Source organism: Uloborus diversus, chromosome 8 (genome assembly GCF_026930045.1).
Source record: "Uloborus diversus isolate 005 chromosome 8, Udiv.v.3.1, whole genome shotgun sequence".
Lineage (NCBI taxonomy): Eukaryota > Metazoa > Arthropoda > Arachnida > Araneae > Uloboridae > Uloborus > Uloborus diversus.
In genome coordinates, this window is record NC_072738.1 from 32,227,690 (window position 1) to 32,299,778 (window position 72,089).

Below are 72,089 nucleotides of genomic sequence, written 5' to 3' on the forward strand. Positions count from 1 at the left end.
AAATTTCATTGCATTCCGTGCAGTAGAACAGAAGTTATTAACGAAAAACGATTTAGGGACCGTCATCCCATTGAAAATGCTACTTTCAAGGTCACGGCTTATCAAGTAGCGGAATGTAAACTAAGAAGGAGATTATCCAGCTCAATTCATTATTTTTTCAAGTTAACCTTTTTTTTTTTTTCGTAATTCGGTACTTTTTGGCCAATAATGTTGCGCCGAGGCGATTTAGGGTCGAAAACTTTTTTTTTGAAAAACAGTAAAATATTTACTGATTTTTGTCGGTCTGGATTAACCTTAGAAAGACGGATGGGGACTGGCGGGTCCCTCGTATAGATCGTTGTGTAATAAATAAAATAATGACTTATTGAAAGTAATGGAATTTTTCGACTTTTCATAATATGAACCTATTGGATTGCTTATTTAATCATTCAGCCATTAGCCTCATAGAAATGTAAATTGAACCTTATACCTAGATAGACCAGTAAATATGTTTGATAAATGTATTGAACCTACGTTACTGGTTTATTTTGAAATTAATAGAAGGTCTTTTGATGTAAAATGGAATTCGCGTTTTTAATTTCGCAGAACATCGAAATAAGTTTGGTATATCGCATACAAAAGTATAAAAAAATATACCGCCTAACGTGGGAAAACGCAGCATTAAATAGATTGGTGACTCGAGCAAAGCAAGGCCCGTTTATTCCGTGAAAATTTGCTTTCAATACATAAAATGAACCAAATATCAATATAAAAAATAAAACAGAAACAGGAGAATATAAATACCCGTTAATGCGCAAACATTTCATACTCGAACTTTATTTGGGAACGTTTGGCTATTTGAATTAACACAGTGGACAAACACAGTAGTTGTTCTAGAGGCTTCATTTTAATCAAAAAACGGCAATTTGTTTTAAATCCAAATTTGATGTGAAAGATCACAATGATTGGTATTATTAAAAAAGCATAACACAATCAGCGGTTTTGGTCAAACATGTAATGTCTCTTAAAAGCAATTTAGGTAAGTAATTTCCCAATGCTGTTTCTAGCAACGAGATTCGAGATGGATCCAACCCGTAACTAAAATTCGAAAGTTACTTTAGCTTAAATCAAGGTGAACCGAAATCAGACTTCTTGTCTTTTCTCGGATTTTGTAACTTTGCACTTGCAAACAAAGCTAAGCATTATTTGATTTTGTTTTGCGTACCATATACATGCTTGCGCACAGTTTCCATAGTATCAGGCAGTAGGCTGTCGCACCAATTCTAAAGCGACGCACATCATACCTACAACCGGTTTAGTCTATCCAGAGGCCTCAATTTCGTCTCTGTTGTAGACTTGAGCGTCTGGGTTCAGAACTGATCGTGCTCGAGGCAGAAGTCATGTCATTCAAGCTGAGAGTGCGAACAAACTGGTTGGTAAAGTAAATTTATCTATTGTATTATTTACGGCCTCTAGATAGTGAAATAAATTTTCTTTATCCACCAGTTTGTGTGAACTCTCAGCCTCAATGACATGACATCAGCTTCCTTGTTCGGTTAATCCTAGTTCTGGACTGTCATGCCCATGAATAGGAAGACTCAAAGAGTGTTCGGAGGGGATAATCTAACCTATAGTGCATGGCAATTAATGCATGGGGAGTATTTCTCTCCGCGACGCTGGTCCGTGTCGCCTGTTCTTTTCTTAGAGTGAAAGATGAGAGAGCCCAATATTCAGAAATTTGTTTCTGAAACCCATGCATGTAATAAGATCGGCATCCAGGAGCTGACAACGGATAATGACAGAGAAAGTAGATAGAAAAATAGTACTATTTAAATTACAATTAATAATAGTCAAAACCTCTACTTAATCTTACGCCCAAATTACTGTTTTGTTAAATCTTTGACGAAGTCACAAAAGCAAAAAAGTTCACAATCAGCCGCAACAACTACACTATGTGCAGAATTTGGGCTCCACCACTGCCACTCTGGCGACTGACATGTCCTCTATTAGATCTTAACACATTGAAAAGAATTCAAACACTTTCCAATAATAATAATGATAATAATAACAATAATAATAATAATAATAATAATAATAATAATAATAATAATAATAATAATAATAATAATAATAATAATTCGTAGAAATCAGCAAACTGATCTAAGAGCAAATATTATCTTCTTACCTGACCCATACGGATAGTGTTAAAGGAGAAATTTCACACTGTCGGCTATTTTTCGAGTGCTTTTCGCCGATTTAGACATTGCTTTAATTTTACCTTTTAGCAAATTATCATTGATATTAGCCATTCTACACTACCTATTGCAACATGACAAGCAAGGACAATGAGGTTTTATTGTAGATTTTTGTGAAAGAGTTGTGTATGTTAATTTTTTTTTCAGAATTATTTTTTTACAAAAGGTATTGGTCAACGCAGAAAAAAAAAAAGTAGTATACTACGTGTAGCTTTTAATTTAAAATGTTCTGTAAAATATTCATTTATTAGGCAATGAAATAGTGCTTCGCATTATTTACATATTGACGTTTAAACGGTATCCACAAAAAAACTGACAATTGCAATATTGTGTTGCTCTTCTGCAGAGACAGAGAATAAATTTTTTCATTAAAAAAATTCATAGACGTAATTCTAATGTAGAAAACCCACGTTATAATTGGCTTGCTTATTTTGTTGAACAATTTTGTTCTTTTTTTAAGAAGAAACTTACTTTCATAATTTCTGTTTTAAAAAGGTATATGGTCCCCTAAAATGGGAAAAAATGAATTTTTAAGCATAGCGCAAAAACTACTGAATATTTTGAGCGCAAATTTTGGATTCCCACATAAAAGCTCATCTAGATTGTTTTTCTATTTAAATTTAATATGGTTTCAGATCATATTTTTTTCAAAAAATTATATCATAATTCATAAAAAATTCTAAATTTGCATTTTAGTTGTTGTAAATGATGTTTTTAGTATTGGGCCGATTCATATTTTAATATAAAAAAACAATCTTTGCCGTTCCTAGTCTAGTTTATGCGTTATGTGTAAATATATCAAAATACGTTTTAACATTACGAGAGGGATTTTTCAAAACTCAATTCTGAAGCAACGGCTGGATCAATTTTAACAAAAAATTGTATACTATGTTAAAAATGAATGCTGATTACAAATATGTCATAAAAAAGGGGGGTTCCCATTGAAAATTTTGAAGTTGATGCTCGTTTTAATATGAAGATGACCCCTTAACAACAATTTATCACCATAATTATGTAGAACACATTATTCCTGAAAAAATAACACCTTACACGTGTCTCTAGTGTCAATAGTCTGCGAATACGAACGAGTGTTTCGTTTTTTTTTTCTATGACTGTACCTATTCGTGCTAGCAAAAGGCAGGTTAAGCAAGAATATTGTGCAGATATATAGATATAGAAAATTTTCAGTTTTCAAATAATAGAAACAATAGTTCGAGTGAATGTAATCTGCCTCTTTTATAAAATGTAATATTTATATGTTTTTAATTTAGTTAGAGTATTTTGTAAAGAAGTTATTGATTAGAAACTATAGAAAAAGCTGAGATGATTAAAATGTAGTGTACATTCTAAAAGTGTATGTCGGTTCATGCTTAATTTCTAAATTCCGATATTTTGCAATCAGATTTAATAATTACTGTCACTTTCAAATATGTGTTTTTTCTTTTTTTTGGCCAATGTCATACTTGCAAAATTTACTAAGCTTAAGCATAAGGCTTTTACCATATAAAATTTAGTTAGTACTTACTAAATTTAATATGTACTTACGTCAGCCTAACACGCCCATTATCAATCTCATATGTTTTAAAATCGGCTGTACTATTTTAAGGTTTATTAAAAATATAATTTGATTCTATCAAAATAATGAGCAAAAGATTGTTTTAATTCAACTACTTCGCCACAGCAACGCGTGGCTGGGTCAGCTAGTTTGATTCTAATTAACGTATGACATTCAGTTGTAGAAAAATGCAGCCGTGATCCTTTGGAATACATCTTGCATATCAGTTCGCACCGGAGAGCCCTTTGGTTGCTTAAGAAGATGATCATCATCATGAAGCAAATGATTTTTATCAAATACACTTTATAAAAGAACTAAAACTGGTAGACAAACTCAACGTCCGCCGTTGGCCCAGTGTTTCCAATTTAAGCGTTAGGTTGGGAGGGGATTTAAGCATAGTTTCATCAAAAATATTTGACATTAAGCAATGAATATTTGGATCAAGAAATTATTAGGAAAATTGCTATAAACTAAGTAAGCATTTTAATAGATAAATTTTTATTTGATCCGCGAATTATATCAAGAGTTGACAAAAATACGCAAAATTTGCAACAGCAAGATCTACATTATATTCTCGATCTGTATGAATTACGAGTAATTTCAATGTATTTTTTATGTATTTGGCAAAATATTTCAAACTGCAAAGGATTGTAATTAGGTTTTCAAAGGGTGTTTATGAGTCATTAAGTGACCTAGGAGTCCCCACTCGACCATCTCGGATTTGGATGAAATTTTATAGAGGCGTAGATATGCCTTTGAAAGTAATCAATGCAAATATTCAGCTTTGTAGATCCAAATCCTGAGGATCTAGGATCTCCGAAAAATGTGATCCAAGATGGCGGATCAGCTTTTTGTGCCAAATTGCCAAGTTTACACCAATTTTACAAGAAATTTTATTACACTGGAAGCCTGAAATTTTAGGCGCTTAAAGTATGGTTGACCGTTAGTATATTCAAGTATTTTTGTGAATTTGAGCTCGTTAGATTTTGTGCAGCATACGCGTGAACTCATCATTTAAAAAGTTCATGAATCATTTAAAAAGTTCTTTTGTAAATGAAATATGTTAGAATCAGAAAAGTATTTTGTTCAGGAAGCGGACTGATACACTAGAAAGAACAAGATAATTTTTTTTAATCATATTTCATTTGCAAAGTATATTTTTAAATGATTAATAAAAAACTATTTCTGACTTATAACAGTTGCAAAATCCCTATAAGTCGGTTGTCACGGCATTCACCTTTCCTTATTTATTTAAGAACGAGATTTTCTCGCTAACGACAAATAGTATATCAAGCTCATTTTTTCCCACTGATCTGAAAGAACAACATCGAAAAGAAAACCTATTTTTATAGGAAAAAATATGTTCTTTCTCATGGTACCAACGAAAGAAAGATGCAAGGTGACAAACTTGAGCTAAAGGGCATTAAAAACAGGCTATTCTTCGTGTGAACTATTTTGATAGCCACTTTGGATGCCATTATCTCTTAGAAAATCAATATTTACGCTCCAACTATAACCCATTAAAAACATGCATAGCAACAATAGAATTACAAAGTTTGAGCATTTGAATCATTTTTGTTCAGAATTTATGACATTCTAAAATCCAGGAAAATGTTTCTCTGATGTGTTTTGTCTAGACTTTGCATACGTGCTACACAAAAGTTATTGCACTCAAACTCACAAAAATACTAGAACGTGTTGACAACCAAAAGTACTTTAAGCTCCTAAAATTTCAGGCTTCCAGTATTATAAAATGTCTCGTAATCTGAGATTGAACATGGCAATTCGTTACGACTGACATAATTTCAAGCTCGTTTTTTTCATCCTTATTCGAAAGAACACCATCGAAGAAAAATCTTATTTTGAAAGGAAAAAGTGTGTTCTTTCTAATGGTATAAACGAAAAGAAGATGCAAGGTGACAAGCTTGAGCTATAGCGCTTTGAAAATAGGCTATTTTTCACATGAAGCGTTTTGATAGCCACTATGAATCACAATATCTTCCAGAAAATAAATATTTAAGCTCTGTAACTGTAACCCATTACAAACAAGCATTTTTACAATAAAAACACGCAGTACGAGCTTTTGAATTATTTTCGTTTAGATTTTATGACAACTTAAAATCCAGGAAAAAAAATTCCCATCGCGCTTTTTCACAAGTTCACGAGCATGCTACACAAAATCTAAAGAGCTCAAACTCACAAAAATACCTGAATATACTAAAGGTCAACCATACTTTAAACGCCTAAAATTTCAGGCTTCCAGTGTATTAAAATTTCCTGTAAAATTGGTATAAACTTGGCAATTTGGCACAAAAAAGCTGATCCGCCATCTTGGATCACATTTTCCGGAGATTGTAGATCCTCAGGATTTGGATCTAGGAAGCTGAAAATTTGCATAGATTAGTTTCAAAGGCATCTCTACGCCTCTATAAAACTTCATCCAAATCGGAGATGGTCGAGTGGGGACGATATGAAAAATTAGGCCAATTGACGTGGAATGACTCTTATGCATTTAACTAGCTGACCCAGCCACGCGTTGCTGTGGCGAAGTAGTTGAATTAAAATAATCTTTTGCTCATTATTTTGATAGAATCAAATTAATATTTTTAAAAAAACTTAAAATAGTACAACCGATTTTAAAACATATGAGATTGATAATAGGCGTGTTAGTCTGACGTAAGTACATATTAAATTTAGTAAGTACTAACTAAATTTTATATGGTAAAAGCCCTATGCTTAAGCTTAGTAAATTTTGCAAGTATGACATTGGCCAGAAAAAAAAAAAAAAAAAACACATATTTGAAAGTGACAGTAATTATTAAATCTGATTGAAAAATATCGGAATTTAGAAATTAAGCATGAACCAACATACACTTTTAGAATGTACACTACATTTTAATCTTCTCAGCTTTCTCTATAGTTTGTAATCAATAACTTCTTTACAAAATACTCTAACTAAATTAAAAACATATAAATATTACATTTTATAAAAGAGGTAGATAACATTCACTCGAACTATTGTTTCTATTATTTGAAAACTGAAAATTTTCTATATCTATATATCTGCACAATATTCTTGCTTAACCTGTCTTTTGCTAGCACGAATAGGTACAGTCGTAGAAAAAAAAAACAAAAAAAAACGAAACACTCGATCGTACTCAAAGACTATTGACACGTGTAAGGTGTTATTGTTTCAGGAATAAAAAGGTTTAAAAAAAGGTTAAATCAGGGTTAAAAAATTGTTGTTAAGGTGTCGTCTTCATATTAAAACGAGCTTCAACTTCAAATTTTTCGATGAGAACCTCTCTTTTATATATTTGTGATCAGCATCATTTTTTAACTTTGTATACAAAATTTTGTTGAATTCGATTCAGCCGTTACTTCAGAATCGAGTTTTGAAAAATTCCTCTCGTTATGTTAAAACGTATTTTGATATTTTTGCTCATAACACAAAAACTAGATCAAGCACGGCAAAGATTGCTTCTTTATATCAAAATATGCATCGACCCAAAAATAAAAACATCATTTACAATACCTAAAATGTAATTTTAGTTTTTTATGAATTATTTTAATATTTTTGAAAAAAATATGATCTGAAACCATATTAAATTTAACAGAAAAACAATCTAGAAGAGCTTTTATGTGGGAATCCAAAATTTGAGCTCAAAATATTCAGTAGTTTTCGCGCTATGCTTAAAAATTCATTTTTTCCCACTTTAAGGGACCGTATACTTTTTAAAAACAGAAATTATGAAAGATAGTTTCTTCGTAAAAAAAGAAAAAAAATGTTCGACAAAATTCGCAAACCAATTATAAGTGGTTTTTCTACATTAGGGTTACGTCTATGAATTTTTTAAATGTATAAATGTATTTGCTGTCTCTGCAGAAGAACAACACAATATTGCAACCGTCATTTTTTTGTGGATATCGTTCAAACTTCAATGTCTAAACACTGCGAAACACTATTTCATTACCTAATAAAAGAATATTTTATAGAACTTTTACAATTAAAAGCTACTCTTAAAATACTTCTTTTTTTTTTTTCTTTCTTTCTTTCTGCGTTTAGCCATTGCCTTTTGTAAAACAATAACACAAAAAAAAAAAAAAATAATAATAACTTGCACAACTTTTTCATAGAAACATACAATAAATCCTCATTGTCTTGCTAATCATGTTGCAATAGGCAGTGTAGAATTAATGACTCTTCCCGGTGAGAACTTGCTAAAAGGAAAAACTATTGCCTTCTCCGAATCGGGGAAAAGCACTCGAAAAATAGCCGACAGCGTGAAATTCCCTCTGTAACAGTATTCAGATAGATCAATAGGTAATATTTGCTCTTAAGTTTGCTGGTTTTAAGGAATTCTAATTTTTCTTTACATTTTATTTATTTATTTATTTATTTTATTTATTTTATTTTTTTTTTTTTTGTGAAGTGTTTGAATAATTTTCAATGTGTTAAGATCTAGGAGAGGAAATGTCAGTGCAGTAGTCAGTGGTCCGCGTGCTTTGAGCCCGTATTCTGCACAAAAGTAGTAGTGGCTAATTGTGAAATTTTTTTTTTTCTTTTTTGACTTCGCCAAAGATTTAAAAAAACATTCATTTGGGAGTTAGATTAAGTTGAGTTTTTGTCTATTCTTAATTATAATTTAAATTCTATTTTTTCTACCTACTTTCTCTGTCATTGTCCGTGCATTTCACATTAAAATAATTCTCGGAAGACAAAGATAAAATTTTAAATTATTTTCTTCTTATTTGAATAACATGGAAAATATCGAAAACGAAAGAAAGTACTAATAAATTATTGTTATTAACTGCTGAATGCCTATCGTATTAAATGCATGGTTTTCAGAATACATTATCTGAATATTCGGCTCCAACATTATGACACTGGAACTCTTATTCTGCTTTTTGATCTTATACTTTAAGCAAGCAACGGGCCACATAGACCCGAATCTTCACTGCGATATAATTGCGGTTTGGTTTCCGCATTCGAAGGCTGCTATTGGTCCGAATAATGCGAATAACACCCCTAAACTAGTTTTAACCGAACAATGAAGCAGATGTCATGTCATTGAAGCTGAGAGTGCCTAAAAACTGGTGGATGGAGAAAATGTATCTCAACAGTGAGAGTCCGTAAACCTACAGCAGATAAATTTCCTATACCTACCAGTTTGTTTGTGCTCTCAGCTTCAATGAGGTGACTTCTGCATCCAGCACGATTTAGTACCGATTCCAGTCTGCGAAATCAACAAAAAGGACGAAATTGTAGTTTCTGAATGTAGTCTTGTTACAGGAACGACAGCGGAATGCCTGATACTATATTTGTTTGCAAGCATATAGTGCGCGGAACAAAATTACATAATGCTAAGCTGTGGTTGCAAGTACAAAGTTACGGTATCAGAGAAATGACAAGAAGTCTGATTTCGGTTCACCTTGGTTTAAGCTAAATTAAGTTCTGTTTTTCCAATTGTGGGTTGGACCATATCGAATCTCGTTGCAAGAAACAGCATTGCGAAATTATTTTCCTAAATTGCTCTTAAGAGCCATAATATGTTTAACTAAAACCGCCAATTGTGTTATGCTTTTTTAATAATACCACGCATTATGATCTTCCGCATCAAATTTGGATTTGAAACAAATTCTCTCTTTTTTTTATTACAAAAAAGCCGCTAGAACAATTACTGTGTTTGTCCACTGTGTTAGTTCAAATAACCAAATTTTTCCCAAATAAAGTTCGAGTATGAACGGTTTGCTCATTAACGGGTATTTATATTCTCCTGTTTCTGTTTTATTTTTTAGATTGTTACTTCGTTCATTTTATGTATTTAGAGCAAATATTCACGGAATAAATGGACCTTGCTTCGCTCGAGTCTCCAATCTATTTAATGCTGCGTCTTCCCACGTTGTGCGGTATATTTTTTATATTTTTGTGTGCGATGGCCTAAACTTCTGCCGATGTTCTGCGAAATTAAAAACGCGCAATTCCATTTGACATCAAAAGACTTTCTATTCATTCCAAAATAAACCTGCAACATAAATGCAATACATTTATCAAACATATTCACATCATCTTTCTAGGTATAAGGTTGTATATTTACATTTCTATGAGTTTTGAATGATTATATGAGCAATCCAATAGGTTCATATTAGGAAAAGTCAAAAAGTTAAATTACTTTTAATTCGTCATTTCTCTATTTATTAAACAACGATCTATACGATTGACCAGCCAAACCCCATCCGTCTTTCTTAGGTTAATTCAGACAGACAAAAATCAGTAAATATTTTTATCTTTTTTCAAAAAAAAAAAAAAAGTTTGCGACCAGCAAATCGTTTTGTGGCCAACATTATCGGCCAAAAAGTATCGAATTACTTAAAATAGAGAATTTTAAAAAATCATGAATTGAGCCAGATAATCTCGATCTTCATTTTTTGTTTACATTTTATTACTTGATAAGCCGAGACCTTGAAAGAACAGCTTTCAATGTGGTGACGGTCCCTAAAACGTTTTTCGTTAATAATTCATGTTCTACTGCACGGAATGCAATGAAATTTCGTACCCTGGCTGAATTTTGCTGTATAAACATAGTTATGTAGCAAAAAATAGTGGTTCCCATTGGAAAATCAAGAGTTGGTGCTAATATTGCTTTTGTATATGGTTCCCCTTTTCAAAATTTTACCTAGGTAGTTTTAAAGAAGACTTTTAACCAAATCGGATGACACTTTTTTCCCTTTCTAGGATGTATAATGGCCGAATAATTAAAAGTGTTTCTTTTTTTTTTTTCTATGACTGTACATGGAATCCGAGACGTTAAAACTCAAATGAATATTAGATGGTTTTTTCTGGGTGTTTTTTTTTTTTTTTTATTCCTACTTACATTTTAAGAGGAGCGCAAAACTAATCCATCTGCTTGAGCAAAGAGTTGCTTGAGAGTCTACCATTAATTTTTTTTAAACACATAGGCTCAGCTCAAATTGCATACACTGTAAAAAAAATTCCGAATCGTTACCGAGTATTTCCGTGTAACGTTTCGGGATTTCAATCGTTTTTATCCATTTCCTGAAAAAAATCAAGCATCAAATTTTCAAAATGGTTTCCTGAATTGATTTAAGTTGAACAATGCAGACTGTTGTGAAAAATACTTTTAGCTCCCAGTTTAAAGATTAACTGCGAGTAGTTATAAAGTGTATCGACTTACTACTCGATAACAGCTCGTCCATGCTGGTTAAACTCTCAAAGGGAGCCAGTAAGTATGGGCTACGTTGGCTTTGCCAGAATTGCAGGCGGGTAAAATTCTCGTTACTTGCAGTAATTCTGGCTTTACTGCGGCCTTGTTTCCACTACAGGTTAAGGAACTTCCTTAATGAATCAGGAGGGTGCCAAACTGTTACATTTATACCTACTTAAATTTACTCTACAGTTCCAGATATGCGACTGGCTTCAAACGGAAATATTTCCGATTTTTTCAGGAAGCTTCCAGGATAATTTTAGGAAGGTTACCGAATGTTTAGCGGAAAATATTTCGGGCTTTTGTAAGATATCTTACTGGCAGGAAATAGGCACATCAGAAGTCCATTATTTTCCTGGAACGTTTCTGAATTGTTTTTTACAGTGTATTGTTATTCAGGATGTTATATAAAAACACAATGAAGCCGTTTAGTTTGACCCCAAAGCCAAATCTAATAACAAAAAAAACCCCATGCTAGAAAAATTTCACCAACACCTTGCAGGTGGAAGCTGAAGCGTTCCCGGAATATCTTTAGCTTGGTCGCCCACAAACAGTTTACAAAATTAGCCAAAAATATTACAATTTGGAAATGCTTCCACCTTGAGAAGAAAAGGCCCTGATCAGCATGCCCGATAAATTGATCCTTTACTGCATATAATACAGTGCTGGTAAAAAAAAAAAAAATTGCATCAACCTCGCATTTTCATAACAATGAAATTATGTGAGAAGTCTTGATCGACCGATTAACGATGAATGTATGTGAAATTCTGCCAAAACTTATGAAATAAACATTTAACAGCAGGAATTCGATAATTGTTTACGTAGATCAGGGCTGTTTCCGGGCCAAAGCAAATTGCTGACCCCATGCTCATTTTCCACACTGTAAAAACGATTCAGAAACGTTCCTGGAAAATAATAGGCAGCTGATGTGCCCAATTTCAGCCAGTAACATATCTTAGAAAAACCAGGGACGCTTTCCGATAAAAGTCAGTAACCTTTCTGAAATATTAAGAAATCTCCCGTATTAAAGCCAATCGTGAACCTTCTCGAAAAATTAAATAAGTTTAATTTTATTTGATTAGAACCTTCCTGATTTACTAAGAAAGCTCCAGAAATATTAGAGCAACCACGGCCAAGCTACGCGAAAATTGCAAGCAAGAGCCAAGCATATTCCTTGCTTGCAATTCCTGCCCTCGCAAAGTTATCCAATGACTTATTTGCTTCCATTGGAAGCTTAGTCAATCCGGACAGGCCATAAACAATCAAAAGCCGATGCACTTAATAAACACGCTCCGTCAATATTTAAACTGGTAGCAAAAAAATATTTTTTACACCAGTGCAAGGTCTGCATTCGTGCATCTTTTAGGAATTCAGGAAACTTTTTTGTGAAGATACTTGATTTTTTTGGGGAAATAGGTGAAAACCTCTGAAATCCCGAAACGTTCCACGGAAATAACCAGTAACGTTTCGGAATTTTTTTTACAGTGCATTTCTGAACCTGCATGTTTTGTTTACAGAAAAAAAAAATTACTTAACCCCGCACTGTCAAAAAATGAAACGCTCAATTTTGACGATTCGGCAATCCTCGAGCACTATTTCGTTGTTTTCGACGATCCTTTCGTCAACAAATCACGTGATATTTGACGAAACCAGAAATCTCAAATTTTTGACGAAATTATTTCGTCCTAATTTCGTTACATTGCAGTGCATTCTGGGAGTTTTCGTTTCACTCCTATACTTGCTCGTTTAGTTATCCAATCATCCTAAAAGATTCATAAAAAATGTTAGTATTAATTGAAATTTTTATGTGTGATGCGCCCTCTTTTGTTTATTGTTACATTTTTGTTTATTGTTGTATTGAAAACACATTAAAATTGAAAACGAACCGTTCGATTTGGTTTGGAATTCCGTATAAACTAACTTTGAATCACCTCCACGATAGGCTTAACTAGCGTTATTTTTTATTTGCGAAAGAAAATGTGTTTTTGTTGACATTTGTTTCCGAAAACGTAGGCCTTTATTTCGTTAGACAATTGACAAAGATGAACAAAGCATTTTTACGAATTTAAACTTACAAAAAAAATTCCACCGTAGCTACAATAACGCAGATGATAAATACAGCGCCTCGATAAATAGCATAGAACTTTGGAGCTTTTAATTTCAACGTTGAATTGGTTACATGGTTATGTGTTTTCATTCTTCTTCATGAATTTTCTAATATAATTCTGGTCAACGAAGTGTTTTTGTTTACTAATTCAAAATTGTTTTACTCTGAATTTTTGTTTTCTTAAACAAATATGCCGCCCCCACCCCCTCTCTAAGTATTGATATTTTTTTCTTCTTCCACTCTACATGTAATATTTTATTCAATATAATAATTTATTCAGTAGCTCTCCCAAAAGTGTACGTAACACTTATCATTTTCAATGAAATATTGCTCTATCCATTAGGTAAGATTAATATTTTGGAATGGGTAAACAATAGATCTACTATAGTTAATTCTTAACAAAACTACATGAAATATTTTAATAGCAAAATAAAATATGATTTTGAAGAAATTAATAATCAAAAAGTACTAAAAACTTTATCTCACAAAAGTGTTCATAAAAATATTTTTTAATAATTGTTTAGCAACCTTTTAAACAAACCCATAAAAATCGAGGGAAAAAAGCGCTTAACGCAATAAAAAATAAATGCAAACTGGCTATCAGCTTTTGGTTCGGAAATGATACCCCCTCCCCCCCCCCCTTTTTTTGTTAGGCTAGTTTACCGGACTTATTAAAGTCGAACCCCATGTTGACAATGTAATGTCTTTCCTTTCTGCAGCTGTCTCCTGTTTATGTTGTATCAATATACTTCATTATTTGTTAATTCTGTTTCATTCTTTTTTTTTTTTTTTGAATGATTTTACTTGCAAAATAGAACATGAAGTAAAGTAAGTATTAATTTAATACAAAGCATTCTAAGTTACAAAGAAAATATTAATTTCCATAAAGAACTATATCTTTGTGCTTTACAGCTAAACATTTTCAATATTTTTTCAATTTTTCCCAAATTTAAAATAAGAGTTTGAAGGTAACCTTGATTTAGAAAAAGGTAAGATAGCAGCAGGTTGAAAATAATAACAATTATAAAGCGTTCTTTGTTGTTTATTTTCACAATTAGTACGCTTAATTCTATGTTAATTTGTATTATTTGATTTGTGATAATTATGTATTTTTCCATTATACATAGTTTCTTCAGCAGAAATAAATGCAGCAATAATTTTATTGCCATATTTGCTGCCTCAAGGAATTGTCAACAAAAAAAGGGCAAAACCCTTCAGAAGCATTTCATAGATGAACTACCAGTAAGTCCAAATTTAAGTTAGAGTAATGATTTTTGCTGTAGACAAAGTAAAATGCTTATGTGAAATTTCAATTGAAAAATTGAAAGGAAAATAAGATTTATATGATAAAAACTAGCAAACTTTGCTCGATATGCTAGTCACTATTTTCATTACATATCTTTGAATCTTTTACTTGCAATTCTGTCTTAGCGTTGGCCATGGTTGCATTAATGCTTATGGAGCTATCTTAGTAAATCAGGAAGGTTCTAACCAATTATGTTATATAAAGGTACCTAATTTCCCTTGAAGTTGCAGACAGGTAAGTATGAAGTATGTACCGAAGTACTTCAAAGTATGAAGTATGTACTGCATGTAATAATACAGTTCATGTATTAAACATATATTTTGCTTAACAAGCATTCTACATAGAAACAAAATTAATCAGACAAATAATCGATTGAAGAAAGAAAAAGGTAAGCTTTTTCTCAAGATTATCTAATTTCATTTTCTATATCTAATTTTAGAACAAAGATATACAAATTTAAAGCTGTCCATTTTATTGCACTATTTCTTTGAAATTTATGGTATTAGTTTGATAAAAAATCTTGATTTTTTTTTCTTTTGGAATTTTTTATGCAATGCAATGAAGAAGTAAATCCCCAGCAATTTTCCCATGCGCAAATACTGATGTAACTGTGCATAAAAGTGACCTATGTTTTATTCTTCCAGAACCCAATGTCTGCCGAGGAAGTAGCACTTCTATATTCCCAATAGGGCTGGGCGATGTAGGAATTTTTACATCGTGATTCATCGCCAACCTTACATTTTAAGTAGTTCAAGCAGTTTGAATTATTCTTCTCGCTATAGGCGGCAAATCCACCATTAGGCGTGTTTTCCTTGCAAAAATCCAAGCTTTTGTCAGATCTTTCTCAAATTTGGCACGAAAACTACCTTATGGGAATTCACAAACATCAAAGGACAAATTTACCAAATTTGGAATAGATCCGACAAAAACACACGCGAGGGATTCCCCCTGCATAGCGGGACTAAAACGGGGGAATTCTCGAGCATCAAAGGAATTATGTACCGAATTTGGAAAAGATCTTATAAAAACTGATTTTTGAAAAAAAATAAAAAACCCAGACCCCAATAACTGGACAAAAACTACCCAATGAGAATTCCTGAGCATCAAAGAAGTTCTATGTCAAATTTAGAAAAGATTCCACAAAAACTTGTTTTTTATATGGAGAAATCCAATGGGGGTTTCCCCCTTCCCCCATAGAGGAAGAAAAACTACCCTGCTTGAATTCCCGAGCATCAAAAGACCTCTGTGTAAAATTTGGAAAAGAATTGACAAAAACGCGGTTTTTATAAGGAGCACCCCCATGGAGGTCCCCCCCCCCATAGAGGGACGATAACTACCCTTTGAATTCCCGAGCATCAAACGACCTCTGTGCCAAATTTAGAAAAAATCTGACAAAAACTTGGTTTTTATAAGGAGAACCCCCATGGGCGCTGCCCCCCCCCCCCCCCATAGAGGGACTAAAATTATAGTGTGTGAATTCCCGAGCATCAAAGGACCTCTGTGCCAAATTTGGAAAAAAATCCGACGAAAACTTGGTTTTTATAAGGAGAACCCCCATGAGGGTTGCTCCCCCCCCCCCCCCATAGCGGGACAAAAACTGTCCAATGAGTATTCCAGAGCATCAAAGAATGAACCTCTGTGCCAAATTTGGAAAAGATCCGACAAAAACTAGATTTTTTACAGGAAAACCCCCATTATGGGGGTTTAGTTAGATATCATGGGGAGTTTATGGGGCCAGACTAACATGCGGGTTTCCGTTCTTTTTTTTTTTTTTTTTTTTTTTGCTTGGATAAAGAAGAAAGCTTGGATGTAAGCAAAGTGGTGGAGCACACCGATCTATCGGCTTAGAGGTTTTTACTCTAAACCGGTGTAATGATGTAGAGTGCACTGTAGACCGGTGTTTTTTGCGATGTATCAATGCATCGCCCAGCCCTAATTCCCAAACATCATTTCACATTGTTCTTTAACTTGAATCTGCAATAATTAGTTTTATATTTTAAAGAAATTGTCTGCCTGTATTTTTACATTAATAAAAATGTGTTTAACATCTTTTATGTGCCTGTTTTTTCAACAAATATTTGCCTTTTGCTTCAAGCGGGGGGGGGGGGGGTGCAGGCCCGTTATTTCGATTTTTTTCCAATTGTGGAAGAAGGTGTATACTCTTCAAAAATTTTATAGAAAACCAACTAAAACCACGGATTTTCGTACGTAAAGACAAAAATGTTCAAAAATCAAGGGGGGGGGGGGGGGGAGGACAACCCCCATGATTGACCCACCGTAAATGACGGGCCTGTGAGCGTGACTATTCGCATCAAAGTGGGAAATCATGGTGGTAAGATTCTGAAGTAAAGATTTGACTAAATCTTATAAAATACAGTCGAACCTCGTTAAAACGAACTTTAATGGATATTTAAAATCGATTATTCTTAACAGAATTCGACTTATCCGAAAAACAATAAACAATGGGACAGGGATTACAGAAAAGTCCGTTTTAGAAGTAATTCTTTTTAAGCGTGTTCGAATTAACGAGGTTCGTCTGTATTCTCAAAAAAAAAAATTAAAAAAAAATAAAAAATAAGAAAGAAAACTAATCAGCTCAAAAAAAAAAAAAGAAAGAAAGAAAGAAAGAAAGGATATAAACTCAAAAAATTACGAAATTAACGTACTTAAATATGACGAAATTAATTTGACGAAACTAATACTCTCAAAACTACGAAAATGATTATCGGTTTGACTAAACTAGAATGAAGAAATATTTCGTTACATTTGACGAAATTCGCAGCTTCAAACCACAGACGAAAGCAGTTTCCTCAATTTGACGAAATGTTCGCTCGGAGCATATCCCTGGAAGCGGTTTCGTCAAAAACGAAGAAAGTTTCTTCAAATTTGAAAGTCCATTTCTGAGAGTGCGCGTCAATTTGGCAGGAAAAAGATCTAATGGCAGGAAAAAGGATTTTAAATTGTTACTTACCGGTTTTGCCCTATGGCACGGAGCAGAATCATCCTGGAAAATGACGTTTGGAACGGAAGTAAAGTGATCCCTGATAGTAGAAGCAATTTCTCCTCCAGAATGCCAATATATACCTGAGCGTTTACTGTTACTTGCACAAAGTGAAGCCCACCAACTCCTTGATCAGAAATACATACATATCCAAATCATCTGGGATACGGGATGCTTGCCTGTGTGTTGAATGCTGTCGGGATGATATTCCTCTCCTTTGCGGCACGCCTAATGCAATTTTTTTTACCAACACTGTAGCAAGAACAGAAATGTTTTCCGACGAATCACTGCAAACTTGATAACTACACTATTTGTGCTAGTGATATATGCCTTCTGCAACTGATTATTCATTAGGTCTTAAAAATAAAATTTTAAAACTTGAGCGTTCACTTTTTTGATGCAATGTATTTGCACCCGAAAAATTCATTTCTTGTATGATTTCTCAAAAATATTAAGGTTTAGCTACCGGAAAATGAACTTAAAGGTTTGAAAAAAAGGTAAAAAATGGCAAATTTCCAAAATTTTTATAAAAATACAAATGTTTAAAGCGCTTGTTCTTAAACTATTCAAATGCTTCCTTTTAACACTATTTTTACATGTCCTTGTGATAAACTATATTCCTTTCCAGTTTCAAGTGCGCGAATAAACTTAACATCTTCGTGAAATTAACCGAAAATCTATTTTATTAACAATTTTTTGAACATTGCAAAATTATTCCTTTTCTGGTCCCCTAGTATGTTTTTCGCAATAAATGTGCACTATGCATTAGGGTGGAGTGAAAAAACAAAATTGAGAAATATGTTTAGCCTGTATGTGGAAAAGTTGCCTCTTACCAAGTCAATTTATCATACCAAATTTCAGCCAAATCAAATAATATCTTTAGCTGCCCATTTGAGGCTCAATTTTAAGTATTTGTCTCATTCTTCACCAAACTCACTAAAATGAGCTGGTAAAATATAATTATTTCTAATTTGAATCTACGAATATTTGAAATTAAACTTTGGAGAGTTAAATACTTAATGTATAGTCTATTGAATGACCTAGGTAATTGCGAAATGGCTTCAAATGTGCATCAAGAGCGCACATCGCATATGCTGTCTCAGCTCTTGTTTGTCCTTTCTTTGCGTTCACCGCTATCAACTGGGTTCTTTTTTCAAGTTTGTTGTCTTTCGTATTTAAAATTTTCCATTTAGTTTGATTTATTTCAAACTATTAAGTTATAACTTCAAATGTAAATGAAGACGCTGTTTTTACAAATAAACACAGTTTGAAAAAAAAAAGAAAAAAAAACACACACACACACACAATTACAAGTCAAGATTTTTCTTCACCTATTTACATGAGATTAGCGTCAATTTTATAAGTGCAGCTGAACTCCATTGAAATTTATTGAAGTACGCTTGAATTCTTAAACATAGTTTTCGAATTTAGCCATTTTCCCCCTTTATAGCTCTTGAGGGATCAACTCTCTCACGCGTTTTCGATTGTTGGCCGTCATTGACCAATACAATGTTTCCTTGACGTTATTCTATTCTATTCTATATGTTATTCTATTACACTCTAAAAGTATTCACTTTCAATAATACCCGATGAATTACGTTTAACATAATAGAGTATACTCTAATATTATATTGCGTTGAAACTTTCACGTTCTCGATGGGCATTTTCATGAAATCTATAACCGAAAACATTTATTAACGGTCGTTAGTCTTCTTCAATGACTATATTACTTCTTAACTCTGAATTACTGCTTCAAATTTAAATGAAGACATTGTTTTTACATGTAAACAACTTGAAAGGAAATCAAAACAATTTCAGTCATTTTTTCCATTCATTATGTTTTAAATTAAATATTTGAAATATTTCTTCTTTTTGTAGCTTATGAGATTAATTACTAGCGTTTGTGCACACACAACTATGCACACGTCACCGCCCAGGAGGAGAGGCAGGCTTGGGGGGGGGGGGGACAGGAGCCGTTTCTAGAAACAGTAACTCCAATGAGCAGGGTCCTGTCTCAGTTCGTGGTTGCGAAAAACATAATTTGAATTAAAAATTTCAGAATTCAATTTACTTTTTTTTTTTACAGAATGACTCCTCACCCCGATTGGCTGGGAAGTTTTACTAGATCTTGCGACAAGAGTCGTTTCAGAAGCAACATAAAAGCAAAATGATTTTTATCAAATACACTTAATAAAAAAACTAAAACTGGTAGACAAACTCAACGTCCGTCGTTGGCCCCGTGTTTCCAATTAAGCGTAGGTTAGGAGAGGATTTAAAGATAGTTTCATCAAAAATATTTGACATTTAGCAATGAATATTTGGATCAAGAAATTATTAGGAAAATTGCTATAAACTAAGTAAGCATTTTAATAGATAAATTTTTATTTGATCCGCGAATTATATCAAGAGTTGACAAAAATACGCAAAATTTGCAACAGCAAGATCTACATTATATTCTCGATCTGTATGAATTACGAATAATTTTAATGTATTTTTTGTGTATTTGGCAAAATATTTCAAACTGCAAAGGATTGTAATTAGGTTTTCAAAGGGTGTTAACGCATTTTAGTTAAAGAAAACTGATTACAGATTATTTGACATTAAAAGTGGGTTGACTTTTTTTTTTAAATTGTAGTGCGGTTTTTATTTATTTAATTTTATTATTATTTTTTAAACGATAGATTTTCTGTAGATAAATTCTTTCCGACACTGGGTACGGGATTTTCTTCTTGTCCTAGATGTACCGTGTTATTTTAATTAAGTTGTAATTTCTGCTAGGGAATTTTCGTTTCAACGTTTTTGCTAGAAAAAGTGGATCGCTTATTGGCCGGAGCTCGCTTTGCTCGCTAATTGAATTGGTCACTTGGAGAGTTTGGCGATAAACAATAGGTTTGCGGGATCATTTGCATTTCAAAGCTACTGCAAATGTGATTTTGTACTTTTTGTTTGTTTGGCGAAACATTTATTATTGCCAAAGGAAAAAACATTCACTTCACTCGCTAAAGGACTGGATTCCAGTTGAGTTGTTTCCTGGCGCATTAGGCGCTGTGCAATCCAGTCTAGGATTATTGTTTCAAAGCAACCGTAAATGTAATTCAACGTCTTGGCGAATTGTTTTGAATTCCAAAAGAAACTTTTGATTTTTTTTTAACTAAATGATTTATACGAGTTTTTCTTCTTTTTCTTTCTGACGATATTTTCAAATGTCTAACGGGTTTTCTTTTTCTTTTGTTAGACTGTTGGGATAGCTAATTAATCGGCGTTCGCTTCGTACGCTCACAAATGGGTTACGGTAGCGTGGTTGCTGGGCAAGTCTAGCAATAAACAATAGAATTGCGTAATTATTTTACATTGGAAAGGTACTATTTGATGTCTTTTTTGTTTATTTGGCGAAACATTTTAAATTGCAGTAGGAACCGCCTCACTCGCTAAAGAGTTTTAAACAAACTATAAATCTAATTTAATGTTTTGGCAAATAGTTTTAAATTCCAAATAAACTTGAATAGGTTTTTTTTTGAAAAAAGTGCGCATTTTAATTAAAGAAAGAAGATCATTTCACATCAGGTGGGGGAGGGGGAGACGTTATTTATTTATTTATTTATTTTTTTAATTCAACGGATTACCTTTATATTTTTAGCACGGACATCGCTGTGTGGGATGCTGCTGAAAATGTATGCTAAAAAATTATAAATGCTGATTTTACAGGCAAGTTTGTTCAAAAAAATTAAAGCAAATACATTTAGCTCGAAAAATGAGTAAAACGAGAAATTTTAATAAAATAAAATAAAAACCACAGGGCGATATAGCAACTTATTTGAATAACTCAAAATGTTTTTACATAAGCATTTGCGAGAGAAATTCAAAACTTTGATTTAAGATGCCGATTACGTGAACTATAATCACGTGGTATTACACGATCTTCCTTTTTGAACTTCGGGTACCAGATGTTTATTAATTTAAATTTTATACTTGTTTAACCAAATTTTCTTAAAACAAACAACAACTTTCAACATCAAACGGAGTGATTTCGCTGACTTTTTGGTGTCCAAAATATGACATCCAACATTCTTTCCATATTCCTAATCTTTTAAATGAGGCAGTGAGAAGCACAGGGATGTAAGTGGACATTTTCAAGTTTCGAGTAAAACGCGTATAAAGATTACGTCCTATGTAGGCTTTCATTGAATTATTTTTCTAAATGTACAGCAGCACTTACCAAGGCTACTAGTACTATCTCTTGCCCAAAGACAGAGGACGGGTTCACCTACCATTGGTACTGGTTATCTCCAAATTTTTAATTATGTCACTTGCATCCCTTTGCTTCTCACTACCTCAAATGAAGAAATCAATGTGTATCGAAACAAAGTGATCAAATTTGAGAAATTTAAATTTTTTAATTGATATTATGACTTTCTTTATAAACTATGCTACGAAAAACAACGCCTGACATTTCATTCGGCATTTAGTAATGGAATTGGCTCATTCCACGAATTTAAGCAAATTTTACTCATATAGATTTTTTTTTCCGTATTTTCTTCAACTTCGGTGGATACTATTATGCTATACAGCGATTTAGAACGCATGCAGCTCTATAAGGTCGAAACCTGCTGTTAAAAACCGGTTTCTTTTTAAAAAAAAGGCAACTGTGATTTTTTTTTTTTTTTTTTGTCACTCCTGCAAAGCTTTAAAATCTTGATTTACACTGTAAAAGAAATCCCAAACGTCACTGGTAATTTCCAGGGAACGTTTCGGGCTTTCAGAAGTCTTCACCACTTTCATGAGAAAATTTGGTATATTTGTCAAAAATTGTCCTGGATTACTCTAAATTACACGAATACAGACTCTCTCTCTCGGGAAAATATTTTTTGCTACGAGTTTAAAGATTTAGTGAATGTATTTATCTAGTGTATCTGTGTGAGATCGATTGCGACCAGTACAGAAAGACAATAAAAATTCCAAACGGTGCGCGTAGGTCTCTGGAATTCGCAAGACTTGCAAGTGACGAAAGAGTAGAGATAAGGATTTCACAGCATTGCAAGCAAGAGTAAGATATTGGTACTCGGACCCCTGTCTTAGGGTTGGCCCTAGTTACATTCAGGCTTGTGGAACATTCGTGATAAATCAGGAACACTACAAGTTATCTCTTAAACCTTACGTAAGTTTTCCTTGCAGGTGTCAGAAGCATTCGGCGATAATTCTGTGTTATTTAGACAGATTCAAGGATGAGTTCAGCAAAATTACTGATTTTCATATAAAAAAAAAAACCCTGATTTTTGCAAGACATGTTACTGGCTAAAATTGGGCATATCAGTTGCCCATTATTTTCCAGGAACGTTTCTGAATCGTTTTTACAGCGCAGGTTCCTTTGATACTCATCGCCGTAATGACGATGACGTTTTTGTATTTGTTGTGTAACTTTTCTTCATTTCTTTTTTCACTAAGAATTAACTATTTTCTGCATATGGTATTTAAATTATGGAGATACTCTGGATGTTGAGGTTAAGTCATGATTACCAAATTTTGGGAAACAATTGTGTAGCTTTGGCAACATCAGCAAAGCCGATTTGCTTTCATGGAGATATAGGACTTAGCGAAAATTGAAAAATGAAAAAGAAGAAAGAAATACCGAGCGTCTCAACTATCCAAATCCTCCCTAGAATTATAATGATTGAATGAGAGTTTTGCACCTTTTGGATAGATAAAGCTTCATGCAACTGTTTGCGTTCCGCGAAAATTATTATTTAGAAAAACTTCATTCCTTAAAAAAACAAAATGTAACTTAAGACTTTCGTAGATCGTATTGAATGCTAAAGTAGTAACTTTCGTCTTTAATTAAAAGAAAGTATTTGGAAATCTTGCGGAGTAACATTTTGAGCCAAAGTAATTAGAAAAGCATAATTATTCGACTGCCATTCAACGAATGTCGGCATCTGTTTCAGAATGCATTTTTTTGCTTCAAACATTAAGATAAAAGAATGATATTCAAAATGGGTACGGACAGTAATTTACTTTCAATTCTTTTTCAACGGAGTAGAGTTTATGTTATTTTAATTAAAAATTACTTTTCGGAGAATAAGTAAAATTATTGACACCTCATTATAAATTCTAACTGAAGAACATGCAAATTATAGAGCAAACTTACGATTTAAATATAGAGGTTTAAGAATTATCTGAAAAAAAAAGCTTCAATAGCTTTTGGAGCCAATTAAAAGCATAATTCGTATTAGCTGTACATAATCTTGTAATGCATTACCTTTTTAAGAGCTTACTGTACTAAGTTTCAAGAATACTCTATTAAGTGTCTATTTGAAGTCAAAATATGAAACGTGTAAATTTATGTGTGTTACTGTTCAAATATATAATTTAGTTATATCATAGACTAAATAGGTGTTTTATAAAACAACTAGGTAAGTCAGTTAAAATATATAATAGAGGAAATTTTTTTTCATATAGTTATTCTATCTAATAACTAGTGTTAGAGCACTAAAATGAAGAACCACTAGCATCGATGTGGTTTTACATAGTTGCAAATCATAAATAACTGAAAGCTGTCGAGAGAGACGCTTTATTTCTGCTGCGGAATATTAAGTGATAAATAATAAGGAAAAACAGGTAATATAATTTATTTTTCTTAAAAGTTCTAAAAAGAAACTTCCAAAGTTTCTTTTGCTGTCTAAATAATTAAATTTAGTCAGCAAAATTTGAAATAATCTGTTAGTAAAAGTAAACAATCAAAAAATAAAACAAATAATAGTTAAAACAGCAATATAATTAATAATATAAAAATTCCTATTACAATAATTTGAGAAAAAAAAACAATTTTAAATGATCCTTTAAAATGAAACATAATCAGCTGAATAAATTCGTCCAGTCATCGATAGACATTGAAAGTTGTATTAAAATGCAAACTTAGAGAACAAGAACCATGTTTATTCAAGATACTCGTAAACGTCGTTTTTAATTTTTGCCAAGGTTGCAAGAAAACAAGTCACCAAGCCAGTCGACAACAGAAAAGTGCATTGCTCTACTGTACTTTTTCTAATTAGGATTGATGGGTATTTTTAATGGAATCGTAATTTTTGTTTAGGTATTGTTCCCTTCCTTAAGATTGGTATTTTTTAAGGAATATAACTCATACTATTTTGAAGATTTTTAGAAACTATTCTGCTACCATTAATGGGGCTTTGAAGAATAGGTTAGTATTTGGATGAGTACTTACAGGATCTGTTGACGCGCAGATAATCTTCTCGCAGACTAAAAGTTTACTGACCACTAAAAAGAAAAAAAAATAACTTTGATTGCAGTACACGTGATAGAATAAGCTTATTTTAATCATAAGAATTTTTTTTGTCATGAGATGCTTTTTTTTTGACCTGAATTAATTACAACAGCAAAATAATGATTTGAAATAAAATATCCTGGTCTTAGTCTTACGTAACAGATTCACCTCATCATTGTCGTCGAGAAAAGCGTCATCTACAACTTTAACCCAACTCCTCATCCCATCTGGATGTAGGAGTTGACCTGAAGCAAAACATTGTATCTGATTATAACGCATTAACTGTTGAAGCGATCCTTAGTTATTTCTCATAACAAAAGACAAAAACTGGTAGCTAAAATCTACGTCTCTTTGTTCAGTGTTGTCCGTTAAACATTTTAAGGAGAGCTTTAGCAACATTATTTAAAATTTGGTATCGAAGTCTTGGATATTGCAATTGGAAAGGGAATTTGCATTGCAATAAACTTGGCATGCATTTTAATGGATTTATGTTAATTTGATTCATGAATCGCATTAAAGGATGGCAAAAGTACGAAAAATCGGCGATAAGCGGGCATTCAAACCAATTTTAATTCAATTAATTAGTTAAATTAAACCACTTTGATGGTAACGTAGCTTACAGCTTTAATTGGCAATGCTATTCAAATCAGTGAACCCATGCTTAATTGTAGTGCTCAGTTTTCTTCTACTTGCTTTAGGCTCATCCGAAAGCGGGTACGTCTTTGCATCTGTGTCAATTAGAGTTGGCGACATGTAACCAGAACCTCACTGCGCCAAAGGCTTTTTTTTTAAAAAACTTACTGACCACTAACAAGATGAACTGTACTGATAAGTCTTTAACTAATTTGCACAAATAAAGGCCTATTCGCTTAGCTCAAGAACAAGCGTTGGATCCATTTCATCCAACTACAATCTCGATTCTAAGGCGCGAAATGCAAAGATACTTTTTAGATAATGCTCATAACTGCCACAAAATCTTTTTTTTTTAATTGTAATAGGCGTACCCAGCTAAAAAACGACTTCAAAAAAACTGCAGATGAAAAGAAATTTTCGTGTATATTTGAAAAATTCTGCAGTTGTTTTGGGTGAATGCAAAATGCTTTTCTTTTTTCTTTTTTTGCAATTGCAGTTATTTTGCAGATTTTTACTATCGAAGCAAACTGGACCAACTATTTGGTGACTTTTTTAAAGTTTCAAACACAACTTCATAAAAACTACACTTTTTTTGAAAGTAAAAAAAAAGTTATCTTTTTCTCGACTATTTTGTATATTGCTTCGGTGTTTTTAATTTTTTTCCTTTTTGTAACATTATTTCATTTCTTAACTGAAAAAATAAGTCGTAATTTTAACTATTTATTCCTTTGAGTTACGTGTTACAAAGCAACCACCTTTCGAAATTCCAAAAATTGTATGTATGCAAGTAATGTATTTATCCATTTATATGAATACTGAACCTCCGCCCCAACCAAAACTATAGCAAGCAACCAAGACTATGACAGATAGACATACTGACGCCTAAACAATATTTTAATGAATTTACATATTGATAATACTAATTAATAATTTGGTATTATTGATCAAATTGAACTAACGTAATTTTGAATTATTTAAGGACAAACTTAAAGTCGTAAAATAAAAAAAAAACGCCTCCATTATTTTTATTTCTCCGTAAAACTTTTCAGAAAGGTTTTTTTTTTTTTTTTTTTTTTTTTTTTTTTTTTTGAATAACAATTCAAACAATCGTACTTTTTACAAAGTTGATTTTTAAGTGAAGATATTCTAAAAGCTAATTCCTACCTTTCAAACTTAGAAGAACGTTGTCTATTTTTTTGCTATAGTTAAAAGGTTTTGGGTATTTCTTGTAAATCTAATATGGGTCTCAAGAATGTTCTCCTTTTCCCATGAGAGAAACTTGCAAGGATTGCTATGGCTGTTCTGTTACTACTCCCTTAGTCCATTTTTTAAAAACTGACGTGCTTTGCATTCATTCCTATCTATTGTCCCTCATGTCAAACATTAAAATCCGTCACGTGCAGAACTTACGTACCCGCCCCGCCATTCTACAGGCATAGGCTATACTAACACAGGTCTCTTATCGCTTCTCAGAAATTCCTGCAATCAACTTTTCCAGATGTTTTTATCGTTTTACTGAAAAGATTTCAATTGTGAAGAAAAATTAGATCTTGTCTAAGCAGCCCTAAGTGTCGTGCTAGCTGGAGTTTCACAATAAAACACTGCTGTTTAATCCGGCTCGACTTAGCATTAAAATGATATGTTATGTGTTCGTCATTTTAAATAATTAACGTGATATCTGGAATGTCATGAAATCCGGGTGTTGCAAAACGAGGTCTGACTGTATGACTCCTTAAAAAAGTACTATTAAGTAAATTTCATTCAAAAAAAAAGAAAGATGATAACATTGAAACTTTTAATCTTTATGTTTTTTATCTATTTTCTATTGTATTTATGTGTTCACATAATTTTATTATTTATTTATTTATTTATACATTCTTATTATTTATTTATAAATTTTTGAGCAATCATGATTGATTTCACTTATAAATTAATTTTTGCCGTAGCGTGACCTTGCTCTTTTTATGCACGGGATGATTCATAGATAGCGAGTCACACGGTCGATTGCTTTATATGACGAGTGGATCTTATGTGAACTGTTGTGACGTTTGAGATATTTGATCTCTTTCATGTTCCTTGATCACACGCCGCACCTAATGAAACTCATTAAAGCTAAATTATTAAGGATAAAAAAATGTGCATGTCTGGCTCAAAACATAAATATATTACTTTTGGCATTGACACTTGTAAAGTTATGCCATATTTATTAGCTTTTGAATAATGCAGGTGAAAATATGGTTTTTAAAAATACCAATTTCAAGAAGGATTCGGATTCAAACAATGTCAAATTAGTCTCTTATGAAAAAAAAATTAAGGAATTTAAAATTAAATAAGAACACATATCGCTTGAAACATTGTCCCGGAACCTAAGTACAAACGCACCGGACCGCCGCGGTCGGGACCGAACTACTAGCCGCGCCGCGGGGTCCCCCAGCAAAGAACTACGAAGGAAGGTAACCACTTTAGCCCTGAAAGCGCGCTGTTTTTTGCTCCGCTTCGAAATCAATTTATTAGTGCAATTTTAAGTTTCATCATTCAAAATCCCATGCGAAAGGACTGAAATATGACTCCGGTTTACAAAAAGGTAAGACACTTGAAAATTCACCTGTTATTATTTGTGTAATTAACTTTTATTTAATTAGTGCATAGCAGATTAGGGTTAGCTTTAAAATTTAATACCTTATTGGAAGTTTTTAATTTTTGTAATTTTTATTTTTTCACCGATTGACTTAAAACTTTGAGCGAATATTCATGTTATCGATATCCAGTAGTGAAAAAAATTGTGCTATGATATCTCAATATTAACCAGTTTAATTAACTTAATTACTTCGCACCACGTGGTCGATTTCATGATTTTTTTATTCTTACAAACAGTTCTATTTGTTATTGTGTCTTGAAACTTTTTGTACTACTTTCATAATCATAGCAATGTATCTTCGTGCAAAATTAGGCTGGAACATTTCAATTTTAATATCCTCCAAATTAATAAAATCTTAATTTGTATTTCGGAGGAAGAGTTCAAGTTTTAATTAGATGTTTTATAAAACGAACTAGGCACATCTATCTGTAGTCAATTTAGGAATTTCTATTAAAGAATTGTCTAAGCTTTAATTTTGAAGTGGTTTTGGATTTCTATCGCATTAATTCTATTTGTTATTAATTGTTCACTAATATTTTTAATTTGGTGGGTAACGTTTTTTCAGTCTTTTTTTAAAACTCAAGAAAAACTGCAGTTTTCATTTTATGAAATTCTGGTGGTATTAGGAACCAGAGAACAGCAGAAAATGAACTGCAATTGAACTGCAGTTAATCTGCAGATATATATTTTTAAATTCTGGTGTTATTTGGAACTGAAAAACTGCAGTTCAGAAAATTTCAGTTAGACTGCAAAAAAACTGCTGTTTTTTTATTTTAAAATTCTGGTGGTATTTGGAACCGAAAAACTGCAGTTCAAAAAGTTCAGTCTTTTTGAACCTCCGTATTGCAGTTGAACTGTAGATTAATGCTTTGTTGAACTGCAGTTGCTCGGTTCCAAATACCACCAGTTTTTTTGCAGTTTAGCTGCAGTCGATTTTTGGCTGGGTAATATGAACCATTTTAAAGTAATCAGAATTTTTAGAAAACTCGAATACTTTAAAGAAATTAGAAAAACACTTTTTTAGCTTCTTACCTTGAAAACAAGTTTATAAAATGCTGTCTTTTGAAAATCAATATCTGCATCCAAGGGAAACTTTCTGTAACATTCGAGATTTCATGAGTGTTAGAAAAAAAATCTCACATCCTATTGGATCATTCATCCGTTGCTAAAGAAGCGGTCCGACACATGTACGTTTTAAATTAAAACGTTCCTTTCTCATTCATCTAAGTTTTTCGGTATTAAAATATATATGGTACTACTAATAGAAAATCTTGATAAAACTTCTCTTATATTTGTTCATTTAAGGTGAGTCTGTGTGTGCTTTAAGTTTACATTAAAAAGTATTTATATTGCAGTATTGAACACAGTTCTAATGCAACAAATATCTGCAAAAGCCAAGTACTTAAATTAATCATATGTTTATTGTGTTTGAGCATCGAAAGTCGTCAACAGTTAAATAGCAGTTAAATAGATACACTTCTTAAAAATAATCCCGGCGTGTCACATTTTCCTCGGTAGTTAGGCAAGCTTATTGAAACAAACATTCTTCCAACACTGCAACAACATTGACTTCCTTGGAGAAAGAAGGGAAAAAGCTTTGTTTTTCTAATTTTCATCAAGTAAAATTTTCGATAAGCGATCAAGTCTATTCATTAGCTGTAACATAATACATAAAAATGTTGCAAATGCGACCGAGAACCTTTGGCGTGTAGAGCCAAGGAGTGGGGGGGGGGGGGATATCTTGTAGGAGGGGGCATGTTGTTTTAAAATGACTGATTATTGATCGTAACATTTTGCAGCAAGCGAAACACTTATTACACGTAATACTCGATATCTACCGATATCTACTTCTTATCATCACGAAATATTCACATATCGAACATCTTTTAATCCAAACTTGCACAGTCATAAAAAAAAAAACGAAACACTCGTTCGTATTCGCAGACTATTGACACTAGAGACACGTGTAAGGTGTTATTTTCTCAGGAATAATGAGTTCTACATAATTATGTTGATAAATTGTTAAAACGATCATCAACTTCAAAATTTTCAGAGAACCCCTATTTTTTATCACATATTTGTAATCAGCATCTATTTTTAACTTTGTACACAAAATTTTGATAAATTTGATCCAGCCGTTACTTTAGATTTGAGTTTTGAAAAATCCCTTTATCAGTTCTGTTTCTATATTTAGCCGAAATCTATATTTTGTCTTCAAAGAAGATTCAGCAGAAAACCCAGTTTCACAAAGGTAGGTTGTTGAAAATGGTAATTTTACATGTGAAATGCACTTGTTTTTTGTGTGGAAAAAGAATCCTCTACTCCAGGCCGAAATTAAAAAAGTGATTTATTATTAAATTGTCTTATGGTTTCGCCACTTGTCGTAAAGTCTATGAAATTTTCTTCATCTCATCTATGGACAGTCCGTCGGAAATCTTATGAAATGGATCTGTAACCTGCTATTACTTTGTCGTCATCAAGCAGATACTATTAAAATTCTTTGCCATCATGGCTAAATGATTTTCAATGATTACAAAAAAAAAAAAACACTTTTCAATGTTCTTCTTCATCTTTATAAATTTTAGTTTTGTTAGAAGTTGATAATCAACCTTATCTAGGTCCTAGATAGCTTCCACTTTATTCGAATCCAGTTCTTTAATTTTCTAGGTTCTCATAAGACTTTGCTTCAAAGTTATGCTTATTAATATTTAATTTCTTTAGGAAATTATCAACATTTTTATTTAACTACCTGTTTCAGCTACTTTCAGTTGCAAATTTGGACTGTGCCGTTGTTCTTACGGAAGAGGAAAGGGGGCGTTACCGCACAACAATTGTAGGGAAACGCTTTCCTGAGTTTGTTATTTAAACGTTTTTGTATCAACGTCCCTGTGCAGAACGCAATTCTTTATTATTGCACATTTAAGAAAGACAAAAACTGGTAGACAAAATCGGCGAATCTTGCCCTTTTAGCATTTTTAAGGATGGCCTTTATCAAACACTAGCGGTCCCTCCCGACCTTGTTCGGGTTACAAAAATAAAATAAACCCATCTATCTTAAATAAATGTTATGCATGTACTTTTTAGTTTAAAATCCTCATATAAATAATAACCGAAGATCGAGGGACGCGCGTGTTTCAACGATGGGCTTGGTGGCGAAAGAACTATCACTGATCGCAACATGTTGTGACGATTGAAACAGTACATAAACTTTGCATCATGAAAGGCAAATTGTCGAACATTTCAGAACTTTCCCCAGTTAAATATCGTTGTTACAGTGCTGTCAATATGTTTGTTTTAATAAGTCTGTCAAACGCTGGAATGAGTTGTGATACACCCAACATATTTTGTAATACAGACATACAGCACTACTTCGTTTATTCGGATTAACTGGAACCAAAGTTAATCCGTGTAATATGCAAAACAAAATCTTCCGTAAGTAGACGAACTTTTTTTACAGCAAAAAACAATGCTTTGTAAAAATAATGCTTTTTTAGCAACATTTTGCGGGAAGTCGGCAGTATGTACTTACTGCTCCTTACCTGCCCACGGAAGAACGAAAACTTTCTCCCGTGGTCTGGTAAACGGCAGTAACTGCTTTTGTCGATACATTTTGCAGGTAATTGCCAGAATGCACTTACTGCTCTTTACCTGCACACGGAAGAACGAAAACTTTCTCCCGTGGGCAGGCACTGCAATTTTTTTTGATTTTCATGAAATTTTTTGCCCATGATCGTTCTACCGTGGGAGGGTAAATGACAGTAACTGCATTTTTTTCCCATTTTCTTTTCTTTTTTTTTTGAATTTTTCAAATCTATGCTTCTTCAGTTTTATGGTGCAAACATGTTTATTTGGTTAGCGCTAAATAAAAGCATTTTTTTTTATCAGTGGTGATTAGCAGTAACTGATATTATCGCTACATTATGCGGGTAATCAGCAGTATGTACTTACTGCTCTATACCTGCCCATAACCATTGTCTATAGAATGGAACATAAATGAGTCGCCGCCAAAACGTGAACCAAGACACATAAACGGTTTTCGCGATTTCTTTTTAGCTCAACTAAGGGCAAGCAGTAACGGACCGATGGGAGGTCATTGTGTGACCTCTCAAAAATTTCCTTGATTTGGTAAATTTAGAGAAAATATTGCATTTTTTAAAATGATTCCTAGTCGCTTCTCATTAGATGTAGATATGCGTGCCAGGTCGTATTTTATCTTTCGGCAAAATTTGGGAATTACCGTCTCTCGTCCTTGAGCGAAAGAGATACTTAAAAGGGGGGAGATACTCGGGGAAAAATAATCATACTTTATTTCAAATAAAGTCGAAGAAAACGTTTTGTAATTTCACAGCCCTCAAACATTAAAAAAAAAAAAACTTTGATTCTTCATATCCGTGTTCTAAAAACAATAAAACAAACTTATTTTTTGCTAATGTACAGTTATAGAAGATAACATACGAGTGAACACAAGTAATGCTTGGCAGACGATAAATAAACGTGTACCAACAGAACGATTCTGTTCCATTTGTTTTGTTCTGTCGCAGACGATATTTTTTCACAATTTTTTATATATTCTAAGCTGCTGCACTTTTAGTAGTTCGATGAGAGCCATTATTAACACACGAAGCATTTCTTTCGCCTAAATTTTCATGGATATTTATTGCTTTATTGCTAGTTTTAAAAATGCCTATAGAATCTTCCAGTTGCCAAGTGACAACGTATTAACATTAAAGAGTTTTCGACAATGCCGTAAGCAATCAAAACATATGCCTTTTTATTTTATTTTTAAATTACATTTCATTTATTGATATTAAATTTATGTCAAGTGTATACACGGTATTATTTATTTTTTAAAGTAAAATATATTATTCACATTGCATGCAATAAATATACTTCGTAATGACATATCTACTCCGTATTATGTTGAATTTGTAATTATTGGTCATTCAATAGTACATTGTGCAGTTACTGCTGATTACCAGTAAAAGTGCATGAAAATTACTACTGCAAAGTGCAGGTAAACGGTAGTATCTGCTTTAATTAAAATTTTGATTCCAAAATCAAATTGAAACAAACTGCCCAAAAAATACTTCGATATAAACATATAGAATAGCCAAAAATCAAATTTCAATATTTAATTGATATTTGTGGGAAATCAAAAACGCGTTTCTTCAAATATCTCAGAAACTCATTTTTGTAGATACTGCAGTTTACCTGCACACGGCAGTATAGTTCAATTGCAATGGTGTCTGACTGAGCTTTCAAGTACTTCATGATGTTTGTTGAACTACTGCGTTTAATATATTGCGCGATTAATGCGAGAATTGTACATTAAATCAAAATAAGAAGCCATTGCTTTTGTACTTACAGATCAACTACCGAAAGTCTTACTAAAAAAACTTATGTAAAATTCTCTAAATTCGATGCGGATTAACCGCAGATTCGGAAATATGGGAACCGGATAAACGAGGTTCTACTGAATAATGATATTTAGGTTTAAGTAAGTTGGGGCTGAATTACCAAAATTTTGCATCAGCTGGGACGTAAAATATGAACTTGGACAACAGTTTAATCTCCCTTGCAACGAAAAAAAAAAAACCCCTTGATTGCACTACACGTGATTAAATAAGCTAATTTTCATTTAGAATAAGATATTTTTCTTTTTCTGACATGAAGTAACTACAAAAGAAAATAAATGAATTATGATAAGGTATCTTGCTCTTAGTCTTGCGTGAGGACCCAAAAAGCACAAATTTTCCTAATACCGCTTTAAAACACCTCTACATCCCGTCAGGATGTAGGCGTTCACATGAAGCAAAATATTTATACTACCTTTTTTATAAAACAGGTGTGGACGCGATCCGTACTTATGTCTCATAAGAAGTTACAAAAACTGGTAGCTAAAATCTCCGTCTCTTTGTTCAGTGTTGCCCGTTAATCATTTTAAGAAGAGCTTTAGCAACATGATTGAAATTTGGTATTGAAGATTTGGATCTTGCAATTGGTAAGGGAATTTGCATTGATATAAACTTGGCATGTATTTTAATAGATTTATGTTAATTTGATTCATGAACCACATTAAAGGATGGCAAAAGTACGAAAAATTGGCGACAAGCGGGCATTTAAACCAATTCAATTAATTAGTTAAACTAAACAACTCTGATGGTAACGTAGCTTACAGCTTTGATTGGCAATGCTATCCAAATCAGTGAACCCATGCTGAATTGTAGTGCTCAGTTTTCTACTACTTGTTTTAGTCTCAGATTCCCTCATCTCAAAGCGGGTACGTCTTTGCATTTGTGTCATTTTGACTTGGCGACATATAATCGGAACCTCACTGCGCCAAAAGCGTTTTTTTTTTTTTTTTTTTTGAAACCACAAAAAAGACCAATAAAAAGATAAACTGAACTGATGAATCTTTAACTAATTTGCACAAATAAAGACCTATTTGCTTAACTCAAGAACAAGCGTTGGATCCATTTCCTCCAACTACAACCTCGAATCTAAGTCGCGAAATGCAAAGACACTTTTTAGATAATATTCATAACTGCCACAAAATCTTTTTTTTTTTTTTTTAATTGCAAAAGGCATAATATAAACCATTTTAAAGTAATCAGAATTTTTAGGATATTCGAATACTTTAAAGAAACTAGAAAAACACTTTGTTAGCTTCTTACCTTAAAAACAAGTTTATAAAATGCTGTCTTTTGAAAATCAATATCTGCATTTAAGGGAGACTTTCTGTAAAATTCGAGATTTCAGGAGTGTTAGAAAAAAAATCTCATATCCTATTGGATCGTTGCTAAAGAAGCGAGCCGACACATGCACGTTTTTATTTAAAACGTCCCTTTTGCATTCATCTAAACTTTTCGATTTTAAAATATGTGGTACTACTAATCGAAAATCTTGATAAAACTTCTTTTATATTTGTTAATTTAAGGTGAGTCTGTGTGTGATTTAAGATTACATTAAAAAATATTTATATTGCAGTATTGAACACAGTTCTAATACAACAAATATCTGTAAAAGCTAAATACTTAAATTAATCATATGTTTATTGTGTTTGAGCATCAAAAGTCGTCAACAGTAAAATAGCAGTTAAATAGATACACTTCTTAAAAACAATGCCGGGCGTTTCACACTTTCCTTGGTAGTTAGGGTAGCTTAATAAAACAAACATTCTACCAACACTGCGACAGCATTGACTTCATTGGAGAAAGAAGCGGAAAAGCTTTGTTTTTCTAATTTTCATCATGTAAAACTTTCGATAAGCGATCAAGTCTATTCATTAGCAGTAACATAATACATAAAAATGTTGCAAATGCGGCCGAGACCCTTTGGCGTGTAGAGCCAAGGAGTGGGGGGTTGGGTATCTTGTAGGGGGGGGGCATCTTGTTTTAAAATGACTGATTATTGATCGTAACATTTTGCAGCGAGCGAAACAATAAAAACACTTAAAACTCGATATCTATCGATGTCTACTTCTTACCATCACGAAATGTTCACATATCGACCAATTTTGAATCCAAACTTGTACAATTTATTTCTCCATTGAATACAATGCTGTTGCTGTATTGTTATTATATTTGTTGCAATAAAAGCGTCATGCCTTGCAGGGAGTTAGGGTACGCCCCATGTTTTTTACACAGAATGGAGCTAAACGTGACAGAATCCTCCTGATCAACCTTGGTATTTTGGCCAAGGACCTCGATGGTCTTTCCATGCTAATATCCATGGGAGACGACAAAAGGCTCTCTTGCGCTTTTTCAGTGATCAAATCGAATCCATTGTTTTTTAACAGGGGAGAAACAGTTTCCGCAGTCGTCTGTTGAGCAGGGGCGATCAGGCGTTTCCTAGTCATATACTCAAATGCTTAACCCGGGAGAGACCGGCAGGGATACACAGCCATAACCTTCTATCTACAGTCCTCTTGGTAGGTGAAGTGTTATTTTTACTTTTTTTTTTTTCTTTCTGCGCGTGAAGCAATTATTCCTTGAAATTAACGTGCTGATGGGGTAACTCCCTCTCCCCACGCGAATGTTACTGCTTCGAAATTTCCCCTTCTGAGTTGGTATCTGGGATTAGTAACAATAATAACAACATGCTTTTTACTGCAGGTAATTTAAAGTAGAATCTCTTTTATCCGGGCTAAATAGAACCAAAGGCAATCCGGATGATCCAAAATCCGGATGATCAGGATGACAAACATAACACGTTTTTAAATAAGCAGACGTACCATTTTTTTAATTAACAAATATCAATACTTTGTAACGTAATTATTCAGGATCATTTCGACGAAACTCTTGATTATTTTAAAGTTTAATTACAGTGGTGTCGAACTGACGCTTCAAATACACCACCATGTTTGTTAGATTACTACATAATATTTATTGCACGCGTTTAATTCGGATAATCAGGATAAGAAACAGAACAACTTTTTCAATAGGCGAGACGTACCATTTAATATAGCAAAAATCAATGCTTTGTAACAAAATTACACCGGATCATTTCGACCAAACTCTTTATTATTTATTGTTTAATTACAGTTGTGTCGAAGTAACGCCTCAAATACACCATTATGTTTTTTAGCTTATTATGTATCCGGGCTAAATAGAACCAAAGGCAATCCGGATGATCCAAAATCCGGATGATCAGGATGACAAACATAACACGTTTTTAAATAAGCAGACGTACCATTTTTTTAATTAACAAATATCAATACTTTGTAACGTAATTATTCAGGATCATTTCGACGAAACTCTTGATTATTTTAAAGTTTAATTACAGTGGTGTCGAACTGACGCTTCAAATACACCACCATGTTTGTTAGATTACTACATAATATTTATTGCACGCGTTTAATTCGGATAATCAGGATAAGAAACAGAACAACTTTTTCAATAGGCGAGACGTACCATTTAATATAGCAAAAATCAATGCTTTGTAACAAAATTACACCGGATCATTTCGACCAAACTCTTTATTATTTATTGTTTAATTACAGTTGTGTCGAAGTAACGCCTCAAATACACCATTATGTTTTTTAGCTTATTATGTATATTTTATTGCACGATTTATGAGGGCAATGCAAATAATAAATCAAAATAAATATAAAATTCTTTTGCTCTTAAAGTTCAACTACTCTAAGGTTAAATTATTACTTAAGGGAACGAAAATCTGTCTGTAAAACTCAACCAAAGTGAACTGGATTGTAAGGAGATCCAGATAATTTTGGTTCTGCTGTATAATAAAATATATGGCTGTGTAATGGTAGGTTGAAACAACAAAGCTTTGCAAAAACTGGGACGGAAAGTATTAGTTTGAAAAACAATTTAAACTTTACTGGGGGAAAAAAATCTTAACTACAGTGCACGTGATTGAATAAGCTTGGTTAATATGTCATTAAAATGAATAAAAATTATTAATCGTTTGTGGTTTTAATTTTTTGGACTTGAATGAATGACAAATGGTAAAATTATGAATTTAAATACAAGTTCGTACTTTCACGTATGAGCTTCCAAATGTACCTGTTTCTCTCCACAAACACCCTATTATGCGTAAATCTAAACTTGATTAATTTACACACATACTCCTCACCCCAACTGGATGGGAGTTTCCCGAGCAAGAAAAAACATTTCCCACCGCCAGTTTTATTCTTTAAAGCAATATTTATTATAATACTTTGTAGGTGAAAAAAACTGGTAAAAGATGACTAATGCACGGTGTTGCCGATCTAGCATTTTAAGGGATAGCTTTAGGAAAAGTATTGAATTTTGGAATTAAAGATTTTGATCTAGCATCGGGTAGGAATAAAAGCATCGCAATTAAATCATCACAAATTTTAATAGATTTGTTTTTATTTCGTCAAGGATTTCGATCAAAGAAAGGAACAAATACGAAACAACGAGATCAACATTAATATTTTCTCTTTCTGTATGTATAAGACATTTAGAATTATTCATTTTAGAGCGGAAAAATAATTCTCTACTCCTGATTAAAATTTAAATAGTGAATTATTATTAAATTATCTTTTTGTTTCGCCACTTGTCGTAAAGTCTGAAATTTTCTTCATCATCAATAGAGAGTCCATCGTTAATCCTATGAAATGGATCTCTGACCTACTCGTAACTTGCTATCAGTTTGTCGTCAGCAAGAAAGTACTTTTTAAAATTCTTTGCCAGCATGGTTTAATGGTTTTCAATGGTTACAAAAACAACTTTTGCTTGTTCTTTTTCAGCTTTATAAATTTTAGTACCATTAGATGTTTGATAATCAACCTTATCTAGGTTCTAGATTGCTTCCACTTTATTTGCATCCAGTTCTTTAATTTTCTATGTTCCTCAGGACTATGCTCCAAACAAAGTTACGCGTGTAGTAATAGTTAATTTGTTTACGAAAATCTCAATATTTTTATTTTACAATTTCCTTAAACCATCCCAACTAGTCTCACTTCCAAATTTTGACTGTGCCCCTGTAATGGCAAAGAGGGAGTGCGTTCCTGTCAGTGTTCAAAGGGTGGCGCAGAGCTTAAGCCGTAAATAACAACTCCTCACCCACAGCCATCTTAACACAAGGCTTGCGCGTTCATTCAACATGGCCGGCCGTGAAGGCGGTGTGTTCACATCTCGTAATAGCTCTACCGTGAGCAAAAATTTAAGATTTTTTTTTTAAATCCATTGAGAAAGTAAATGGTTTTCACATGAAGTACTCTGATACATCTCTCAATTAAAATTGTATATCGTTTAAGACTTAATATCTACACAAATAGTTCTTAAATAGTAAATTAAACTGTATGCATACGACACATTAAATATTATGTTACGCAACATATACAGATAAGAATAGAAAATCAAAATTTATTTGTATGTATATGAAGAAAATACTCTTGAAATTTAAATTCTAACGTAAAAATAAAGGACGAAATGAATTTTGCTTACTGTAAATTGTAAAATGAGTTAAAATAAATTGGAAGTGCATATTTGTTATTCATAATCTAATAATCATTTTTCCCGCGAATGAATTAAAGTAGTATTGATTTTCTTTGATATAAATGTAAACAAATGAAACAATGTTATAAATTGGAATAAAAATCCTATATTTAGACAGTTTTCTAACTGTTAAAAAAAAAACATACATTTTTGAGAAATGAATCGCTATAATACCCAACAACAATTACAAAACATCTAAACAAATGAAACAAACCAAGCAATTGATATATAATGACAATACTGATGCACATATTTCAGATCAAAAACTTCATAGATTTATCATGAATTTTTCCTGGGAATCTATTTATTGTGAGTTAACTTCTTTATTTTTCTTTTATCTACTTTTTTATTACTACTTCTCATTCTTTTTTTTTTTTTTTTGAAAAGTTATTCAACAGTGTGGTGTTCCCATATGGTATACTCGATACCCTGTATACACTCTCAGACATTTTTTAGACATATAGCGTATACCCTCAAGCTTCATAAATTTTCATATTATGACATCCTATGCATTTGATCACGTACACAAATTGTGTGTAATGGATTACTGGAAGTAAACCCTCAGAAAAATTGATGGGAACATCACTGTACAACAGTATTTTATAAATCGTTTGCATTACATTTCGCAAAATCAAGAAAATGTTGTAAGACCAAAGCTTGTAATGATCATGTACCACATTTCTAATGCATTGCTCGCCACTATTTGTTAAAAGCATTAATTAATTTTCATTTAAAACGAATTCCTCCTAAAAATTTTCCACAAAATTTTGAAATATATTTATACAAATAGAAGGTACTTTAAAAGTTAAAACAGTTGACCCTTTTAAAGAGTCGCGGTCTAATGTATCTATTAAACTGCACTCTTCAGATAATTTATGTAAAAAGTTCGTTGAAACATTAGTTACAAAAAAAAAAAAAAATCATTGCTTAAATTGAGGGCAAAAACGCTTCGTCACTAAAATCGAAAGTAATAAAAATATATAGCATGAAAAAACCCTACATAAAAATGTGTACTTTACAGTAATAGAATACAGTACCTTACATTAATAGAAGCTGCTTTAAAATATAAAACAGTTGGTCTTTTTAAAATGCCGCTATCTATTGTATCTACTAAACCGCCCTCTTCAGACAATTCATGCTAGAAAGTTCCCTAAAACAATATTTACAAAATATAAATATTACCCAAAGTGGGGGCAAAAAACCTTCGTCTCTAAAATCGAAAGTAATGAAAATGTATAGCATGAAAAAAAAAAAAAAACACACACGTAAAAATTTGTACCTGACGGGGAAAAAATCATTAAAAAATTATTTAACAGTATCCCTATCTATTATTTCTGTAGCCTGTTTTTGGTTTCTACGCGAGATCTTCCTCAATTCTTGATCGGTTTTTTCGATTTGCACCTTATTTTAAAGTTAATCGTGCAGGCTACTGACGAAAAATTGACCCACGGACTAAAAAATGTTTTTTCTGGCAAAAAACCGGTTTTAAAGTACCAGAATGAGGTTTTGGGTTACATTCATAACTTTAACTTGCAGGGAGACCGACGGAGCTGAATAGCTTGATTGGCAGAGCGTTCGACTGGTAACCAGGAGAATGCGTGTACGGGCCCACGTCCGGACAATCTGCATCAAAAAGTTAGATAAATATCGCGCATTACACAAGCACTTAATATCGATGAATAATAAATATGAGGGAGTAGAATAAATGTTGGAAACGATATTTGCTGTTGTGAAAATTTGATGCAACGTGGAGTTAAATTGATTCTTAATTGTAAGGCTATTTTTTTTTTAAAGCTTTGACTTCGGTAAGAAAATTAAAGCATAATGTAAGCGAATATATAAGTATCAGGTTTAAGACTTCAGACTACAATGAAATTGTTTATTGTTCAGAAAAAAATAATAAATCGTATATTGAAATATAGATTCTTCTAATGAATTTTTGACTCTTTTTACAAGTAAAAAAATTAATACCTCAATTTAAAGGGTAAACTACTTTTTTTTTCTTCTTTTTGTAAAAAGCAAATCGCCTATCACTTTTTACTACATTCGAAAAGCTATGCTTAAAAAAAACGTAGTTCAAATTATTTTGTATTTTAACCGTGCTGTTAAATGATGAACACGTGCTGCCATCTAAGTCATAACGGTTCTAGCAGCCTGCTATAACAAATCGTAAAAATTTTCAAAAATAAAAACGTTTCTCTTCAATATGTTATAGTATTATTCGCTCCTCATTTTAAAATTTATCAGGCCAGCTAATGACGAAAAGTAGACTTGGGTCGAAGAATCAAATTTTCGGAAACGCCCCTTGATGTTGTAAAACCTTGATGCAGCCTGAAATTCTTATGCAGATTTTTTTTAAAGCAAAGTTCTAATACAATTTTGTAATTTTTTGCGTCGCTTTCGTCAAGAAAAAAAAAATAAAATTAACCTGTGTGTGTGTGTGTGTGTGTGTGTGTGTGTGTGTGTGTGTGTGTGTGTGTGTGTGTGTGTGTGTGTGTGTATTTAAATAAAGCTTAAAAGCACTGGACTTAGTTGTTCGGTTAAATTGATAAGTTTTTTTCTGTAGAACGTTCGGCTATAAACAAACTGAACTTCGGGCAAGCTCGGGCTGTCCGACATAATAGCAAATTTAGGTTAATATTACGCATTACATATACTCGTAACATACAACAGATAACACTCGTAGTAAAATTAATGCAATGGGAATGCTACTTTGTGTTTCGACTCCTTTATGCCGACTACATTTATCATTCGGATAAATTGCCTGTTAATCGAAGGGTGTTCTTCCTTTTTTTTTTTAAGTTTTGACTTCGTCCAGACCCTTAAGCGTATTGTAAGCATAAAAAAAAGTATTAGATTTACCTCAAGGGAATCCTTTTTGTGCAGAAAAACATTTTCATTGTATGTTGAAATGTAGATATTCGAATCCGTGCCAATAAATATCTCTTTAATGTTTCTTTTTTTCCCGTCAGATGCTCACATGGGCAGGAATGTATTTGCCACAACCTGTTTTTCTACATGCACAATTACTGCTTTTTCACGAGTCGCTCAGCCACACTTTTTATGATATTTATGTTTGCATTGAAAATATGTACAATCAAAAGGTGAGCGATTATTAAATTATCACAACGTTGTATTTAATGAGGTTTTGTTACTGATGTCTTCAAATTACATGCCTTCTCTTGAGCGCTTACTTTTTTCCGTTTACTTTTCGGTTCTTCTTTATAATGTTCTTTCTGAAATTTTTAAGGAGCGAAATGCCTTATGAAACGATTTGAAGCACAGTGCGGAGTTCCGCACGGGTCGACTAGTTTATTTGTTATTATCGATTCTTTTCAAAAAAAAATTAAGCATTGATAATCAGACTTACCTTCTTAAAAATATGTTTTGGTCAAAAAATGTAGCTTCCAAACATATTCGGAAATGTTTAACATTTAATAAGTTAAAATTTTCACTACTAACGCATCCCAACGACTTCTGCAACGTTAAGCACAGCAATACAAACAAAGAAAAAACGAACATCATTCCAAGTCTCTATTAAGAGACTGCTGATAACGTACTCTGAACATTCACACATACTTTTCAAATAATTATTACTTGGCTAACTAATTTACCAGAGTTATTTTGCAACGATCAGCTAGCCCACGAACGCTATTTGAACTAACGGGAATTTACCTCTGATCGCCTCTGGGAGGTCACGGGACACCGATTGCGCAATACAGCACGCGGGCCTGATATATAGAAGGCTGTGCCTAAACACAATTGGAGGAATGGAATTCTTTCGAGCAGGTATTTTGTCGTTTTTATATTAGCCCCTATTTTTAGGACGCAATTCATAATTAATACACTTTAAGAAAGATAAAAACTGGTAGACAAAATCGGCGAATCTTGCCCATTTAGCATTTTTAAGGATGGCTTTATCAAACACTAGCGCTCCCTCCCAACCTGGTTCGGGTTACAAAAAATAAAATAAGTCTATCAATCTTAAATAAATGAATATTATGCAGGTACTTTTTAGTTTAAAATTCTCATATAAATAATAGCCGATGATCGAGTAAAGTAAATTTTTCAACAATGATGGGCTTTGCAGCGAAAGAACTATAATTCATCGCAACATGTTGCGATGATTGAAACAATACATAAACTTTGCATAATGAAATGTAAACTATCGATCATTTCGGAACTTTCCCCAGTCAAATAGCGTTGTTACAGTGCTGCCAATATGTTTGTTTTAATACGTCTGTCAAAAGCTTGAATGAGTTGCGGTACACCCCACATATTTTTTAATACAGACATACAGTACTGCTTCGTTTATCCGGATTAACTGGAACCAAAGTTAATCCGAGTAAGGCGTAAAACAACTCCTTCCGTCAGCAGTCGTACCTTTAATTACAGCAAAAACAATGCTATGTAAAAAAAAATACGTAGGATCGTTTTGACAAAACTAATGATCATTTGAGGCAGTGAGAAGCAAAGTGATGTAAGTGCCAAAAATAAAAATTTGGTGGTAGCTAGTAAAAATGGTAGGTGAAAATCTTCTCTGTCTTGGAACAAAATATTGTTCTTGTCACCCTGGTAGAGGCCACTATACTGCATGATTCAGTGAAAAAAATCGGATGAAACTCTACTTACAATCTGAACTTTGAACGGGTTTTACTCGAAACTTGAAAATGTCCACTTACATCCCTTTGATTCTCGTTGCCTCTTTTATAGTTCATTTGCAATGGTGTCTGACTGAGCTTCTAAGTACGTCATGATGTTCGTTGAACTACTGCGTATAATATATTGCACGATAAATGCGAGAATTGTACATTAAATCAAAATAAGAAGCTAGTTTTTCTGTACTTACAGATCAACTACCGAAAGTTTTACTGAAAAAAAACTTATGTAAAATTCTCTACATTCGATGCGGATTAACCGCAGATTCGAAAATAGGGGAAACGGATAAACGAGGTCCTACTGAATAATGATATTTAAGTTTAAGTAAGTTGGGGCTGAAATACAAAAATTTTGCATCAACTGGGATGTAAAATATGAACTTGGACAACTGTTTAATCTGCCCTGTAACGAAAAAAAAAAAACCTTGATTGCAGTACACGTGATCAAATAAGCTAGTTTTCATTTACAATAAGATTTTTTTTTTTGACTTGAATGAACTATAAAAGAAAAAAATATGAATTGTGATAAAGTATCTCGCTCTTAGTCTTACAAGAGGATATAAAATTTCCGGTTTTCTCTTCATAGCAGACCCAAAAAGAACATTTTTCAAATATCGCTTTATCACAACCCTTCAACCCGCTTGGATCTAGGAGCTTTCTTGAATCACAGACATTTAACCAGATAAATTCAAATACCCTTTACGACGCGATGCTATGTTATTTCTATTTAAGAAAAGATAAAAACTGGTGGACAAAATCGACGTCTCTTTGTTCAATATTTCCCCTTACGCATTTTAAAGGAGAGCTTTAGCAACATTATTTGAAATTTGGTTTGAAGATTTGGATCTAGCAATTGGTTAGGGAATTTGCATTACATTAAACTCTGCAAGTATTTTAATAGATTTACGTTGATTTGATTCACAAACCGCATCAAAAAATGGCACCAATACAAAAAAATTGGATACAGCGGAATCAACTTTATTAATCGAACTGTATGTATTGCCACTTTTCGAATGAATCATTTATCTGAGACAGTTGCTTGGATAATCAATGACTAGCAAATTACGAGATACGAGGGCTGTTCAATAAGTAATAAGATCAAATTTATAAAAAATACCGAACAACTTTATTCGTTATAATTTACATGATTTTTTAAAGAATAACTTCTGCAGGACTAAATGCATTTATTGGAACGTTCTGTCCCTTCTTACAAACTTGTGAACGTTAAGTTTGTGAGATCTTTTCAAAATCGCCCCTACGCAGAGTTTAGACATGCTTTGTTACTTTCAAAATTTTTGTCTCGTAATGGTTTCTTAACTTGAGAAAACAGCTAGAAATAACTGGTGTCCAATAATTCTGCGATTCCCCAAGATGATAATAGCAGCAGTATTAATTATTGTCTTTGCGATGGACGTTGAAGGTTGTCCCTCACGTTCAGTATCTTCCATATTTCACCTATCTTCCTTAAAAGCTTTATGCCAGTAACAAATAGCGATTCTAAAAATTGCTTCATCGTAGAAAACTTTACGTATCATGTCAAAGATCTCCGATGCTGATTTTTGTAGATGAAAACGAACTTAAGTCAGGCTTCCATTCAATTACGTGATACTCAGGAACACGAGTCTGTACGTGCCAACTATCGGTAACTTTTGCTAATACAAAGAGAACAAAAAAATTTTATGCCACAGAAATTAACATTCAGATTAGTGGTTTCGGGGCAGTAAAATTAGTCTTATTAATTATTGAACAGCCTAAGTATGTCTAGAACCGGGACGTTATCTTTGATCGTAAAGAAAAAGTATATGTTTACATTGGACACTAAATGTTTTATTGTTAATATTGATAATTAGGATTAAAAGAATAAATTCATGTACTTTTTTTTAATTATAACAATCACGAAAAAACTTAACTCTTTCAAGCGGGTAGTCGGACTAAGCGGTTTTTGGGGGTGGATTTACTGAACCACTTACAAATAAACGGAACTGATACGTTTTTAGCTAATTTGCAAAAATAAAGGCCTATTCGCTTAGCCCAAGGACATTTATTCATTTCATCCAGCTACAACCTCAAATCTAAATCGTGAAATGTAAAGAAAGTTTTTAAAAAATATTCATAAATACCGAAAACATATTTTTTTTTTAATTTAAGAAGGGCAGATTATGAACCATTTTATAGTAATCAGAATTTTTTTTTTAAATTGTAAATTTTAATGATTACAACAAAAAACTTTGTTAACTTCTTACATTCCGAACGGAATTATTATAATTCTGTCTTTTAAAAGACAGTATTTGCTTCTAAGGAAGACTTTCTGCAAAATTCGAGATTTCAGGAGTGTTAGAAAAAATTCTCATTTCCTATTAGATCTTTGCTAAAGAGGCGGGCCGACACCAGCACATTTTTAATTAAAAAGTTACGTTTTCATTAAGCTAAACTTTTCACTCTTAAAATATATGGTACTACTAAGAGAAAATCTTGATAAAACTTTTCTTCTTATATTTGCTGATTCAAAGTGAGTGTGTGTGTGCTTTAAGATTTCCTTCAAAATATTTATATTGTAGTGTTTCACACAGTTTTAATACAACAAATGTCATTAAAAAACAATATACCTAAATTAATTAAATGTTTATTGTGTTTGAACATCGAAAGCCGTCAACAGTTAAATAGCTGTTACAGTTGCATTTCTTAAAATCAATACAGAGTGTGTCACACTTTCTTGCGAGGTTTGGAAAACTTATTTAAACAAACATTTTACCAACACAGCGACAACATTGACTTCATTGGTGAAAGAAGCTGTATATGTTTTGTTTTCCTCAAGTTCAATATGTAAAAGCCATCAAGTCTATTCATTAGCCGTAACATAATACATACAAATGTTACAAATGCAACCTTTGGCTAGTGTTTTTGAAAATCAAGTGGCACATTGGACACGAACACACAATCCTTGATACACAGTCCCTGAAAAATCGCTTGGAGCTTGATCCGGAGAACGCAAGAACGGCGAGAGAAGGTGATTGTCGTCATCAAAACTTTTGCCAGCTCAACAACCAAGCAGCTAGTCATGAAGGAAATGACGAACTTCTGCCAGTTAAAGGGGGGGGGGACATCTTGTATTAACACATTGACTGCGTCTTCGACAGCCTATATATGGACTCCCTGCGCTAAGCTAATTATTTGAAACAATTTGAAGGAAAACAGTTTTATTGGACTTTTTCATGAATAATACAGCATACAATGAAGGTCCACAAGAGCATGCTCAGTGTTGGTGAAATTAGTCTCTTCGTTGTCGATCTCCCTGTCGCTCAAGTTGCAACTGTCCCTGTCAGTGTCATCATCGTCAACTAGTTCATCGTCCGATAAAGTAATCTATTTCGCTGCATCTTCGAGCGACATATACTTACGTTTGCTCATTTTACGTTTTTATTTACTCACACACTACAGCCCAAAAAACTAGCGCGCTATCTCGTTTGATCGCGCGCACGCCTGCTTGCATCAGAAAATGTTTTCACAGCAAACGCAGTAGTTACGCCACCTTGTGTTCTCTTTTTGAACCTTGTCTAAATGTTCGTCTACGCGCTGCAGAACAGCCAGGAAAGTCAATGAAACCTGCTGAAAAAATATAGCAACGTGTTGGCTGGAGGACGAGTTATCTCGTCCCTAGCGCATACAGCATAATTCTGGAGGACGAGTTATCTCGCCCCTAGCAGTCAATGTGATAAAATAACTGATTATTGATCGTAACACGATATCTACCGATATCTGCTGATATCATCTCGAAACGTTTACATATCGAACATTTATGAATCCATACTTGTACAGTTTATTTTTCCAGTAAATACAACGATGTTGCTGTATTGTTATTATATTTGTTTTAAAAAAGGGTTTTGGGGGGAGGTGGGATACGTCCCATAATTTTACATAGAATGGAGCTAAACGCAATGTGGCAGCCTCCTCCTGATGATCCTTGGTATTTTCGCAAAAGGCCTCGATAGTATTTTAATCTTAATATCCGTAGGAGACGACAGACGGTTCGTACACGCTTTTTTGGAGAACACATCAAATCCCTTGTTTTCTACCTGGGGGAAAAGCAGTTAAAGAAAATGCTAAGGCAACTATCTAAAATCACAAATTAACTTTATTTGGATTCTACACACGAAAGGGCTTCCAAATTGCCCTTACTATTCGATCTGCCACGAGACGACCAACATCAACAAAAACCAAGTTATCGAATGCCACGAATCCACGATACATAACCAAAAAGACAGCCAACTAAATTGAACCGACAGGTAGGAAATTTGCATATCGAAAAGCGCTTTCTTGCGCACAGGTATACTTGAGAATTTTTATGGAGATTTTCTACAGCAGTTTCCGAAAGCTTTCATGCACTTACATCGTAGAATCATAGCTGGGCTAGCTTTCTTACTTTGAAAATAACTCCTCCCTCGCACGAGGGCTAGAGTTGTGCAAGAGCTGTTTCAACTTACATGCCGAAATTCACACTTTCTTCGTAAAAAGTGAGCATTACTTATAATACATTAAAAAAATACAAAAACTGGTAGATAAAATAAAGTATTTCTGTAATGATGGAATGTGCCAGACACGGCCATGTGCATTGTGACAATTTTCCAGTAACCTTCGCACAAACACAGAAGCAATTGCGTGCGTTAGGTGGTTAATCTAATAATGTTTATTTCATTCTAATTAATTGAAAACTGCTGATGGAACTGTCTATTTGCTGTTCCTTTAGCTGTAACATGTGACATTCAGTTGGAGCAAAGTGCAGCGGTGATCAGTAGCGAAATTTAAGGGTGGTCCCAGGGGGCCCGTGCCCTTCCCAAAAGAAAAATTTAATAAAACGATTTCAATTTTTTAAATTGACTGAAAAGAACACATAAGACACAAACCTTATTTGAATAAAAGCAAATTTGTTTGCTAAAGAAGTAACAGTGGAGCCAACAGACCAAAAAGGAAGAAGACGTTTAACTGATTGCTATCGAATTCAAAGGAACGTATTGTCGTAATTCTTTTATAAATTCTTCTTTGTTGGTATCAGTAGTTAATATTTTTTAAAAAATGTGTGGAGACGTGACTAGAAAAGTCGTTTTGATCCAGGAAGCTATTTGGGAAAGCATGAATGTGTTTTTCAGCTTATAAAAAGTGCAAAATGAAATATACAATTAATAGAAATTGGCAAAACCATAATACTACTAGAAACGGCATGTTTATTAAAATTTTCAAGAACAAATCAGCAACTGCTTTGAAATTCGCAAAAAAGTAGTCTCTGAAATCTTCAATAAACTTGTATGTTATAAAGCTATGATTACCTTATTTACATAATATTTTAAAGTTAAAATATAAATTTATTTACAAAAACTCAAATAAGCTATGGTTTCATTTAATAACCTTGTCCTAGTGTTGCAATCATCATGAAAATTTGCCCAACTAAAACCGCTCATTTTACATCATCTCGGGAAAATTATATAAGAAAATGTCATATATTTCATTGGTTTGAAATGTTAAAAGATATTTTGCAACCATATTCAAAGTAAAAAAGTGCATAATATTTAAGTACTTAAAAGTTAGATTAATTGGTATTAAGGGATCACGGGAAAAAAATTTAAAATTAAAATCATGAAAACTTTGTTACGAAACACTGAAAATGTGGGGGGGGGGGGGCACTTTTCAATTTCTTGAACCCCCTCCTAAAATTATTTCGCGGTTTACCCCACTATAACCTCTTGAAAGGACATGCCAACTTCTCCGACATTTTGGTTCCACCACAGCTTTGGATTCAACCTTGTTTCTATTATTTATGACAGAACATACGTTTTGCGTAAACCTTTCAGTACTTTAAAATATATCACGGGACCTAAAATCGTTGCTTTCAAAAATGAAGGCTTCATTCTCTCTCTCTCTACGCTTTATCTATTCTCAATTGACATATCACAGTAGGAAATTTCATTACAAAAAAGCGGAACTGACTTTCTTATTGTCTTTTGGCAACGGGTTAAATATTTATTTCAGTTCTCGTTCAATAATAGGTTAAAATAAATATCAATCACTTGGGAGATATAACCATCCAATGTTTAAATTAATTAAATAATTAACGAAAACGTTTCTGATTCGATTCATCGCGCTTCGAAACCATGGTTGTCACAACTTAATTACACACAAAAAATTTGATCAAAATCGGTCTAGCCGTTTAAAAGCCTGGTGACAAACTTCCGCACGGAAGATTTTTATATATTCAGATAGGTTTTTTTAGCACAAAAAAAAAAAAAAAAAAAAAAAAAAAAAAAAAAAAAAAAAAAGGCTTTAAACGAGACATTTTAATAAACATAAAATAAAAAATACTCGGCAATAAAGCAACTTATTTGAATAACTCAAAATCTTTTTACTTAAGCATTTGCAAGAGAAATTCAAAAACTTGTGTCTAAAATGCCGATTACGTGAGCTATCATCACGTGGTATTATACGAACTTCCTTTTTTAACTTTGGGTACCAGATATTTATTAATTTAAATTTTGTATTTGTTTAAAAAAATTCTTTATATATATATATATATATATATATATATATATATATATATATATATATATATAACGTTCTTTCCCTATTTCTAATCTTTCAAATTGAGAAATCAAACTATATCGAAACGAAGTGATCTAAATTGAGAGATTTAAGTTTTTTAGTTTATATTATGATCTTTTTTATGAACTATGCTACGAAAGACAACGCCTGACATTTCATTCGGCATATAGTATCGGGATTGGCACAATCCAGAAATTTAAGCAAGATTTTCACCTTTTTTTTTTCATAATTTCTTCAACCTCGGTGGATACTATCATGCTATAGCGATTTAGAACGCATCCTGCTCCATAAGGTCGACACCTGCTGTTAAAAACCGGTTTCTTTCAGAAAGAAAGTAACTGTGAATGTTTTTTGTCACTCCTGTAAAACTTTAAAATCTGGATTTACACCGTAAAAAAAATCCAAAACGTTGCTGGTAATTTCCAGGGAACGTTTCGTTTTCACAGGTCTTCACAAAGTTCATGAGAAGATTTGGTATAATTGTCAAAATGTGTCTTGTATTACTCCTTGTGACACGAATGCAGACTTCTTTCTGTGGAGAAAAATATTTTTAACTACCAGTTTAAAGATTAATTGAATGTATTTATTTAGTGTATCGTCTTCTGAAAAACTTCGGTCTGAATAGAATGACAATTAAATTTCCTAACGTGGCGAGTGGGTCTCTGGATTTCGCAAGACTTGCAAGCGACCAAGGGACGTAAATAGCGCTCCGAATTTCGCAGTATTGCCATTGAGGCTTGTGGAATATTCGTGATGAATCAGGAAGACGCTGCCTTGTAGGTGTCAGAAGCATGACTGACTTCAACTGGCAATATTTCTTTGTTATTTTAGACAGATTAAAGGATGATTTCAGGAAAATTACTGACTTTTAGCGGAAGACATTCCTATGTTTTGAGGAGAGATATTATTACTTTAGCTGACCATTATTTCCAGGAACGTTTCTGAATCGTTTTTACAGCGCAGCTTCCTTTGATACTAATCGCCATAATGACGTTGACGTTTTTGTATTTGTTATGTAACTTTTCTTCATTTCTTTTTTCAAGAAAAAATAAATACCGAGTGTCTCAACTATCCAAATCTTCCCTAGAATAATAATGATTGAATGAGAGTTTTGACCTTTTAGATAAATCAAGCTTCATGCAACTCCTTTGCCTTCCGCGAAAATTATTATTTAGTAAAACTTCATTCTTTAAAAAACAAAATGTAACTTAAGGTTTTCGTAGATCGTAATGAATGCTAAAGTAGTAACTTTCGTCTTAAATTTAAAGAAAGAATTTGGAAATCTTGCGGAGTAACATTTTGAGCGAAAGTAAAGCATAATTACTCGACTGTCATTCAACGAATGTCGGCATGTCTTTCAGAATGCATTATTTTGCCTCAAACATTAAGATAAAATAATAATATTCAAAATGGGTACGGACAGTAATTTGCTTTTAATTCTCTTTCAACGGAGTAGAGTTTATTTTATGTTAATTAAAAATTACTTTCTGGAGAATAAGTAAAATTATTGACACCTCATTATAAATTCCAACTGAAGAACATGCGAATAATAGAGCAACTTCCGATTCAAATATAGAGGTTTCAGAATTTTCTGAAAAATGTGCTTCAATAGCTTTTTAAGCCAATTAAAAACATAATTCGTGTTAGCTGTACATAATCTTGTAATGCATTGCCTTTTTAAGAACTTACTGTATTAAGTTTTGAGAATACTCTATTACGTCTCTCTTTGAAGTCAAAAGGTGCAACGTAAGTATATGTAAGTTACTGTTAAAATAAATAATATTTTGTTATATCATAGAATAAATAGGTGTTTTTTAAAACAACTAGACAAGTCAGTTAAAGTATATAATAGAGGAAAATTTTCTTTAGTTATTCTATTAAATAACTAGTGTTGGAATAAAATGAAAAACCACAAACTTTTTTCATTGTAGTTTTACATAATTGTTGATCATAAATAGCTTAAAGCTGTCGAGAAATACGTTTCATTTCTACTGCGAAAGATTAAGTGATAAATAGTAAAGAAAAAACAGATGATTTTACTAATTTTTTTTTAACCTCTAAATAATTAAATTTAGCCAGCAAAATTAAAATAATCCGTTAGTAAAAATAAATAACTAAAAAATAAAACAAATAATAGTTAAAACAGCAATATAATTAATAATATAAAACTTCCTATTAAAATAATTTGAAAAAAAAAAAAAAAAAAACTTTAAATGATCCTTTAAAATGAAACATTATCAGCTGAATAAATTCGTTCAGTCATCGATAGACATTGAAAGTTGAATTAAAATGCAAACTTAGAGAACAAGGTTGTTTACTAAGTTTACATCACAACATGTTTATTCGAGATACTCGTAAACTTCGGTTTTTAATTTTCGCCAAGGTAGCAAGAAAACAAGTCACCAAGACATTCGACGTACCTTTCTACAACGGGAAAAGTGCCTTGCTGTACTGTACTTTTTCTAATTAGGATAGATGAGTATTTTTAACGGCATGGTCATTTCTTTTTAGGAATTGCTGTCTTCCTTAAGATGGGTATTTTTAGCGAATATTACTGGTATGCTTTTGAAGATTTTTAGAAACTGTTCTGTTACCACTTATGAGGATTTTAAGAATAGGCTAGTATTTGGATGAGTACTGACAGGATCTGTTGACGCTATTGACACAGATAATCTTATCGCAGGCCAAAAGTTTAATGTCCACTATAAAGGGAAAAAAATGCAGTATACGTGGCCGAATTAGCTTGTTTTAATTTGAATCTTTTTTTTTTTTTTTGCCTGAATGAATTACAACAATAAATTTAAAAAAATGAAAAAAAATTTTTGCTCCTTGACTTGAGTAACAAATTAAAATATGTGGTTTTCTCTTCATCGCAGTTTCGCAAGACGGACATCTACAAAATAGTTAATAAAGCGATCCTTACTTATTTCTCCTTAAGATTTTTCTATTTATTTTCTCGGTCATTGTCCGTGCATTTGACATTAAAATCATTCTCGCAAGAGAAAGATAAAATTTCAAATTATTTTCTTTTTTTAATAACATGGAAAAATATTGACAAAAAAATAGTTATAACAAATTATTGTTATAAACTACTAGATGCTTATTTTATTAAATGCATGTTCTTCAGAATCCAATATCTGAATATTCGGCTCCACCTTTATGACACGGGCACTCTAATTTTACTTTCTGATCTTACTCTCGAAGCAAACAAAGGGCCACATGGACCACCTTCGCGGGCAGAATGTGGCCCGCGTCTTTACTGCGATACAATTGCGGCTTGGTTTCCCCATTCGCTGGCTGCTGTGGGTCCTAACAATGAACACAACAACCCAGAACCTGACTTACCTGAGCAATGAAGCATGTGTCATATCATTGAAGCTGAGAGTACCTAACAACTGGTGGATGAAGAAAATTTATCACACCAGTGAGATGCCGTAAACATCCAGCAGAAAAATTTACTTTACCTACCAGTTTATTCGCACTCTCAGCTTCAATGAGGTGACTTCTGCGTCCCGCACGATTCAACTCCGGACCCCCCCCCCCCTAAGAGGCGCGCGCTAACGAAACCTTTGGTCTCCTCTCTCACAATCTACCTAACCGGTCCCGCAGGCCTCTACATACCGAAGCCGAAGCACGATTCGTTCCGAGTCCAGTCTGCAAAATCCGCAGCAAAGTCGAAATTGTAGCCTCTGTATACATTAACCCGCGTGTCGGGGATGCTGCATGTAGTATTGCTGTAGGTGTGCCTGCCTGATACTACAGAAAATATTCGTTTGCAGGTATGTAGTAGGCGGAACAAAGTCAAATATTGTTAAGCTTTGTTTGAAAGTGCAAAGTTACAAAATCAGAGAAAAAAAAAGAAGTCTGATTTCGGTTCACCTTAGTTAAACTAAAATAAATTTTCTTTTTTTAAATTGCGGGTTGGACCATCTCGAATCGCGTTGCTAGAAACAGCATTGGGAAATTACTTTCCTAAATTGCTTTTAAGAGCCATTACTTGTTTAACTAAAACCGCCAATTGTGTTATGATTTTTTAATAATCCCACGCATTATGATGTTCCGCATCAAATTTTGATCTGAAACAAATTCTCTTTTTTTGGTTACAATAAAGCCGCTAGAACAACTACTGTGTTTGTGCACTGCGTTAATTCAAATAATCAAATTTTTCCCAAATAAAGTTCGAGTATGAATGGTTTGCTCATTAACAGGTATTTTTATATGCTACTGCTTCTGTTTTATTTTTTAGATTGATACTTCGTTCATTTTATGTATTTAGAGCAATTTTCACGGAATAAATGGACCTTGCTTCGCTCGTGTCTCCAATCTATTTAATGCTGCGTCTTCCCACGTTGTGCGGTATATTTTTTTATATTTTTTTTGTGCGATGGCCAAACTTCTGCCGATGTTCTGCGAAATTAAAAACGCGCAATTCCATTTTACATCAAAAGACTTTCTATTAATTCCAAAACAAACCTGTAACATAGGTGCAATGCATTTATCAAACATATTCACATCATGATTCTAGGTATAAGGTTGGATATTTACATTTTTGTGAGGCTAATTTGCTGAATGGTTATATAAGCAATCCGATAGGTTCGTATTAGAAAAGGCAAAAAGTTCCATTACTTTTAATTTGTCATTATTCGATTTAATAAACTACGATCTATACGATGGAACAGCCAAACCCCATCCATCTTTCTTAGGTTAATCCGGATAGACAAAAACCAGTCGATATTTTAACTTTTTTTTTTCAAAAAAAAAAAAAGTTTTCGACCATAAATCGCTTTTTGGCGCAAATTTATCAGGCAAAAAGTATCGAATTACGAAAAAAAAGAGAGCTTCAAAAAATCATGAATTGAGCTGGATAATTTCGATCTTTTCTTTGTTTACATTCCGTTACTTGATAAGCCGCGACCTTGAAAGAAGCGTTTTCAATGTGGTGACGGTCCCTAAAAAGTTTTTCGTTCATAACTCCTGTTCTACTGCAAAGAATGCAGTGAAATTTCGTACCCTGGTTGTATTTTGCAGTCTAAACATAATTGTGTAGCAAAAAATAGGGGTTCTTATTTAAAAATCAAGAGTTGGTGCTCATTTTGCTTTGTATATGGTTCCGTAGCAAAATTTTACCTACGCAGTTTTAAAGAAGACTTTAAACCAAGTCGGATGACACTTTTCTTTCCTTTGCAGCATGTATAATGGCCGAATAATTAAAAGTGTTTCGTTTTTTTTTCTATGACTGTACAAGAATAACACCTTTCCAACAAAGTTTCTAAACTATGTCTGTTAAAATAATCATGATAATGATAAAAAAATACTTACACATGATATCCTCGCTACAGACAGAAAAGTTGTCCTGACTACAAAAGGCGCCCCTGACCTAAAATAGCGTAGGGCCCCGTTAAATTTAAATCCGGTCCTGCTCACATCTGAAGAAGTTAGCAAAGAGTTGCTTGATAGTCTGCCGATAAAATTTTGAATTACATACTCAGTACACTATAAAGTCTTTTTCTAAGAATGTTGTACATACAGACGACAAAGCCGTTTACAATGATCCAAAAGCCAGATTTGATAACAAAAAATCAACATGCAAGGTGTCTCCGACACCTTGCACGGGGAAAGCGGAGCTTCCCAACCCATTTCTGAATGTTTTGAGATTGTATTTATGCCCAGACCTAAGGTAACATTTATTTTTAAGTCCATTTTTAGCCTACTTTTCCGTAAAAGTAGAAATAATAAGAAAAATGTGTGAAAGGTTAATTAAACCGTTAAACTGTCGCTAACAACAAAATTTAAAAAAAATGAAAATAGAAAATAATAATTGGAGAGTAGGGTTTTTAAATGGAGAAAGAGTATGTGTTTGCAGGTCAGGCTATCTTACCCTTTCCTACATAAACATTAGTGCGTTCGGGGATATTTTTAGCAAACATAGATTCTAAACCTGTTGGCGGGGGTTGCACCACACTGTAAAAAAAAAAAAAAAAAATCCGAAACGTTACTGATTATTTCCGTGGAATGTTTCGAGATTTTTCTGGATTTCCTCTATTTCCGCGTAAAATCGATTAACTTCGCCAAAAAGTTCCCTAATTTGCTCCAAATTGCATTCAATTGAATTCATAAGTTTCGCGGTTTTGAAAAATGTTTTTAGCTTCCGGTTTAAAGATTGATTGAGCGTGCTTGTAAGGTATATGGGCTAGATCGTTTTGTTCGTTTACGGTCCGTCCAGACTGGCTAAGTTCCCGATAAGAGCGAATAAATCACTGGGCAGCTGCAGCATAGCAGGACAAGACTTGCAGGCGAGGGTGATTCGTGGTGCTTATTTGCAATTCTGTCATTGCTTCAGCCATATTTGCATTAATGCTTCTGGTGCTTTCTTGGTAAATCCAGAAGACTCTCATCAATTACACCAAACCTATATATTTTTCTTGAAGGTTCCCGAGATGTGACTGACTTAAAACGGGAAGAGTTTCAAATATATCCAAAAAGTTTCAAACATTGTTTCAGAATGGTTTCTGAGATTCAGCGAAAAACGGTCCTGGTTTTTCCAAGATACGTTGGCAGAAATTGGGCACATTAGCTGCCCATTATTTCCCAGGAACGTTTCTGAATTGTTTTTACAGTGCACTGAGAAATTTTCGCGGGAGGGGTTAGACATTTTAAAGAAATTCTAAAACGTGAAGTGAAGGCAAAATCAGTGAAATTTCAAAAAACTCCCTCTCTAAATATATATATATATATATATATATATATATATATATATATATATATATATATATATATATATATATATATATATATATATATATATAATTCGTCGGTCTAAGTAAAATTTTATTGCAAGTTTTATTTTAATTATAATCCAACTCTTTAAAATTTTAAGAAATAATAAAATGGTGCTATTTCATGTTCTCGATGCTTGAGGGCCGTGGTGGTCTAATCGATAGGGCATTGAACTTGTGATTGGAGGGTCCCAAGTTTGATCCTAGCCGGTCGAAGATCCACCGTCTTCATTATTGGTGACTGGCCTACATTAAATATGATCGTAGTTACAAAGTCCTCCAAGTGAATTAATTACCTCTGGAGGTGCTCGGCTCCTGGTCTAGATCAAAAAATCAGAGCTGTCTTCAGGGTCCCAGTCTACGGGGCACCCTGGAGTGAAGACCCGATGTTATCAATTCTCTCTCTTTCTCTCGCTCTCCCTCTCTCTCCGTCTATCGAGCTCCAAAATCGGTTTAAATTTGTAAATAATAAAAGACACACAGCAACCAAATTATGCCTGTCAGGAAAAAAAACTTTAATATTGAATGCTGCAGAAAATATTTTTAAAAAAAAGAAAAATGGGAACCTCAGTGTTTTATGAGACTCTTGAGAAAAGATTTTCATAGTAGCCGTATTTTAAGAGAAATAATTTTCTAACACTTTGTAACATTTCAAAAATTAAGGACCGAAAAACAAATTTTAGGCCTTCTGTTTGGTTTTGTCAAGGGGGGTAATGGCGCTTTCTGAATTCCTTCATGTCTGTGGGAGGGTTGCAAGCTCCTTTGCTCCCTCTGTGCCACTGGATTGCACCTTTATAAATCTTTGGTTCTCTCCGCATAAGACACAGGAGAGACTCTTAACCTAGTACATTCATTTTGGAAAAAAAAAAAACCTCCTAAAAGATTTTTCGTCTTTGCGTGGAATTTTTCACCCTCATCGGAGGGAAGAGGTTTGACCTTTTTGTTTGAAAAGTTTTGTTAAAGACGTTTGTTTACTTAAGACGAAGATTGGGACTAGCGATCCAATAAAACTTCTCAGAAAATATAAATTATTTTTTGAGTAATCACGATTGCTTATTGCTCTCTCTTGACCGTCCTTGGCGTTCCGGTTCCTTTTTCAGCTTGAACCAAGGGCCTCTGCAGCACCACCACCCACCGACCTCTACGCGCACGACTGTCCCCCGGTAGCCGCTTTTCCAGGTCGGTGGCATCCATGTCCTACACACACGCACGCTCCACACACGCATTGTTACGCACATACACACTCCCACACACAAGTCGTTACACACATACACACACGCCTGAGTGCATACCACAGGTCTACGCACACACACAAACCTACACATGCACGCACGTGCGCCTGCACACACATACCCAAATATACACACGTAACCCCCAGAAGGAAGGGCAGGCTTGGAGGGACAGGAGTCGTTTCTGGTAGCAATAAGTCCAATGAGTAGGGTCCTGTAGTGATTGCAAAAACATAATTTGAATTCAAAATTTCAGAATTCAAATTAATTTCTTTTTTTGAGCAATCAAGATTGCTTATTGCTTTCATTTGACCGTCCTTGGTGTCTGCTTTCTTTTTCAGTTTGGACCAGTTGCACCAGCACCACCGCCCACCGGCCTCTGCAGGCGGCGCGGCGCGGCTGCTCCGGTCCTGAGCTATACGCTTCTCCTGGTCGGAGGCGTTCATGTCCTACACACATGCTCGCTCATACACACACACGCACACACACACACACATACACACACAAGCCTTTACACACATACACACACGCCTACGTGCATACACACAGGTCTACGCACACATACAAGCCTACACATGAACGCACGCGTGCCTACATATACACACACGCACACACACACATACACGCTCATACACACATACACACACGCCTACGTGCATACACACAGGTCTACGCACACACACAAGCATACACATGCACGCACGCGTGCCTACATATACATACGCCTGCACGCACACACACAACTATACACACGTAACCGCCTAGGAGGAGGGGTAGGTTTGGGGGGACAGGAGCTGTTTCTAGAAACAATAGCCCCTAATGAGTAGAGCCGTGTCGCAACTCGTGATTGCGAAAAACATAATTTGAATTCAAAATTTCAGAATTGAAATTAATTTTGAAAATTCGAAAAGTTTTTTTTTTTTTTTTCACAAAGTTACTTTGTTATGACAAAAATTTACAAGTGCTCCCCGGAATGCATGATAAGTTTGTTTCAAACTCCAACAACTCCGTGTTTTTTTTTTTTTTTTTTTTGAGCAATCACGATTGCTTATTGTTCTCATTTGACCATTTTTGAGGTCCGTGCCTTTTTCAGCTTGGACCAGCAGCACCACCGCCCACCGGCCTCTGCAGGCGCCCCTCCGAGCACTGCCTCCTGATGGAATCAGTTTCTCCTGGTCGGTGGCGTCCGTGTCCTACGCACACGCACGCTCATACACACACACACTCATACACAAGCCTTTACACACATACACACGCGCCTACGTACATACACAAAGGTCTACACACACACAAGCCTACACATACACGCCTACACACACACAACTATACACACGTAGCCGCCCAGGAGGGGGGGCAGGCTTGGGGGGACTGAAGTCGTTTCTAGAAACAATGCCCCCAATGAGTAGGGTCCTGTCGCAGCTCGTGATTGAGAAAAACATAATTTGAATTCAAAATTTCAGAATTCAAGTTAATTTTCTTTTTTTTTCATATTTCACAAAAGTTTACAGAATGATGCTATTTACTTCTAAATACATATTCGGAAAGAATATCAACTGCTTCAGATGCACTAGCATACAGAGAGGTATGACAGCTGAGCTAAATTTCCAACTTTGATATTAACTCCTCCCTTATATGGACGAAGGATTTTTTCATGAGTTCTTTTCATAGCACTCACAACCAGCAAAGCTGGTACACGAGATGTTTTCTTATAATATTTTTAAAAAATACGAAAAGTGGTAGATAACATATAAACTGGTACGGGGTAAACACCGAAACCACACAAACAATTTATATAAAATTTCATACCTATGTGTAATTTGAACCAACTTAAGAGATAGGATAGCTTTTCTAATATTTTATTGCAAATTAAATATTAATTATACAATAATAATGTGTATTGATTGTTTAGTTCTAAAAAATCCTAATAGATGGCGGTGTAAGTTAATTATTCGATACAACTCTAACATTGTTTGACTTATTGCTAAAAACACTAAACTAAAAAAAAAAAAAAAAAAAAAAAAAAAAAAAAAAAACCCGAAACGTTACTTTTTATTTCCGTAGAATCTTTCTGGATTTTTCAAGTTTTTATTCACTTCCTGAGAAAATAAACTACCTTTGTCAAAACGTTTTCTGAATTGCTAAAAATTGCAGAAATGTAGATTTATCACGGTTGTGAAAAATATTTTCCCCACCAGTATCAAGAATAACTGAACGTATTTAATAAGTGTATCGTATTAATGTTGATTACGGTACTTACAGACAGCCTCTGCTTCCTTTGAGAACGAAACAATATGTGGTTCGCTAATGCTATGGAAGAATCGCGGCTGAGTTACATTCTAGTTACTTACAGAAGAGTGTGTTTTAGCCAGGGCTGTGGAGTCGGAGTCGGACTGATTTTGAGGTAAAGGAGTCGGAGTTGTTAGAAAACATGCCGACTCCGACTCCGGGCTTCTTTTTTTCTTTCCCTTTCGCTGACTCTCCTTGCATTTTTTAAAAACTGACTTCCAATTGGTTCGATTACATGTATGAAAAGATACTAATGAGAAAATAACTGCCACAATGGCAATCGGTAAGCTTGAATGCTTACCGATCTTTCTGTAGCCGTCCTCTAGTTTGCTTGCTTTTTAACTTAACTAATAGCAACTGTCAGCAAACAGTTTTGTTGCCGAATATTTTCAAGTAATCACTTTTAAATAAAAATAGAAATATAGTGTTTTGTTCGATCTCAGTTATAAAATAGTAAAAGAAACGTAACAAATTAGTAAGTCGAGGCCCGTAGCAAAAGTTGAAACGTTTATGGGTGATCGGCAAATTCAAACAAGTTTCTGGCGCGAAAGCACGAATCCAAAAGATTTGATGAAATAATCTAATGTTTTTTTCTTTATTAACACTATTTCTATAAGCTTGGTTCTCAATAAAAAGTATGGAACAAAATAAGTGTAAATGATTTCTTGATTTCAACACTCAATAATTGCAGTTAATCTTAAAATCTTCATATTAAGGTTAACTCTAAAGCAACAAATAAAATTTAAATTAAAAATTTTGCGAATGAGAAACATAGGTATAGTAAAAGCTATTCGTATAAATTTGTATACCGCCGCATTTTGTGTAAAATTAGCTCCTGATGTATATGCGCCCTATTTTCGTTGCAATTTTATTGATGAAATATAATTTAAAATATATTCGCGAAAATTTTCAGAATTAAAGTATTTATATTTTTTTATAAACTCTGAAATTAACTTTGGTTACCATCTACCAGATGGGTGTCACCCGGGGCAAACCACCTCCTCTCAAGAACTTGGATTTAGAAAAAAAGGTTTTTGTTTTCCCTTCAAAAATTAAAAGCACACGATTTGATCAATGTCTATTTGTTAAACATTAAAGGGGAGCAAATTACAGATAATCCTTTTCAAATTTTTTAAAAGGGATTTTTAAATCATCTCACTTTTTAACTCGTAACTATTGGAAAATTTGATTTTTAAATTGAATTTCTGACGTTGTATACGTCTTGAGTTTACAATAAAAAACAAAACGCGAAATTTTCATAAAAAGGAATTAATACTTCAATCTCTGTTTAGAGGTTTTCCCCCTTCCCCTGAAGGGAGAGAGGGAGTTGAAAAAATACAATTTAAAAAAATTCGGAGTCGGAGTCGGAGTTGGAGTCGGAGTCGGGCGTTTCAAAATCCAGGAGTCGGAGTCGGGGTCGGAGTCGGCCATTTTCCTTCCGACTCCGCAGCCCTGGTTTTAGCGTGTGTAGCAATTGTATTAATGCGTTGAGCGCATTCATGGAAAAGCAGGAAACTGTCATTATATTAAATTAACCTACGTAGTTCTTCTCTGAAGGTGCTAGACACATAACCGGCGCGAAGACTACTGAATTCTTCAAAAATATTCCAGGATAATTTCTGGAAGGTTACTGAATTTGAGCGGAAAACATTTCTTTTCTTGCTTTTTTTCAAAGACATTTTTAACATAATTACGTCTTGAAAAGATACGGTCGTAACAGAAAATAGCAGTAACAATTGCATTGTCTGGCATTGCTGCTTGAGATTTTTTAGATGGTAGACTAACAGCACATTGAGCTTTAAAGTAGCCTATTAGATATTCATAACAAACCAGACGCAATGTGTTACATTAAAGAAAAAACGCAGAATGGCTGTAGCGCTGCAAAAGAGTGCAATTATAATTTGGGATAAGTGTACCACAGTACATGAGTAAAAGCATTCATTTGAAGTACCTGATAGGAGTATGCAAGCTTTGAAAGGCAGCGATAATTTTTTATGTGGCACTGTCTGAATTTTTGTCTGAGGATTTACGGCAGACATTACCAATTATTCCGATTAAATCAACGCATGTTTAAAACAATCGTTTTTATAGCGTAGTGTCGAGACGTTGCGATTGACCATGAACATGCGAGTACACATGCAAAATGATCTATTCGCACAAGTATGTTCTAAGCAATTGCTGGGAATTGGAAACGGTGAAGTTGAACTGTATCAAAATACACAGCACATCAAAAAGTCAGACAATTTCTGCATTACCGTTGAGACGAAAAGTGAACTAAATGAGAGTGTATTCCCGGATTTTTTTTTAAAATCATAATTGCCTCTGTAATCGCGCTATTGTGGCAGCAAGAAACGTTGATGCAGACACAATTAAATTTTAAATACAACATTTGTGGTCCTGTAATTTGAAGTCATTTAAATCAATCGTTTCAATTGTTGATGAGAACGAATGCGTAAAGTTTCCAACTTAATTTTAAAATATCTGGATATACCAGGAAGTTCACCACATAATCTCCAGTTGAAAATTGGTTCAACAATTAATCTTCTCCATAATTTAAATCCATCTAAATTTTGAAAGTATACACGTATAGTTATCAAAAGGATCACAGAAAGAGTTCTTGAAGCAACAATTTTGACGGGAAAGTTTAAAGGAAAAACCGTCAAATATATTCGTGATAGCAAAAGACAGATTAACAAAAATATTGTGAACAAATTAGTACTTAGATAATATTCAATTTTTATAATTTTAAATAATTGAAACAATAGTTCGAGATTAATGTTATCTACTTTATTTATAAAATTCCATTTTTATAGCTAAGAAATTTATTTGGTATATTTTGTGATAAATCATTGATTAAAAATTATAGTTAAAGTTTAGATGAATAAAATGTACATACAAAAATTTGCATGTTGGTGAATGCTTAATTTCAAAATTCTGGTACTTTACCTACCACTTTCAAGTTATTTTGCATGTCTTACCGAAGTAAATACTTACAAAATTTACTAAACATAATTATAGTAAGTAATGCTTTTACTATAGAAAATTTAGTTAGTACTTACTAAATTTAATAAGTTCCTTCTTCAGCCAAACTCGATCATTCTCAATTTCCGGTGATTTAAAAATCGACTGAACTTTTTCCAGATTTGTTTAAAATATAACCTTTATCGTATAAAAATAATGAGTAAAAAGTTATTTCCATTTTCAGCCACAGTAAAACATGGCTACCTCAGCTTTTTTAAATCAAAACTGATGAGTTTTCAGTTTTTTTCATTTATAGCTTTAATGAAATTTATACCCTTCAAAAGAAAATGAACTATAGCAAGACAGGTAGCCCTAATTTTCTTTTCAAACGAGTAGTTTATATACAAAAGCAATTGGGTAAAGGCATTTATTTCATTGTTACAATGAAAAATGATGCTATTTTACTTTCCATGAATTTCGTAAATATTCTTCGATTTGGTTGGGACACTTTCAACATTGCTGCAAATATTCTACTCTTCTGCAGGCATTTAAATTATTGGGAAAACAATCAAAATGCATGCGAAATGGAAACTTACGTTATGACTGTTTTATTCCTTAGAGGGAGGGTCACGTGACCTTCTTCCCTCAATATTGGGGTAAATTAAAAATTCAATTCCTTAATTTTGAAAAAATGTACTGCACTGTTGGATAATTTTTTCTAACTTTCTGCTAATAAATGCATTGGTGACTAAAGTGTCCCGGAATGACTAATGCTGCTATGAACGAGTTCGTACCATCACCACGACAAATACTCCTCTAACATTCCTGAAATGCAACGGACTGTTCTAGCAGTAATTACAGATTGATGGCGTAATTCCTTCCCCGAAAATTACCGGAGAATTGCTGACACATGATCCGGTGCAAATGAGCCACGCTTAAAGCCAGTTCAGAACAAGCGGCAGTTACTGTACTATTAACTAATCTGGGGTGAAATATAATAACTATTCCTCGTTACAGATATCGACGGCGCATTGATTATTCGTCCAATTGAGTGAGCCACTGACGGTGTTGCTGCAGCATGAATTATGAGACAAAATTGATGTTTATATAAATGATAATTATGTGCATTAGATGGGGTATTTCATAGTTAATATTTGCTCTTCCAGCCTAGAAGTTCAGTTTTTGCTAGTAAATGTCTTACAATGCTGCATTTTACCCTTTTTTTCCATTAAGATATGTTTTTTTACTTTGTCTTTCTTTGTTCTTACTACCAGTTGGGAAAGGGCGGAGGGAGGAACAGACGCCATTTTTCGAAATATTTCATATATATTATAAAAGTATTGCAAATGCAATATAATATGCTGTGAAACCATATTTTTATTTATTTATTTACTTTTTTTTGGTGATTATCCCAAACACTAACGCGAGTTTCTCCAAATACATTTTTTTTCCAACTACATCAGGGCTTATATATTTTTTTTCTTGTCGTCGTTTTCCTTTATCTCCTGTATAAGGTGTTTTGTTTTTAAATCAACTCAATTTTTTTTTAAACTCAGGAACTACAAAAAAAAAGAAAAAAAGAAAGAAAAAGAACTGTTTTTATTGAAATTCGGTATTTTCGCAGCAATTTTTAACCTGATTGAGCTGGAGTTTCAAATCGCTAGATAGCGTGATAGTTTTTATCATTATCAAATTAGAAAATAAAAGCACTTCTAAAAATTCGTGGATACTAAACTTGTTTTGATACTAAACCCCATATATCAGCATATAAATCATGTTTTGCAATGTTTTAGTAACAAAAATTAAATGCAATCTTACAGTGCTGTGCAAATTAGTTGGGACAAGGACTTTGGATCCTTGTTACTGCAACTTGCAAGTCTCAACCTGCCCAAAACTGTCTTCTACTTGTCTGAACTTGTCTCTTATGTATTGAGTACGACCAATTCGTCAGTTGGACATTGATTAATAAAGCTTGGTTGTGTTCACATGTGTTTCTTCTTTCTCTGCAAATTGCAGGACTTTAAAGCGATTTTCAGTATTTTTTTATTTTTCAGTTTTAATGGATATTACCCCACGCAAAAGAGCAAAAATAATCGCACTTAGTGAAAACACCTCTTTCACAGTTAGGAAGATAGCAGAGGCTGTTGGGGTTGGAAAATCAAGTGTTTCACAGATTATAAAACTCAATGAAACAACGGGGTCAGTGGAGGCATCCAGGAAAGGGCGCTGCGGACGGAAACGTAAGACCACACCAAGAGATGATGCTCTGATCCACAGAATGAGTGTCATGGACCCTAAAAAGACCAGTGGCGATATTACAAGAGCCATCGCTGACCATGGCGTGGAGGTAGATGAGTCTACAGTTCGTCGCCGCCTTCTTGAGCGTGGTCGTCGTGCGCGACGCCCAATCAAAAAACAGCTCCTGACAAGTGAAATGAAGAAAAAAAGATTCAAGTGGGCACAAAAACATAAAGATTGGACTGTGGAACAGTGGAAAAAAGTTATTTTTTCTGACGAGACTCACTTCGAAGTGCATGGATACAGAGCAAGTGTCGTTCGTCGCACAACTGGAGAGCCTCTTCGACCAGGACACATCCAGCAAGCCCCCAAGCACCCCCCAAAAGTGATGTTTTGGGGCTGTTTCACTGCCTCAGGGCCAGAAACCCTTCATCCCATCGAAGGAATGATGAATAGTGAGAAATACATCAAAGTATTACAAGAAAAACTCATCCCAACACTGCGGAGGAGGTTCCCGGAAGGCGACTGTGTGTTTCAGCAGGACCTGGCACCCTGTCACAATTCCAAGCTGACCAAAAGCTTGTTCGCTTCAGAAAAATTGTCATTGCTTGAGTGGCCGGGCAACTCACCAGATCTGAACCCAATAGAAAACTTATGGGCGATATGCAAAGCAAGAATGAGGAGAATGGATTGTACAACCAAAGTGAAGTTAATAGAGAGTGTGATTAAAGTGTGGTTTCGCGATCCAGAAGTAAAAGAAATGTGTGAAAGACTAGTCAGTTCGATGTCAAAGAGAGTAAGCGCCGTGATTAAAGCAAAAGGTGGACATATCAATTATTAATGTATAGATAATAAATAAATAAACAGCTTTATGAATAATTTTTAAATTTTCCTGCTTGTCCCAATTAATTTGCACAGCACTGTAAAATTAAAAAAAAAAAAAAACTACAATGACTCAAAATTAAAAACTGCTTACACATTATCTAAAGTGGTGTTACCTTGAAAAAGCCAGGAATGTTTCCAGTGAAAATTCAGTAACCTCCCTGAAACATTCCGAAATCTGCCCATTTAAAGCCGGCCGTGTCTCTGGAACTTTAGAGTAAACTGTGGTAGGTATAATTTAACAGCTTGGCACTTTCTAGGTTTGTCAAGAAAGGTTCAAAAGCAGTATTGGAAACACTGCCCAAGCTAAGATAGAATTACAAGAAAGTATCAAGAATTTCACTCTTCCGCAGTTCTTACAGAGCTACGCAGTCCATGAACTTATACTCTCCCTTTGGGAGCTTAATCAGCCAGGACGGGCCTTAAATGAAAGGAAGACGATACACTTTTTAAATACGCTCAGTTCATCCTTAAACTAGGAGATAATATTTTTCATAACAGTGAGCAGTCCGCATTCATACAACTTGTAGAAATTCAGGACATTTTTTGACAAAGATACTTCATTTTTCCAGAAAGTGGATAAAAACCATTGAAATTCCTTACAAAGAAATAATCAGTAACGTTTTGGAATTTTTTATAGCGATTTTCAAGGGACAATTGTGCTTATAACTGCCTGTTTCCAAGCAATCTTTTTTCACACAGGTAACTGTTGCAGTCTAAGTTTTGTTTTGTTTGCCTTCTTTTTCTGATACAACACTGATGCATATTCTCATAAAAGTTACATTAGCTTTTTCTTCCACTTATCATATCGGAATAACACATCGACGCTTAAAGCAGCAGTTAATAAGGGAAAGGACGTGGGTTAAGATCTGGGTAGAAAAATATAGTTTTAATGCATTTTTTTTCTTCAGCAGAATTCTTATCCAATTAAGCTTTTAACTGCCAATGTCACCAAGCAGTCTTCTTCACACAAGTAACTGTTGCAGCCTAAGTTTTGTTTTGTTATGCCTTCTCTTTTAGATACAACGCTGATACATATTCTCACACAAGTTACGTTATCGTTTTCTTCTACTTATATGATCGGATTAACCCATCGACATAGCGTGGTGGTTAGGCGTTTGCATGTCACGGACAGGTTTGAATGTTTAGATCCCGGGTCCTGTCGGCATCTATTCAAAATGCAAAAAACCATCAACGTCCTTGTCGTATGACTGTTTGGCGTGTTAAAAATAGTTGTAATGTTGCTGCGGTGTTGGATGTTCTCAGCTAAGTCCTAGTGAAATATCGCATTGTAAGAGTCCAGGTGTCTCCATCTAGTGGGAAACTGAGCGTCAAAACTAGGAATTAGTATTAGCTACATAGTGGTTTCGCTTGGAAGACGGATCGATACCTGGAGAACACAAACTCTTCGAATGGTAAAGATCCAATATGAAACTCTTTTTGAAAAAACAAAAGAAAAAAAAAAGGAAATGAATTAAATATTTAATTACTATTAACTTACCGTTGTTGGGAAAATGTACGAAACATTTAGCAAAGTTGAAATTTTCAATTACCCTTAGTGCAATAGCTAATTGCACTCTATTTCGAAAAGCAGAGAATACAGCTGGGTACCTACTTCAAAATACTGTGTGCAGCTACAAGTACTGCGCTCCCAAGTAGATAATCACATTGAACGTAAATAGTACTTCACTAAATTTAAACGATAACAAGCATGAAATTTGAGAAGTTCTTGAATCGAACATTTGCGAATTGTTTTCAAGGCATTCTAAATGGGAAAGAATTTTGTTCTACCCTTAATTAGAAGAAAACTATTTGGAAAACTTTTATGAGGAAAACTTTGCTTCTCTAATTAGAAAAGCACAATTATCTGAATTTCTGGATGCATTGTAAATAGGAAAGAGGACAATGGTTTTCAATGCATTAATGCAACTGCGCATTGTGGTGTAAGAATTTGAAATTAAATCAGTTTTCTATTTCGCATTTTTCCCAGCTAAAACTACTTTAACAAACTTCAAAATAAAATAAATTCAATCCAAACCTTTGTTTTGTTTCGGAAATGTAGAAAAGAATGAGAATGATTAAGTTTAACTACGAAAAATCATTCTAAAAGTTTCGAAATATTTCTTTGTTATAGTTGCATTTCATTAGTAATTTTTAATTTCAAATAATGGATTATTGTGTTGTTAACATATTTTATGCGGTACTTGCCTTATTTGGATCATTCGGACGAAAACCGAAAGTTTACTTATAGCACTAAAATGTGTCAAAGGCAAGTGATGAAATAGGTCAAGAAACACATCTGTTGCACTGATAAGTCTAAAAAGAAATTGAAATATAAATGTTATATCTAACGCTTAATTTATGGGAGCTAATTCACTTTTGGTTTCACACAGGTAGTTGGAAAAAAAAGAACATGCATGCCATGTATTCCAATAATTCTCCCAAAGCGTGGCTCAATTTAAAAAAGTTTGACATTGGATGATTTCATTTATGCTTGAGTGTAAAGAGTTTGTCCTATTTAGCTTGGCACCAGTCAATGTAAGCTACCGATAACGAAAACTGGTTTTTCTCACTCCCAGTTTCTCAAATGAGGATCAAATCACAAATGAGGTGAGAAGCAAAGGGATGCAAGTGCCAAAATTAAAAATTTGGAGATTATCAGTACACTGTAAAAAAAAATCCGAAACGTTTCTGGTTATTTCCGTGGAACGTCTCGGGATTTCACACATTTTCACCTATTTCCCCGTAAAAACAAGTATCTTCACAAAAAAGTATCCTGAATCGCTGCAAGTTGCACGCGTGCAGAATTTTCACTGTTGTGGAAAATATTTTTATCAACCAGTTTAAAAATTGAATGAGCGTGTTTATTAAGTGTATCGACCTCAGGTTGGAAAATAACATTCAAAATATACTTGCGCATCAGAATGCGTTTAAATTTCAATAAAACTGAAATCATTTACCTCAATATACATACTATTTTTTTAAATCTTTTACAGATTTACGAGGTGTGGCTAGAAAAAAACCGAACTGATGCTATAAAAAAAATTTATTTTCCATTATTTACAATTTGATGTTATCTCCTTCAATGTACTCTCCTCCTCGGTCTGTACACCGCTCCATACGAATTTTCCACTGTTCATAGCAATGCTGCAGATCATTTTCGGTAAGTCCATAAATTACTTCCGTCGCTTTTTCTTTTACTGCTTCAACACTCTCAAATCTGGTTCCTTTCAAAGCTGATTTGACTTTAGGGAAAAGAAAAAAATCACAGGGGCCAAATCAGGTGAGTAGGGTGGATGGTCTAAGATGGGAATGTTGTGATTGGCTAAAAACGTCTTCACTGACAACGCATTGTGAGCTGGGGCATTGAAACTTTCATGAAGAATCTGCCTAACACTTTCCTTGTCAATTCCTGTCAACTCAGACATTGCTCTGATTGTTAAACGGCGATCTTCTCGAACAAGTTTACCGATTTTTTCAATGTTTGCATCAGTTTTTGCTGACAATGGTCTGCCAGTGCGAGCGTCATCACTTGTGTCTTCGCGGCCATCTTTAAATCGTATAAACCACTCAAACACTTGTGTTCGCGATAAACAATCATCGCTGTAAACTTGTTGCAACATTACAAACGTTTCACTTGCAGATTTTCCAAGTTTGAAAAGAAATTTGATGTTAACACGCTGTTCTTTCTGTACACTCAACATTTTTCCGACGCACAGACAAAACGTCAACTACTTAGAACAGACGCCACGGGCAGACTGAGTGCAGGAGGCAGATGAAACTCGAGCAGTAGGCGGAGCAAGAGTCACGTGACAGGCCAGGCGACTTTCAGCCTTATTGCATTCGTTTTATTGTTTCACCTGTGCTAGTTCGGTTTTTTTCTAGCCGCACCTCGTATGAGTTTAATATTCAAAAGAAAGTGTAATATCCTTCGCTTTAGCAAACTTCATGGTTTGCATAACAACTGCAATTTCTGGTTTAATCTCTTTTTTTTTCCCTTCAGGTTTTTTTTTATTACTGTGAGTACTAGATATTAGTTGAAACCTTGGAATTCAGATGGGAAAACGAAAAGCTTTGTGTGCAAGGCAAAATAAAGTGTTGTTTTAACTGAAAAACTCGATGATTACTTCTGAAACGGTATACGTTTTACAGATCGGCATTATTCTGCCGTGTGCAGGTAAACGGCAGTCTCTCTAGAAATGAGTTTTCGAGGAGATTTTTGAAGCAAAGAGTTTTGGATTCAGTCCTTACAGCATGGAAATGTTGCTATTAAACGTTTTTTCTCTCTTTTATTTTCCAGCGAAAGCCAAATAAGACTGCTTGTACAGTAAATCTATTGTGTACTTGAGATATTTGTAATACGAGTTAACGAATTCATCGAGACCGAAACTTTTATACGTTAAATTGGGGCTATTTGTAATATTGGGGTGAGAAATTTTGTACTTACCTTATCTGAAAGCCGTAATCAGCAACTGCACAAAAATATCCGTGCTTCGAAAGTGTGCACTTTTTATTCTGCATTCCGTGACTTAGCTATTACCCACTACTTAGTTTGAAAATTTAAAGTCCTGAGTAGATGTTTGACAATTTCCTTGACACTTGACTCCGAAATACTTCTGTTTGGACTTTATGGAAAGAAGAAAATACTGTGTCATTTACAGCCTGCTGCATGAGACGTTTTTACAGTTTCCAGGCCATGTAAAGCATTACAAAAAGTAAGTTTAAAGGAGAGTTTCGTTACTACCTTCTGCATTATAATCGCTTTTTATTGGTTGCCCCTCGCCAATAAAAATGGCTGATTCCAAGAAAAATCTTTTTGCTTCGGACCAGATGGATGTATCATTTGGAAAACGATCCAATAATTTTTTTTGTCTGTTATTAAAAAAAAAAAAAAAAACGTTAATTCGGTGTTTACTATTTGGTAAATATGGGATTTTGCCTTCATTTAAGTCGGGGAAAAAGAAAAACTCGCTAAATCACGAACTTCGTTAAATAGAGGTTCGTTAAAACAGGGTCCGACTGTACAACTCGTAGTGTGTATTATAAAAATGCAAAAAAAAAAAAAAAAAAAAAAAGAAAGAAAGAAAGAAAGAAAGAAAGAAAAAGAAAAATGAAAAATTTGGAGTTACTGCCCTTTGCCTACCCACGGCAGTATAAAGGTATTCAACTGTATTAGTTTTAAACAAAAGTAAAATATCCCATTCATTTTACCTAATTAACACATAAACAAAATTGTTAATACTGTATAAACACTGTATAATTCCCGATTAAATAATGGCCAAAGCGCGTTATTTCAATGTGACATTGAGATGAGCTTATCAGAGATTAATACTGGTTCCCAATTGCACATTGGCAGCGTTAGAATACGTCTGTCCCATTAGACGTTTCGGTCGAATGGTGATTATCTACATAATCCGGCCATCCGGGACAACTGAATAATGCTTTTAGAAGATTATTCTGGAAACCTCGTACACAGCAGCAGGTTTGCTGAAAAGAGAGATTAAACT